This window comes from Cricetulus griseus (genome assembly GCF_003668045.3).
Source record: "Cricetulus griseus strain 17A/GY chromosome 1 unlocalized genomic scaffold, alternate assembly CriGri-PICRH-1.0 chr1_1, whole genome shotgun sequence".
NCBI classification, from domain to species: Eukaryota; Metazoa; Chordata; class Mammalia; order Rodentia; family Cricetidae; genus Cricetulus; species Cricetulus griseus.
Window position 1 is genome coordinate 227,502,765 of NW_023276807.1, and position 72,089 is coordinate 227,574,853.

Genomic DNA, 72,089 nt, shown 5'->3' on the forward strand with positions numbered 1-72,089 from the left:
AGTGTTTGGCCATGTGGAGGACAGCGGGATCTGCTTTGGCTCTCAGCCTGTGACAACACTACACATCACGTAGCCCCTCAAAAACTCTAGCATACACTCAAGAAGGAATCGGAGTAAAAGACGTAAATAGCATTTTGCTACGTTATGAAAATAGCTCTGACCTAGATATTCCGTGAGCAGCAGTGATTACACAGCTTCCTGCGGGTTTATGAGAGAAGTTGGGGTTTGGCAGCAGCTGCGTCTCATCCTAATTTTCTAGACAGTAATTCCATACTGTAACACAAGAGGATGACCCACCGAGGAGGCCGCTTCACGCGCAGAAAAAGCATCTGCTGTGAGAATGTGAAAGAGTCTACTTGGCATTCAAGTCATCAACAGGGTGAACCAGACACAGCACAGTTGGATCCAGGCAGATACAATGCACTACACCAAGGTGTTTCAATCCCCAACACCCAAAAGCTGCTCAGAGAAGGAACAGTTGCTTGATCAAACACTTTATTTGGAATTAACATAAAATCTGCCTTTCAGTGGCTCCCCAAATGTTTTCATTCCTTTCCTGCCTCAGATGATGGGAAGTGTTTACTCTGCTTTTGTCTCCTACCCAGCAGGTATCCATATCCAAGCCTGGAGAATCCTGTATTGACACACCGTGGCATCTTGCCGGGGCCTGGGTGTCTTCCATGGAGCTGATCTGATCTGATGGGTCTGCCCAGCACAGCTGTGGGTATGAGCGAGCATAAGAGCATCCTGGGCCTCCTTCTGCAGAGAGATAAGAACCAGCCTACAGAGCCAGCCTTCAGTCACAGTTCCCAGGCCTTTGTCAAAGCCTGGCATAGGTCTCCTGTATGTGAGTCCCCCTGTGGTGTTCATCCCCCTCGGCTCCCTAGTAGGAAACCGCTTCTCTTTTTAACCCTCATTTCTCCTCAGGTGTCTCCTCTGCTTTCTCTTTATCCACCCAGCTTCAAGGGGGAAGCAGAGAAGGGTGCCGCTACTCATCTCACTCCTTGTTTGTCCAATCCAGGCCCCCAGCCACACAGAATGGTAGCCCTCCCATTTACAGTGTGCATCTTCCCACCTCATGCCAAGCTATAAACTCCCTCACAAATGCCCCATGCGGCTTAATTTGTGGTGACTCCAGGTCTCATCAAGAAGACCATGAAGATTAACTTTGGCACCCCAGCTCTCCATGTAAGCCTTCTGCACCATCCCTCCTCTATCCTGCACACTGTGTGGACTCCTGGGGCCATGCTGAGCTAGCTTACATAGAATTGAAACATAATCTAAAAGTCAGTGGCGTGTGAAGCCCTTTGCTCGGATGAGAAAGTAAGACACACAGGAACATGCGCTTGTCCTGGGATCCCCCTAGCCAGTCCCCTGGAACCAGGGTATGACCCCACAGCTGTCTGACAGCATTTTTCACACAGCTTCTGCACTTGGCACTGTGCTGTTCTCTGGCTTCCCTTTGACTGGTGTTGCCTCCCCCTGTCCCCCACAGTGTGTGTGAAATGTGCCTTCTGGCTGCCTGAGTACTGTAATACATGAGGAGCCACACTACTCTGGCTCTAGGGGGGATCGGTGAACCAGCTTTGTCTCATGCAGCTCTCAGTCCCTTCCTGTTCACAGTGACAATGGCGTGTTCAGTCGCCTTTGCCCCATCTGCTGTCCTCTCTTTATCCCAGAGACACTTTTATCTTGATCAGATACGGGCTAGACAAAGTTTCCTTTGTGCTGTGTCTTATCCCCCTCCCAACCTCCCCTCCTGCAAGCTCATGTCCCTTCCATTCCATCAAGGTTAGTGGGCCACGAGCCACCTTTTTCTTCTGTCCTTGTCACCACCCGAGAAAGCCATGCAACATGGAAGAAGCTGCCTTTCTGGCATCTTACACATGGCTGTCTTAGCCCCCATTGTCTGCAGCCACACACATGCCTGGCTGAGGCCTCTCCAGAAATTAACCCGAACAGAGCTTTGATCTGGGACTTCTAGCCATCACAATTATAATAAGCATCTAAAGTTAAAACTGCTGGTGCTGGTGCTGGTACTGGTGCTGGCAGTGGTGGTGGTGGTAGTGGTGGTGGTGTTTGTGTGCCAATCCAAGAAGACCAGCCCACACTCCAGTGAGGACCTTGGATGCCCTGTTTGTTACAGCACCACTGGTTCTCTAGCAAGCTTGACCATGTCTGTGTCCCCATCAGACTGGAAGGAGGGTTCCTTGTGATGGCCAGAACCCTCAGTCTTGTTTGCACAAGAGTTGAGTGAGCACATGGGGAATCCAAGAAGCCTTAAATGCTGTTTCCTGATTCTTTGTATTAATCTCCGGAGAGATGACACCAGAATTTGGGCTAAAGTTCTAATAAAAAATTCAACTCAATAAATAAATGCTGATAGCATATACATGTGACATAGAGGAGGGGGACAAAAAGGTAAATACGGGAAAGATATGTTTTCAGAATATTGGTAACCATGTTAATGTGATTGGTGAAAATGTACTAAGTTTGTAGTTGTTATAATATTCTAAGTAGTGTGCCTTTTTTGTTTGGGATTCTGCTGTAGTGATGGCTGTAAATTTGGGTGGCTTGTTTTGCTTTGCTTGCTGGGTTTTTTGTTTGTTGTTGTTGTTGTTATCATTGTTGTTTTTTGTTTGGGTTTGGGTTTGCATTTGGTTTCTTCGAGATAGGGTTTCTCTGCATGGCCTTGGCTGTTCTGGAACTCACTCTGTAAACCAGTCTGGCCTCAAACTCAGAGATCTACCTGCCTCTTCCTACAAAAATACTCAGAATAAAGGTGTGTGCCACCAGTACCCAGCAAGGGGGGGGTTATTTTTGAGCCTGGCTGGCTTTAAACTAAACATGTAGCTGAAGATAACTTTGAACTTTTGGTACCCCTGCATCTACCTACAAAGCACTGGGATTATAGGCATGCACTACTACACCCAGTTAAATAAAGTGCTGGTAACCTATGCAGGGGCTTTCTGAAAGTTAGATAAGCAGACTCCAGCAACTGAAGTATATCTCCAGCTCATTTACAGTTTCTCTGAAGACATTAAACTTTCATAATACAGCAGTACATTTGTGAATATAGTGTGACATTTAGAAATGGCAGGTGAAGACAAAAACTATTAAATACTGAGACATTTTCTTCAGTGATTTATTATGTGTGGTGATTTGATTGAGAGTGGTGCCCATAGGCAATTCATTCATATGTTTGAAAGTTTGGTTCCCAGTTGGAGAACTGTTTAGGAAAGGTTAGGATGTGGCCTTGATGGAGGAAGTGTGTCACTGGCGGGGAGGGGGGGGGTAAGGCTGGCCTTTGAGATTTCCAAAGTCCATGCCAAGCCCGCCTCTCACTCAGCCCCCATCTTTCAGATCAGATGTAAGCTCTCAGCTACTGCTCCAGAGCCAAGCCTGACTGGCCTCACCATACTCCCCACCATGCTGGTCACAGACTCACCCTCTGGAACTGTAAACAAGCCCCAAGTTAAACCTTTCCTTTTATAAATTGCCTTGGTCATGTTGTCTCTTCCCAGCAATAAAACAGTAACTAAGACTTTGTGAGTAGTTTGAGAATATTGATGACTACTATCGGAAAAATAAGTGTGTAAGATTCTTACTAGGTAGCCAAAGGTGGAGCAGAGGTCAGGACTGGGATTGCCAAGCAGGGAGAAACCCTGGGACAGCCACCAGGTATGGAAGCAATAGCAAGCAGCAAGAAGAGGTAGGACAAATTCCTTCTTGCTATATTTTAAGAGAATTATTCTCTTGGGCCTTTTATGTGAAAGTTTGTTATAAGATAGCCTAATTGCTAGTAATCACTCTTAGGCTCCTGAGCTACGTTTCTTTTAAGGAGATGCCATATTATGACTGAACCACAAAATTGCCTGTCTTTATAGAAATAAATGTGCAAGGAAATCCATGAGGTTATTAAAATGAATAATTTATTTTATGTCATCCCAATAGACCCAAAGGCTTCCCATCTCAGAAACTTTTATTTATTCCCCTTTTGTTGAAAAATAGATTCTTTTCTCATACAGTATGCTTCTTAGGTCCATTTGCTTAGAGAATATCTTTTCCAACCCTTTACTTTCAGATGCCTGTCCTTGATGCTGGGATGTGTTGCATGCAGCAGAAGGATGGAGCCTGTTGCCACATCCATTTTGTTAGTGTGTGTCTTTGTATTGGGGAATTGAGACCAACTGATAACGGGAACATCCAGGACCAATGTTGTTGATTCCTGCTATTTTGTTGTTGTTGTTGTTGTTGCTGCTGCTGCTGCTGCTGGTGTGTGTGTGTGTGTGTGTGTGTGTGTGTGTGTGTGTGTGTGTGTTTCCCTTCTTTTGATTTTTCTGGTCTGAGATTATTTATTGCCTGTATTTTCATGGTTGTAGTTAACTTCCTTTCATTTGAGTTTTTCTTCTAGCAACTTCTGTAGGACTGGATTTGTAGATAGATGTTTAAATTTGGCTTGATTGTGGAATGTCTTGTTTTCTCCATTTGTGGTGATTGAAAGTTTTACTGGGTACAGTAGTATGAACTGGAATCTGTGGTCTCTTAGAGTATGCAGGACATCTGTCCAGGCCCTTCTGGATTTTTGAGTCTCCATTGAGAAGTCAGGTATCTAATAGGTCTGCCTTTATATGTTTCTTGGTCTTTTTCCCTTGAAGATTTCAATATTCTGTTGTTGTTTTTCTGTATGTTTAGTGTTTTGACTATTTTATGGAAAGGGAACTTTCTTTTCTGGTCCAATCTATTTGGTGTTCTATATGCTTCTTGTACCTTGATAGACATCTCCTTTAGGTTAGGAAATTTTTCTTCTATGATTTTAGGAAATTATTTTCTGGGCCTTTGAGCTGGTATTCTTCCGCTTCTTCTATTTCTGCTATTCTTAGGTTTTGTCTTTTCATAGTTTTGTGCCTGAAGTTTTTGTATATTTAATATTTTCTTTGATGAATGTATCCGTTTCATATCTTCAAAGGCTGAGATTCTCTGTTAGCTTGTCTCTGTAGTTCCTGTATGAATTTCTAACTTGTTCTTTTCCAGAATTCCCTCAGTTTGTATTTTCTTTATTGATCCTACTTCCATGCTCAGCTCTCGAGCAGTTTTATTCATTTCCTTCTATTGTTTGTGTTTTCTTGGATTTCCTTCAGGGATTCATTCATTTGGTCCAATTGTCTTTGTCTTCTTGGTTTTGTTAGGGTAAGGGATGAAAGGTACCTTGGCAGTTGGGACCAAGGGATGCTGCTCAGATCACACCAGGCAACATATCTAATGCAAGCAGTTTAGGAGGGTGGCATCTCTGAGTAGAGACATACAGAGAGAGACAGGGAGACCAGGAGACATAACAAAAGAGATAGAGAATGAGAGAGAGCAAAAGAGAGAGACAGAGAGACAGAGAGACAGAGAGAGAGAGAGAGAGAGACAGAGAGAGAGAGAGAGAGCCATAATGTCTGGAGGAACCTTTTAAAGGGTGAGCATGTAGCTAAACAACTCACAGTAAAGCGGAAATGCACTTCACCTGACCATGGCAGGTGATGATGTAAGCTGCCGGCACTAAGTATCCGAAAGGCAGGTTGACAGAGTGCCTAATTTACAACAGATTTCCTTAAGGGATTTATTCATTTCCTCTGTAAGAACCTCTATCATCTTCATGTTGTTGATTTTAAGGTCTTTTTCTTAATCTTTAGCTATGATGGAATATTGAGTGCCTGCTGTGATAAGATAGCTGGGCTCTGGTGGGGAAACATTGTCCTGGCTGTTGTTGTTTGTGGTTGTTTTTTTCTTTTCTTTTCTTTTTCTTTTTTGGTTTTTTTTTTTTTTTTTTTTTTTGAGACAGGGTTTCTCTGTGACTTTGGAGGCTGTTCTGGAACTCGCTCTAGGCTGTCCTCGAACTCACAGAGATCCGCCTGCCTCTGCCTCCCAAGTGCTGGGATTAAAGGCGAGCACCACCTACACCCAGCTGTTGTGTTTTAACACAGACATCTGGTTGTCTAGGTTTGGGATGAGTACAGGTCGAGGTGCTGACTTCTGGATTTGTCTTTATTGGGTGAATGTTTTGTTCCTTGGTTTCTGTTTCCTCTCTGGATTTTTGGGGCATGATGGTTGTGTGTTGCTTATTTTACGTGGCTGCTCAGCTGGTGTGTTCACAGGGAATGCCTGGTGATGTTGGAGGCTGGGATACTGGGATGAGTTGGGGGAGAGAAGGTTGGAAGAGAAGGTCTTGGTGATCCATTGGGGATGGAGTCAAAGAGGAAGAAAGGGAGACCACAGCAGCTTTCCCGCTACAGAGCTGGGGATGAGACTGGAGGCTTGGTAGGCATGGATCTTGGGCCAGTAGGAGAGGCGTCGGTCTGCCTTCAGCCTACTTGTTATCCTGGGAGAAGTGGCCCATGAGTTAGCAGGGGGACCCTGCTGGAGTTGAGGGCTGGGACAAAGCCATGAGTTTGGGGAAAGAGATTAGAAAAGGAAAATGGGGGCAGGGTCACCAGGAAAGCTGCCATGGTTATCCCACTGCAGATCTGCGGGTGAGACTGGGGAATTGGATCTGGGGTAAAAGAACCCTTCTGGGAATTTTCATTGTAAGTTTATAAATGTTTTCTTTTGACCTACAACTGACCCAATAAACAGATAGATGACAGACAGAAACACACACTGAATGGAGTTGAGGAAATTTTTCTTTTCCATTTTGTTCTATTCAGTTTCCATGTTGCATTCCTTTTTTTTTTTTTTTTTTTTCCTTTTCGAGACAGGGTTTCCCTGTGTAGCTTTGTAGACCAGGCTGGCTTTGAACTCAGAGATCCACCTGCCTCTGCCACCCAAGTGAAGGGACTAAAGGCATGTGCCACCACTCCTCGGCTGTCAAGTTCTTGTAAGTTTTTCTGACCCTGTTTCCTCCTACTAAAACCAGCAAGATTTCAGAAGTCCACTGTGGACCCAGGGCTTTGCTGGTTGCTCTTACAGATGTTACCACTAGTGCTAATCTCTGTGACACCGTGGGGCAGGCTTTAGTCTCTCTGCAGAGGCCAGACAGAGTGCTTGTCCTACCTGAGCTCCCCAGAGCTGAGATCAGATGCAGGTTGGCAAAGGATGGGCCCCTTATCTCCTGCCATATTCACTTGCTTCTGGAAAACCTTTACCTGGTGTATTTTATGTGATCTATAGCCTAGGACTCATTCAATTCTGTGGATTCCTCTTTGTTGCCTTGTGGGAAAAAATAAGAATGAGCCAACAACACAGATCATAACCACAGGTCTTTATTTCAGTGTAACTAGACCCAGCGTCCTACAAAGACAGAGATTGAAAATGAGTTTCTCTAAGCTTGAGTTCCTGCAGGTTTTAGCACACAATCTTATGCCCAACCTTGCTTTCCTGAGACTATGTAATTGTCCCACAGGAGCGGAGATTCTAAAGAGAGAGATTTAAACAGATCCCAAAGAATTGGTGTTTCCCTAGGAGTCTCATGCCAGGAAGGAAAAGGCTGGGGTCCTAATAGCAGCCAGAAGGGGGGGATGTCTCTAAGAAAGGGGTTTTGTACAGAACAGACATGAAGCAAAGGCCCCAGACAATGATGTGTCAGTTGACCAGGCCTGCTTACTCATGCCCTTTGTTTAAAATCAAACCTATGTTAGGACCCCAGGGTAGACTAGGGCTGGGTCACTAGACCTCCTTGTTCGTCCATTTTCCCAGTGTGGTCAAACTGAATTAATCTTTTTCTCTTTCACTATTGTATGTGTCAAAAATTGGACAAATGAGAGCAGGTGGTGGCACCTAACTTGCTGAGGCTGCCACAGTCCCAATTGGCAGCAACAGTTATGACGATCCTCTCCTATTTCTGGAAGGTACGTAAATGTGCTGAGGTAAGAGGCTGTTTATAGCCTTCTGCGTTTAAGGAGCAGCTAAGAAAACCCAGAGAGCTTTGAGTCATCGAGACCTTGACTTCCACGACGTCACTCCTTCTCACAAAGACGGCTGAAGTCATTTGTTCCAGGAGTCCCAAAGGTCACCTGCAGCTGCTTCTCCCTCATCCCCAGGTGAATGCAGACCTCTGAGCTCCCTTCCAACCAGAACTGCACTATGGTCAGAATAATCACTGTGGCCTCTTAAGTGAGAACATAGCGTGTGCTATTTTTGGAACACTGAAAATAGCTAAATTCAAAGAACAAGCTAATAAGGGAAGGACTCTTACACACAAGCAGACTGTTTGATTTAGGTAAAATTTCACCGATGATTTCATTTGTGTGGCAAGCTTCCCAAAGCAATTTAAAATGTCATGTGAATACTGAAACCCTATTCTTTTCTTTTACAAAACATCAGGTAGTGTGCTCTAGCTTGCATTCTTTAGAATTTTAGCAACATGTGTCAAAATGTGTTTTGTCTTCATAACTACTGTTCAAGAGGGGGCATGCACTATTATTCCCTGCTAGAAACTAGAATCTTGGGATTGGGAAAGGACCAGACAAGGAATTACTCTTCTTAGGAATGACAACCCTGCAACCAGGAGGTTCATGACTGGGCTCCACAGTGAGACAGCATAAGAAACCACAGTGTATCAACCAGAGACAGCATGCCTGAACAACACGGTAAGTAGGCAGAAAGGACATCATGAAACATCAGGAGAGATCCTTAAGGCAAAAGAAGAGAGACAGCCATGATGGGTCTCACTGTGCTTCCCACAGCACAGTGTGGGAAGCAGGCTATCAGAAAAAGGTAGTCCATTATATCTTGAAGGGGTGGGGCTCTGTGTGTTAACAGCAGGGATTTCCAGTCCTTTCCTTCTAGAAACAAACTGTAGGGAGCTGTGCCCTGATTTCTCCAGGCTGCAGATCTGATCTCTTAGAGTTACTGGTGTCTTCAGGCTCCAGACCTACCATCTAACATTCTTCTGTGACAGAAAACGAAGGCAAATGGGAAAATAGTCCTTGCTGAGCTCACATAGCTGCAATGTGACAGAGGGGTGAGCCTGGCTGCCAACCCACTTGGCAAAGGTCACTTTCCTTATAAGAACATGGCTTGTTCATATTTATGCTCTCCCTTGAGACAGAACCCAGAGATTGGTGTGTGTGTGTGTGTGTGTGTGTGTGTGTGTGTGTGTGTGTGTGTGTGTGTCTGTGTGTGTGTGTGTCTCTGTGTGTCTCTGTGTGTCTGTGTGTGTCTGTGTGTGTCTGTGTGTGTCTCTGTGTGTCTCTGTGTGTGTGTGGGGGGGGTGTCTTGTGGGTGTCTATATATATGTTTGTCTGAGACAGAGTAGTGCTCTATATCCTAGGCTTGCCTTGAACTTTGAATATTCCTGCCTCAACTTTCTGAATGCAGGGTGACAGACTTGCACTACCATATCTAGCTCCTAGAACTCAGATATTAGACGCCATTTCAGAGTATATTTATATTTGACATATATAACTGTGTAGAAAGTAACTTGATTCCTAAAGTTGTATCTGCAGACCTATGTTTTGCTTTTATTTCTTTTTATTTTAAATGACATGGATGGATGGATCGGCTTTGTGTATATGAGTGCAGGTGCCCTCTGAGGCCTGAAGTAGATAACAGATCCCCCTGGAGCTGGAGTTGTGAGTTGTGAGTTGACTGACACAGGTATTGAGAACCTAACTCAGGTCCTCCTCAAGAACAGTTTGTGCCCTTAACTACTTAGCCATGTCTGTAGTCCCAAGATCTGTAACTCCCAACCTAAGTCACTAATGGAGTTTCATGTATTCACCGTGATTCTCCTGAAGAACACAATCAACCAGCCATGTCCATGTCTGTATCTACATCCATATATACAAAGAAATGCCATAACAAGAAATTGGGCCATGTGATTATAGAAGCTGAGGAGTCTCATGATGATGTCTGTCTACAAAGTGAAGACCCAGAGAAGGCAGACCGTGGCAGGAGGGCAAGCCACAGAGGGTGGCATCAAGGTTAACTATTAGGTATTTGGCAGAAAAAAAGACCTGAAACCACTCCCTACCAGGATCACTTGTAACAAAACAGAACATGCTCAAGAAATTCTCCATGATCCCAAATCATAGAAAAGTTGGTCATGATTTTTGGGGCCTGTTCTAGCTCTCTAATCCACTGGCATTCTCCACAGTGCCATTGTCTTTCTTAATAATCAGTCTCTATTTTTATGGTTATCCATTCATGCATCACTGGTCCAGTTCTTTGTTCCAGGTTGCAAAAACCTGGAAATTTCAGTGAGTGTTCTCTGGAGTTAGATCCGTGATTAAAGCAGTACTATTGTAATGCCAGTCTGAAGGCCTGAGAGCCAGGGTACTTAAAGGAAAGTCCCAGTCTAGAAACAGAAGGCCAAAGTATCAGCCTAAGTAGCCAAGGAGAGACTTCTCTCTTCTTCTGCCTTCATGTTCCCTTCAGGCCTACAGAGAATTGCCTGGGTACCTAGCCTATTTAAAGAAAACTGTCTGCTGGCCTCAAAGCCATAGTGCCAGTGCTCATCTCTTCCAGAAATGCCCTCACAGATCCACCCAGAAATAATGTTTAACCAGATACAATTGGTTATCACCCTTTAAAAACTGATGAGCAGGGCAGCTATGCTCAACAAGAATTTCCAGGTGCAGGTTCTGCTGTTCTCAGCTCACACCAGAAGAACAAGAGGAGCAAAATGACTTGACATGTTTTGAGGACTGGTAAAGACAAGCCACAGCTTATGAAACTGAATGGGCTTGTGCTCTAAATTTTGAGCCAATTCCTCGCAGGCAAATCTGGTATAATTAAGCTGTTTCTTCTCTCTAGCAGAGAAAAGACAAATAAACCATATGAAACAGAAGATAATCAAGAATAAATTCTGGAGGCTAGAGAGTGGTCAAGAATACTGACTGCTCTTCCAGACCACCCTTGTTCAACTCTTGTTCACTTTGCAGCACTCACATGGCAGCTCACAACCGTCTATAACTCTGGCTCCAGAAGATCTGACACTCTCTTTTGGCATCTGTGGGCACCATGCACACAGACATGCAAACAAAACACACATACACACAACATTTTCAAGACAATTTTTAAGAAAGAGTAAATCCCGTTTCACTTTAGGACTTGATCATAAATTAGTATTAAAATTCTAGTTTATATAGTCATTGAAGGGGAATGTTCTTTACATAGATCGCTAGTCATTAGACTGTTCCCTTCAGTCTTCCACACTCACCCTCTGCAAAAGCAGCAAGTTCTCTTAACCACTGAGCCATCTCTCTGACCCCTTTAATTGTCAGCTTTAATAAGCAACTCAAATCGTGACTAAAATAAGCATTCAATAGGAACAAATGCATGCATTTCAAATACAAGTTGCTACCAGGTCCCTTGAGAAATGAGTTTCCAAAAACAAGAGTAAAATATAATTACCCCTCCATATTCTTGGGAAATTGACTCCAGGACTCCACTAACACCCAAACCTGCAGATTCTTAGGTCCCTCATATAAAGCAGAGTCATGTCTGTTGATGGAATGTGAGCTGAATGAAGGGAGAAGAGATAGGAAAATACAGGGGAGAGCAAGTAGAAAGGGAAGACTAGAGAGAGAAAGGTTTGTACATGGGGAGGACTTTGGGGGGGGGAGTGAGAAAATAAGGGGGTAGAGGAAGGCTTAAAAATGAAAGGTGAATAAAAAAAAAACAACCTGTGGAAACCTATGATCTTGCAACCCAAGTAAGAGATAATTAGAGGGAGCAGCAGAACACAGGTGGCATGACAGAACAGCTGGAGGTAATGCTGTGAGCTAAAGGGTTAAGTGGAGATGGGGGCAGGGAGGTAGGACAGGTGGGGTTGGGAGTGGATTAGTCAAACATGAGGGTGTATGAAAAACCCTTTACTATGTAAGATAATTAAGAAACATAATATAAAACAAGGGGGTTTGGTCATTGGCACCTGCCTGGCGGACAATACTGCTTCCAGAAGACTTTAGTGAAATCTCAGTGTCAGAAACTATATACCTCCCTACAAGTTGTTGGTCAGGTAGGCCCCAGAAGCACCCAAAATAGCACAGACTATTGCCATCTCTCTTGCTTGTTCACTATAACTAAAAGTAGGAAGCCCACTAATGAAGACACTACCCATTATCTCGGACATTGAGAGATCAACCTCAAACTGACCAGGAAACTCTCTTCCACAGAGTTGGAAGGTGCTAGGCAACTTGCTAGGAAAGAAGCAATTTTCCTCCAAAACACTTCCAAGTACATTAGACACATCTATCAAATGAGGCGGGGCGGGGGGGGGGGGGGGGGGTCAAGTGTGATTATTGAGACCATGAACACTGAGGGTGTACTGACTAGATTTTAGTAGTGGTTCTATCATTGGCAAATACAACTAAACAAGTTACTCCGAGTTAATATCTCTCTGATTCTTCAGTTTTCTCACCTGTAAAATCTTCAAGTTCTTGTAGTACATGAAAATCCATACATTTTGCTAGGGAAGTGTCGAGCTTTAGTCAGTGTTGCCCCCTCAGGAACACCAGTTGGGTAGCTGACTGTTGCCAGTGACAAACAGCAGCCGGTAGTCAACCCAGCTGCCCGTCTGCAGTTCTAGACTTGTGTACTGTATGTGCACATATCCTGGTGCACTTTTTCTTCTTGCATTTCAGACTGTCCACCTGCTACCAATTGTCTTTTGTCAGGAGCAGAAGATTGTCCCAATGAACCTTCATTCCTTCCTAAGGAAGTTATCTTCTAGGAAGGTGACGCATGGAGTTCACATACACTGTTGGCGTGGGGTTTGAGTCGGTAAAACCAGTTTGGAAAAGAACTGAGTCATACTCAAAAATGGTATCATGAGCATATTCCTAAGTGTGGGATCTGGAGAATATTTTTATTAAATGTGTGTTGAGAGACACGTGAGAATATTGTTCCTTAGATCAAAATACTGCCAGAGAACTAAGACTCAGAGTTGGGTGTAGTGGCATCTTGTTCTGCCAGTGGATTTGCAATGGTGGCCACATCCTAGGGGCGTTGCTTCAGGTGTGCAGATGTGACCTGTTATAAGGCTCTGAGCCAGCCCCTCCTCTTCCACATAAGGGGTCACATTCGCAGACCTGAAGCCACACCCCTAGGATGTGGCCACCACTGCAAATCCACTGGTGGAACAAGTTGCCACTACAGTTGAGGATACAGTTCAGCTGGTAGAGTGCTTAGTTAGCATACATAAACTCAGGCATGGTAGTGCCTGCCTGCAACCTAGCCCTTGGGAGGAGAAAACAGGGTGTTAAAGTTATCCTTGGCTACATAGTGAACTCAAGGCCAACACAATCTGAAGAGACCTCACCAAAACAAGACAGCAACAACAACCAAAAATCAACCCACAAAACCTTATGTCTTCATTAACAAGAGTATGAAAAATTAAATTGTCTTAGTGATCCAAGAGGCAGCATTGTGATTAGATCTCAAACAAATGAATAACTAAATCTGAGTGAAAAACATTACCGTATCATTCCCTTTTCCAAAACAAAGTACACAAGCATCCAAAGGAAATAGTATTTTACATGAGCATGCATGTGGTAAAATTATAAATAAAACCAAGAATAACATGAAATTGAGATTAATAATATCTGTGGTCATAGAAAGACCGTGGCAGAACTCATAAAAGCTTAGTTCCCACAGTAAGGAGTAAGAATAGAGACACCATTTGACTCTCCTTTAGCTTATGTCTTTATTTGTGTGAAATATGTTGTTAATAAAGAATAGATGGAAGCTTCTAGCCAAAATGTTCCATAGCATCAAAGCTGATTTTAAGAACATTAATTTACAGCAGACTCTAAGCCAGTGAATGGGACATTCAAACTGATCCTTGGTGCTCCAGTGAGAGACCTATAAAACAGGCTGTTGTTCCCTAACCTGAGGTTATACAAAGGAGTGAGGTACTCTATGAGCCAGCTCATCAGGGAGGACTCCCTGGTCGTCAGACAGCAGCTCACTGTGGTGACTGACCCATGCTGCAGGCTGTCTTTATGGCCAGTATGTCTTGCTATGTCTACCCATACTTGAAATGCAATAATACAAGAGTAAGAGCTGGTGACCCGCAAGCTGAGCTCCTAGCTCCCCACAGACATCACATAGCTAACACACCAGAGACCTCTCCAACTCCCCATGGGAAGCAGCTTATGTCAGGGCTGTTTCTTTTTGACTCTCTGTAGACACTTATGTTCATGCTACTTTGATATTAGAATGTTAAAATTCCTATCAGCGCTATAGCAAGTTCTTTCTTGGTGTGTTTTCCTTTGTGACTTCCATCAGCTTTTCTCCATCTCAGCTGGAGTGTCAGAGTGAGGAACTCTCATCCCCATGTTCTGTGGGCTCCCATTCTCTGACTGGGCCTCTATCTCCAAATATTTTTCTAAGTAGAAAAGTGAATTCTGGACAGAAAGTTATCACAACGTTCATGTCTGCCGGTCTCCTCTCCTAACTCCCCCCCTCCCCACCCCCGGCTAGTTCGATATCCTCTCTGCTTAAGAACAAACTGTGATCAAATCTATAGTTTTTGTTACTCAACACAGTTATAAAAGACAATGTTATCCAGTCCTGGCCTCCACTGAAAAAGCATTTGCACAACAAAAATATCCTTTCCCCTACTTGAAGATTTTGTATATTTCTTTGAAGAGATGCCTAATCTCTCAAACAAAAAAGAGCCGTATCTAACACCTCAGAGCTCCTGAGCTTCACTTTGGCAAAGTGAAGCTGCTTTTGTCTGCTTTTGTCTCTTGCCTCAGAGACATTCTACCCTGGTAAGAGATTTTTCCTGGTAGCCTTTCTATTATCATGATTCGTGTACCTGTAAAAAAGAGGAAACTGATTTGAAGGTTTCATTTTATTTCAGCAGTACATATTCACAAATTATTCAGGTTGACAATTACTAAAACCAAACATCCCACCCTCAACTTCTCTTTGGATACAACCTCTTCCAGTTCTTTTTGCTTCTTCTCCCAGCATTTACTCCCCGTGGTTAGACAGCATGCTGTGTGGCTATTTATTGCTCCCAGCTTTGGTTAGCATGAATTCTCTCTGATAGAAGATGGAAAACCAAGCTTCTGTACCTCTTTCCCCTATGGGCATATGCACCCCACACATTTCCTGAGAAAGATGCTATCGTAGTGTTTCTACCTGTGTGTCATTCTCTGTGTAAATATGCAACCATGTAGTGTGTGCAAGTTATTATTCATGCTCTTAGCTAACACTTTTCTCTAGTATAATAATGACTGCATCAGGCTGTTTATCTATGTGTTTGTCTCAAGCTCTCCCTCTCCACGTGTGCTCCTCCAATGGTTTCTTGTTCTTGGTGCTATCCTTCCCAGCATTCCTGGACCTACCTATATGAGCTGCTTTCTAGCCCTCCTGGGAGTTGTCTTCACCTTTGCCAGATTTCTGCTTTCTTGGCTGCCTGTCTCCTCTTGTCTGGGAGCAACACACCAGTGCTTTCTGATCCAAGTGTAAGAGTAATAAAATGCTGAGCCCTTTCCTACTAACAATGTCTCCCTCTGTGTTCTTCCTTGTTGGTGCCTTGCATCTTAGGGGTTTTCCATTGGAAGTGTGATCATTGACTTGTTCGGTCAAGAGTGGGACTGGACTCACTTGGCTAGATGCTTTCTGGGAATGCAGCAGATGTATCAGATTGTAGTCTTCACTGTCAGGTAAATAATAAAGCAGATGCTTAGATTTGGGGTTGGAGGAGTCCCAGTTATCTTTCAGCCTTTTCTCTGGGATACAGTTTTCTAGTAGGCAGATGTTCCGGGGCCTTTCTCTGACATCTGTCTGTTATCACTCTGGTAGCTGAATAAAGGAAAGAAACAGAGTCCTCGTTGTATATCAACACTACCTGTAGTTCCCTCCAACTTTAGAACATAACCTTCCTTCCACCCACAAACTGTGTCAGGGGTCAACAGCTGCAAGGAGAGAACCTTGGCTTTGTTTTTTGGGTTTGTTGTTGTTTTTAATAATTTTTACATGTATGAACATTTTGTCTGCATATATGTCTGTGCACCATGTGCATGCCCACAGAGGCCACAAGAAGGCATAGAATCCAGCGGAACTGGAGTCACAGATGGCAATGAGCCTCCATGTGGATGCTAGGAACTAAACCTGTGGTCCTCTGCAAGAGCAACAAGTGCTCTTAACCCCCAAACCATCTCTCCAGCTCCCAAACTCTGGTTTTCTTGTAAGGATGAGAAAGGTGTGTGTGTGTGTGTGTGTGTGTGTGTGTGTGTGTGTGTGTTCGTGTGTGTGTGTGTGTGTGTGTGTGTGTGTGCCTGACATGAGAGGGAGTTTTCATCCAGACTTTAGAGCATTTCTGGAGGTTCCCAACGGTGGCAGGGGGAGGGGGGAGCATCCAGTCAACATTTCTGTTTAAAACTCTGATTAGCCATGTAGACCTGGGCCCACTTCTTTATTTCTCAGAGCTTTCATTTCTTCATCTGTGCTTTCTTGCATGGGTTATATGGTTGCACAGCACCTGCTCAGGCTTCTCAGCATGGGGATGACACTTGACTATCAGGATCAACACAATGGTCATGTGAATAACTGGTAGTGTCTGTAGCCGCTTTCTGTAGATAGAAAGTGTCTTTTTCTAATATCAAGGACTTTTTTTTTATACCACTTCTCATCTTCTGCCCAATGCTTTTCCCAAAGGCCCAAATCAAAGCATAGCACCATCTCCTTATTTTAATTGTCATCCCAGTGGGTTAATAGGAGGGAGCAATGACTACAATGATGTCAATCCAAACCCAAGTCTCAAAGTAAAATTGAGATGCAAATCCATGACTCCTCCTCCTCCCTATTCCACAAACAATTCCTGGATCCCCTAGGGAAATAATCCCAACCCACCCCCAACTTCATGATCTTCCTAATCCCTAGTAAGAGAGAAACAAAAGGCAAATTCTTCCATTTTGTTGCTAGAACCCCTCTCTTAGGACAAAAATGAAATTACTCTTTACCTCTTGGTATTGCTCACTCTCTTTTGTCTTAATCCTTCTCCTCCTTTTTCTCCAATATTGTCTGGACTTGCTTTGTTCCAGAGCAGGCTTCCTCTTCAAACCAAAGACCACTCCTGAGTTCTTAGGATGCTCTCCAAGATGCACCAAGGCCCCCAGTAGGTTTGGCTATGTCTCGAGAGCCTTAAGGGGGATAGGATCTGGAGAAGCTGGGGTGCTTGAGGATGTCTTAAAGTTAGGAAATTAGACTGCCTGGGCCAGAGGCCTAGCATAGGGATCTGAAGCAAAGCATGGCTTACTGTGCTGGACAATTTTTCCCAATGTTACATTTCAGAATGCAATATTCCAGTAGAAACATGTTTCCTATGTTTCTCATTTAGTCCCAACTACTAAAAATACATCTAATGAAATTTCTGAAATAGGCTTTACTAGCAAAGTTGTAGTCAATTAAATGTTGAGAACCAAGACTCACTGGTTATGATGCTACAAAGTAATTTGGAGACCATGAGTGAATGAAGGTGGGCACCAAGATTCATGGTGTCCTCCATACCTGCATAGCAGCTCCCTGAACTCTTAATTCTGTTCTTCAACTATACACAAAAGGGAAGGCCACACTTTGCCTTTGATTTCTGTAGACGATCTTTACTGAACACATCCCTTAATCGATCTTTGAAATTCTCCCCAGCAAAGTAGTAGAGAAAGGGATTGAAGCAGCTATTGGTTGCAGCCAAGGCCAGTGTGATGACCATGGCCTTATGTATCTCATCCCCACATGAATCTGCATTCCATGTGACCAAGTGGAGGGTCCGCAGTGCATGGTAAGGCAGGAAACAGAGGAGGAAGATGAGCATGGCAATGATGATGGTGATCAACGCCTTCCTATGAGAAGCCCGCAGACCCGACTCTGGAATCTCCACCTTCAACAAGACCCGGATGATCAGGAGGTAGCAGATGGTGAGTGTGACAAATGGAAGCAGGAAGCCTGCCACTAATGCAATGTGGTTCATGATCAGTAGCTTACTAAACTTTTGGGGAGTCAGCTCCAGGCACAATATAATGTTGTCCTTCTTCTCATAGCCATTCTTCAGAAGCATCGCTGAGGAAGCCATGATAAAAATCCATATGACCCCACAGAGGATCCAGGCACTCCTGACGCTGGTGACATGGAGCTGTTGAAAAGGGTGGACAGTGGCCAGGAAACGCACAACACTCAGCACAGTTAAAAAATAAATGCTAGTGTACATGTTGACATATAAGGAATAAGACATGATTCTGCAGGCTAGATCCCCAAATATCCAATTGGACTCTCTGAAATAATAGTCCGCCCTGAAGGGCAGGGTGCTTATGAACAGGAAATCTGAAATGGCGAGGTTGAGCATGAAAACATTCACAGAGGTGGACTTCTTGTAAGTCTGTAGGAAGACATATATGGAAAAGCCATTTCCCAAGGCTCCCCAGACAAATATGATCAGATATATGATGGGATAAAATTCTTTCTTGAAGCTTTCTATTGTACAGTTCCTGTCACTATTATTGCTGAAGGCCCCAGTTGGTTCCATTTCTGATATGGAGTTGGACAGAGGCTAAGACATAAGTTTTCTCTCTATATTGGATTAGAAGAAATAAACACAAAAATTACTTTGTTCAATGCCACTTTTTTTTGATCATTGATTGAACGTTTGCAGCATTCATTCTCACTTGGAGAGAAGCAAGTTCCTCTGACACCCTCTTCTGACCTCTACAGGCATCAGGCATACTCATGGTGGACCTACCATCATGCAAAACATCCATGCCATAAAATAAAAACATAATTTTTTAAAAGAATAGACAAATAAAGTTCCCAAGCAGGAGGTGATATATGAAAAAGCAGCCTTAGAATATTAGAAAAAAAGGAAAGAGAATAATGAGCAAAAGAATGCAAGAACAGCATCTTCCCATCCCATTTTCAAATTCAAGTTATACTTGATCCTTGAAACGAAAACTGTAATACTGTCTGATATGGCTTTAAGTAAATGTAGAAGAGTAATTGACTAGTGTATCTGCATGAGGGGAAATAAAGATATATGAAGGGGGTTAATATTGTATACCCAATTTGAACTGACAAACTGTGCTGAGAGATTGTGATAAGAGTATTTGCATGATGTAATAGCATAAACTAAAAAAAACTATACAAAGATATATCCTAAAACATTAAAGATAAATTAAAATAAAATTTTTAAAGAGTTCAGGTATCAGGTAACCAATATGAAGGCAGTGAAAAGAAAACAAGTAATATAAACAGAAAAATCAGGGATTTATAACCCCAATATATTGAATATACACTAAATATCAATGGTCTAAACGAAAGACCTATCTAGATACTGCTCTCAAGAAACTCACCTCAGATAGCAATATTGACAGGTACAGAGAAAAAGGAAACAAAGGTAAGTTACTCAAATCAAACCAAATTAGAAATGGCTCTAGATTTAAGAGCAAAGAAAATTACCAGAAAACATAAAATAAAGGAATATTCTCTACTGATAAAATAACTTCTCTACTATGAAGACCCCCGAGTTCTAATGGGATGTACCAAGCAACAGAGCTATGATAAGTGAAGCAGAACTGACAGAATTGGGCGGCAAATCCACAGTTATATTAGTGACCTGAAGACAACCCCACAGGCACCGATAGAGAGTAAATAGGCAAACACACACAAACAAAACCACCAAGAAACTAAAAGCATCTACACCAACATGGAACTGGCATCAACACAACAGTTCATTCCACACGAGCAGCACATGCTGTCTTCTCAAGTCCCCACAGAACATACACATTGCCCCCACAATTGCCCTACCTACAGCCAAGTCTTGTCTTCTCCTTTGGGAACCAATGATTTTAACCAGGATCTTTGTGTGACCACTGGCTTGAAACAATCCATCAAAACCTGGTGGCTTCACAACTGAAGACAACAGGCTACCTCACCTCTAAAATCCATCAGTAGCCAGTTGTTTGGCAGAGAGAAGTAGGGCTATAAGACTCTGTAGAATCTGTGGCTGGCTATTGACAAACCCAGTCTCATATAGGCCCCATGCACCCATTCATAGCTACTGTGAGCTGGAGTTTCCAGTGGTTTTGTCATACCTAGAAGACAGTCATTTGTAGCCCTTCCCCCTCTCTTCCTACTCTCACATTGCCCCATCCCCTGTGTTCTCTCCACTCCCTAGCTCCCCTCTGAGCTTCAGGCCAATGCTCCAATATCCTATTTGGGGCTAAGTGCTCAGTTGTCACATAGTGTCAGCAGCTCAAATAGCCATGGATCCCTGCTTTTAATGCAAAGAGAAGCTTCTCTGAGTAATGATGAGGTTAGCATCTCTCTAGCTCAGGTGGCTGGTAGGGTAGTATATGTGTGCCAAACATTTTAAAAATACCAGCTATTTGAATATATGTACCCATCTAGATATATAAACATAAAGGCATATTATTAAAAGATCTGCTGTAGATCATTATATAAACAATGTACAGAACAAGTAAAGTTAGAATTTGGGTCTTTATGTAAAATAATTCTTATTTTTATACCCATGAGTAATTTTTGTCAATAAAAGTTATTTTTGTCTTCTTTAACATCCTTTTAAGTTGTTTTCAGAAAGATCCCTTGCTTTCCCAAAAATCAAAGTTAAGCTCCTAGCAACTATTGTTAATTGTGGTTGTACAATGTTGGCAATAATTATTTCTTGACTTTAGATAGGTAGGACTTACATCTTGTCTCTTGAACAACTACTCGACCCTTACTTTCCCAAATCCAGGCCCAAAAACTAGAATAAGAAGGCCATCATATGTCTTTTGGAGCTCAAAGTGTCTTCAGGTTGCTACAGGTGGCCTCTAACAGATGGTCTCCTTCATCCTAGGACAAGAAAGACAATGTGGTTAGTCAGATTTCTAAATATCCTTTGAATTTTAATGAACTTCAAACTAATATGAGCATCCTTTTGTCTATTCGGCTTAGTCATAAAAAGCTGATAAATAAAAATAAAAGTTGACTATGTTTAAGTAAAATATGTCAATAAAAATATATTCCAAGGGTTACACTTTTGTTTGGGTTTTAAAAAGTGGAGAAAGAGATTACAAGGCCCCATCCCCTAGCCAAGAGTTATTGGCAGTTGATGAGCTGGAGGAAGAGGGACTCAGTTTTTTTCTTAGGCTCCTCTAAGTTGCCCATTTCCAGTGGATGGCCTTGCATGCCTGTGCAGACAGCACTAACTGGACTTAATGGGCTGTAAAGAAAAAAAAAGATATGAACTTGAGAGGGAGATGAGGGGCTTCTGGGAGGAGCTGGGGAGGAGTGTGGAGGAAATATGATCAAAATACATTGTATATGTTAATAAAATCCTCTGAGAATAGATAATTAAAATTAAATACTAAAAAAATTGATAGAAGCATGTTTATTCTTAAACAACAAACTTATTGTAACAGCTATGTGCCAAATGATTTTCTTTAAGAGTCTAGGCCCACGACATCACTTTTCTTTTCAGCCATGCAAAGTCTGAACAAGTCAGCAAGGGTGTCAGCTAAACTACAGGAAGAACATCAGAGACCTGTTATATATTTTGGCCTTTCCTTAGGTCTAGTGGGCCCTGTGTGTCTGTCTTGGCTAAGAGTCATATCTGCTGCAGCGGGGCTTTTAGAAGTCTTAAGCCAACTCAGCTGAGTTAGCTTTGGGAGTCCCAACTAAACTTAGTCATTTCCCTGCTGCTTTTACTGAATGGGGGGAGGGACCTCAGTCACCCATCCTAGGCAGCTTTCTTGATTTTCCTCTATGCATTACCATAGCACTCTAAAGTCTGTGACCATGCCCCCTCCTGCTTAGAAAAAGACGTCCAGGATCTGGTTCCTCTATTAGGAAATCACCATACCCTCTATAGACCTTCTAGTACCTCCTCTGATACCCCTGACTTAATCTTTGTGTGTTACTGGTTCATAAGTAAAAAAGAAAAACTAGAAATTGTTAAGATTATATTGTCACTGACTTGAATTTATTCTTGGAATATAAATTTCTTCCAGAAATAAAATGAATAAATTGGCCTCAGGTAGACCTGCCAGCAGAGAAAAGATAAAAGTTATTTATGCTAATGTAAAGTATATGAATTAGGATGAATCCATGAATTCAGAATGGTTAGAAATGAGATCCTTTAGGTTAAGATGGGGCATATATTTAATCCTAGACTTGGAAGGCTAAACCAGAATAATTTCAAGTTTGAGGCCAACCTGGACTAAACAGTAAGATACTAGAAAAGGGTGGAAGATAGGGAATGACAGGAGGAGGAAGGGGTGTTCTAGACACACTAAAACCTCTATAAAACAGTAAAGGAACTGAGTAACCATGAGGTAATTTTCTATTATAGAAAGAGCTATATTAAAAGTTACATTTGGCAAAACTAATTCGCGATACTCCCACAACAGCCATGGTCAGTTAGCAGTGACATTAAGCCAGGATTGGTGGGGTAATTTAAAGGATTGCAAAAAAAAAAATACCCCCATGCATACCCTGACTACAGCAACACCTCCCTCATACAGCCATAAGAGCAGACAGCCAAAGCCTTAAGATCTTCTGAGCATCCATCCCCTAAAGGTCTATGGGGTTACTCTAGTCCTGTTTCTATCGAGATTGCATAAGACCTTGTCTTCATTGGAGCACTCTGGCTGTAATAGGGGGTGGGGAGTAGCTTACTTTTATCTTCCCAATTCAAGAAGTTCCAAGTCTTCTCTACAGCCAAAGAAACAAATCCTTCCCTGGTACCACTGTTAAAGAACAACATGGTTTTGTCTGTTACATAGAAACTTCTTTGTCATCGTCATCATTTGCAAACATCAGCAAAGGTAATGAGAACCAAGGGAGTTCTAAAACCCTCAACCTGGTGATGGTGGTGCATGCCTTTGATCCCAGCACTCAGGAGGCAGAAGCAGGTGGAGCTCTCTGAGTTCCAGGCCAGCCTGGTCTACAGAGTCTCAGGACAGAAAGGGCTACACAGAGAAATCTTGTCTCAAAAAACAACAACAACAAAAAAAAAAAAACAACAAAAAAGGACTGGACTTGTAGCTCAAGGGTAGAGTACCCGCCTAGCATGCAGGATGTCCTGGGTTTGATTCCCCAGTATGAGAAAAGAAAAAAAAAAAGAAAAACTAAAACTCTCAACCTAAGGCTGTCTCCTGCTATGGTGGTTTAAATGAAAATGCTTCCCCATAGGCCTATCGTGCATCAGGAAGGGTGGCTTTCTTGGAGTAGGTGTGGCTATGTTGGAGGAGGTGTGTCACTTGGGCATGGGGTGGGCTTCGAAGGCTCAGAAGCTCAAGCCAGGCCCAGTGGTTCACCCCCTCTTCCTGCTCTTAACTACCTCTCCAGCTCCATGTCTACCCACACACCGCCATGCTTCCCACCATGAGACAATGGACTAAACCTCTAAACTGTAAGCTGGCCCCCCAAAAGTGTTTCCCTTTATAAGAGTTGTCATGGTCATGGTATCTCTTCATAACAATAGAACACTGACTAAGACACCTGCCATACCACTGGCCTTCTCCTGGAGAAGTAACTACCTCCCTCTGAGTTCCTAAGAGGGGCTTACTTGGGGGTTGCTTCCAATCCTGGATTCTATTATTTTATTCCCCAATGGACCACTACAGGAAATGGGTGCCTTCAAAAGATTCCCCAGGGCAGCTTCTGTGTAATTTGAAGACTAGACATCTGGTCTTTTGGAAATGACAGTCAGAGAAGCACTCATGAATCTCTATGGGAAAAACCTCAGGGGAACTGTGAGAAAGAAACCCAGCTAACCAAAAAACTTCAATACTTTAACCTTGCATTATGTTACTCAATGAAAATGGCACTTGTAGTCAAATACTAGGAGTTATTGCTTAAAGAATCCTCACTCTGAATGTTTGTGGGAGCTCCCAGTTGCTGGGTTTCAGAAGTGAGAAGCCTCCACTACAAGCTGTGTGGCAGCCACTGATTGTAGAAATAGGTAGCTTCACACAAGACATAACAGAGCATGTGTTCTGATCATCCTCAGTCACTCTACAACAGACAGACTTGGCCATTATTATATTGTGGTCAACTCTATTATCAGATTCAATATCCCTTCTCTCCCTCTGTCATTCTGAACCAATTATTGTTTTTTGCTGCTCAGGGGAAGAAAGATAATTTCTTTGTAATTATTTTTTTACATAGACCACAAATACTGTTCTGAATTTAACTGATTGCTCCCAAAGCTTAATAACTCTCAGGAGAAAAAGCATACCAAAAATAAATTTTCTTTCCATATCCCACTGATGCTTAAGTTTCTGTTGCATGATTAATTTCAGACATCAGCCTTTTAATTTTTAAAATTAGTTATTTTTGTATGTGTGTGCAAGTGTGCAGTCACAAATGAGGACATGTGTAAGTGCCTACACACACACACACACACACACACACACACACACACACACACTCATACTCACACATGAATGTCATACTGTGTGTGTAAATCCTGAGGGATTTTGTTCTGTCCTTCTAGAATGTGGGTTCCAGAGATTAAACTCAGGTCCTCAGACATGGCTGCAAACACCTTTATCAACTGAGCCATATTACCAGCCACAGACATCATCTTATAACCACCATATATTGACTTTACATCAACAACACGCTTCTGTCAAGGTCTTGACACAATATCAGAAAAACCTAATCTTTAAAAATAATAACAAAAACAAAAAAACAGTCATTTCATTTCAACAATTACCCCAACAAAGCTTATTGCTGTCATAATCAATGACCATTAAATGCTACTAATAATACAGCCTGCCCCAATGGGACAGTCATATTGACACACAAGACCTTGTCCTGTGAGTTAGAGAAGTTCAGATGTTCTAACTACCACCCCTTCTGTGAACCGTGCTCCCTCCTCTATCCCCAAAGGATTCAGGGAAATCTCCAAAAAAAAAAGCAAACACAGGATACTTGAGCAAACTGCTGGTGGAAGACCCAGACCCCTATATTATGTATGATCTGAGCAGCAGTTAGCACAGCTGGGATGACAGCATTGGGGATAATCATCCAAAAGCTGTGTCTGACCCCAGAGAAATGCATATTGGTTTCTGTTCTTGTTTTAAATTTGAATTTATTAAGCAGAGCTGTCACGAGTAATCACATTAACCTTAGTGTTTTCATAACTAGAGTTAGAATTTCTGTCTGCACCTGTATAAACGCCACAGAGTAGTCCCAGAGTGTGGAAAGGCCCTCCCTGGATGACGAGGAAAACACACACACACACACACACACACACACACACACACACACACACACACGCACGCACGCACGCACGCACGCACGCACGCACACACACTCACTCACTCACTCACTTGAGGAATATATATACTTATTACCCAGGTACTAGTTTCCCTGTTTCCAGAATCTATTACAGAGCTAATGACCACATTTATTTCAGAAAACTAGTCTTCTTTTAACTCTATTTCAAATGACTTGACAACAGCACAAAGCCTGTAGTTGTTGCTTTTTCACACTTTCTTCCTGAGGCAGTCCTTTTCCAGTTGTTTAAATGGAAGATCTTGAAGACGAAAGCACCCCTTTAATAACTGAGAGACACCCAAAGTATAAATGAAAAGATTTTCTTCCTTTCAGGTCCTGGCAGGTACAGAGCTTGCCTGGAAGCCACATACACCTAAGTCAAAGTAAGCAGGGAGAGAGATGGGACCCCACGGAGGGATGACTTAGAGTGGAGCAGTGGGAAGCAGACACAAGATGCAGACGTAGCCCTATGTGTCTTCACGGTGCATGTGGGACGCGGTGGCCAGGGAGGACAGCCAAGGAGGGTGTATTCGCTATTCTACAGGAAGCATCATCAGGAGGTGCAAGGATACTGCAGCCATCTGGATCAGTCTCACCAAGGACCTCTGGGTGAAGTGCTAGGACCAGAAACCTTCAAGAGTGACTGAGTCCTGATTCTGGTATAAAAAAATTCAATGTAAGTATTTTAAATTAGTTCACTTATGTGTTAGAGGGGTGTAAGTATCTGCACATGAGTGCCCAAAGTTATCAGATCACCTGAAGCTGGAGTTGCAATCAGTTGTGAGCCACCCAATCTGTGTGCTATGGGCCTAACTCTGATCCTCTACAACAAAAAAAAAAAAAAAAAAAAAAAGAAATACATACTTTTAACCATCTCTCTAGCCCTAAAAATTGAATTTAAAATATATGCTTAGGCAACATAAAATTATAAGAATTCAGAACGCCAATAATGTGCACTTTCCCACAATACAAATCCACTGACCCAACTCTGCTCAATTACAGGCATTTTCATAATGACTTTTGACTAGATGGCATTGCTCCTGAAAGTCTACAGAATAATCCAAAGAATAAGAAACACATAGGAAAGCACTAGTTTAAGCTACCCAGAGACATAGAAACTAATTTCAGATGCAGGAGGAATGTTCTCCAATTTTCCTTCAGACACTCATGTAAAAATATGACTCACAAAAATAGCTGGTTTATTATTTTTTTAAAGCACATGATACACTTGGAATAAATTATCTTTATGAAACTCATCACTATGTGCAATGAATAAACACCAATAAAAAAATTTTAAATCCTAAGAAAACTATCTGGTATGAATATTGTCTCAGAGTTTCTGTTCCTGTGAAGAGACACCATGACCATGACAACTCTTATAAAGGAAGACATTTCATTGTGGTGGCTTGATTATAGTTCAGAGGTTCAGTTCCTTGTCATCATGGTGGGACATGGTGGCATACAGGCAGACATGGTGCTGGAGAAGTAGATAAGAATTCTGCATCTTGCAGGCAACAGGAAATGGTCTGCGACGTGGGGAATAGTTCAAGCATAGGAGAACTCAAAGCCCACCTACACAGTTAGACACTTCCTCAAACAAGACCTCACCTCCTAATAGTGCCACTCCCTATGAGCTTTTGGGGGCAAATTACATTCATACTGCCACAAATATAATGTAAAAAAAAGTTTTTGTTTGTTTAATTCTGAACTTCCCAGAGTACTTTTGACAAAATATGAATCCCATGAGATGCTTTGCTAAAGGAACCACCATGGCCAAATCACCCTGAGAAATATAGCAATCTCTAGTCACCCTTCCTTTTGGGAATTCAGGATGCTCTACAGAACCCCGTAAAAGTAGAAGCCTGGTGTAGGCAGTTTCTCTCCTTCTGTTTAGTTTTGGGTTGTTTTTTTTTTCCCATGAAATATTTTTTAGAAAGGTGTGTTTCATGGGAACACTGATCACTCTCAGGTTATTCTAGTAAGTTTACAGGGGAAATATTTTTTTGAACATTGACACATTGTACTATCCCACAGAACAGCTCCTATTATTGTGCAGCTTATCTAGACTGTGACGTTGATAAGAGAAAGGGAGTACCGCCTGGTGGAGAGACTGATCAATAAGAAAAGTAGGGAGCTGGGTCTAAGTGTTTCTAGGCACTCACTGTCAGGTAAATTAGCATTTCTAAGCCTTGAGATTGTGCTGGCTTCCTATAGTTATCTTAGCAAAGTACCATAAGCATGCTGTCTCAAAACACCAGAGCTTTATTCTTATTCTCTTATAGTCCTAGGGGCTACATGTCTGTACTCAAGTTGTCAACAGATCTGTGATTTCTTTAAATACTGGAAAGAGGAATCCTTTTCTGGTGTTTATGCATATGACTTTAGCTTCCTTTCTGAACTGCATTAACTAAGCACCCACTACTTTCCACCAACCCAGACTTAACAAGTGTCATCACGCAGCAGCTGAGGCCTACAGCAGAGATCTCCCCCCTTCGTTGTATCCATCTACAGATTTGGAATATCCCTTGAATTATGACTTCTTATCTTCTATAGCTACACAAATTTCATCTTCTTGGTGGACTATGCTATTTAGGGCTACATGCACCCATGTTCTTGGGCCATGATAACCCAAATTTACCTAAAAAATACACTGTTTCTCTAAGGCAACATCTGTGGTTTTGTCAGTAATCTTAGAAAATCTTATTTTTGATGCATTATGACTGGACTACGGAAAAGTTTGGAACTTTGGCTTAGAAAAGCCATTGGGTGCCAGGAGAAGAAGTTAATGGTCCATTCAGATGGGAGCTTAGCAGGATCTGGACCAGGGGTCATGTGATACTCTGGCTAAGAAGTGTTGAGTTAAAAGTGCTGGGCTGATTATTTATTTTGCAGAGGAAATTTCAAGACAGAGCATTCATGCTCCTGCTGAAGAAGCAGATGAACCTGACAGACATCAACACGGTCAGAGAAGCCTCCTACATTTGCTCAGAGTCAGTGTGTGAATGTGTGTGACAGTCTGTGTGACTGTGTGCATGCATGCATGTGTGTGTATGTATCTGTATGTGTGTGTGTGCATGCATGCGTGTATGTGAGTGTCTCCTGTGTGTTTGTGTGTGTGTGTGTGTGTGTGTGTGTGTGTGTGTGTATACACACATTTGTATAATAAAAACATTTTTAGGATAACTTTTTTATATTTTTATTTTAAAAATAATCTTTTCTCATTTTATTTTACATACCAATCCAAGTTCCCACTCCCTTTGCCCCTCCAGCTACCCCTCCCTCCCTCCACCCCATCCTCCACCCACTCCTCAGAGAGAGTAAGGCTTCCCACGGGGAGTCAACAAAGAAGTCTGGCATATCACTTTCAGGCAGGACCAACGCCCTCCCCCCTCTATCTAGTCTGAGCAAGATCTCCCTCCACAGAGAATGGGCTCCAAAAGCCAGGTCAAGCACTAAGGATAAATCCTGGTCCCACTACCAATGGCCCCACAGACTGCCCAAGCCACACTGCTGTCATCCACATTCACAGAGTCTAGTTTGGTCCTATGCAGGCTCCGCGGCTGTCGGTCCAGAGTCAGTGAGCTCCCACTAGTTCAGTTCAGCTGTTTCTGTGGGTATACCCAAACTGGTCTTGACCCCTTTGCTCATGTTATCGCTCCTCCCTCTCTTCAACTACACTCTGGGAGTTTGGCCCAGTGCTTAGCTGTGGATCTCTGCATCTGCTTCCATCAATTACTGGATGAAGGTTCTATGATGATAATACAGGTATTCATTAACAGCCAGTTCAGGCACCCTCTCCACTCATGCTTAGGGTCTTAGCTGGGGTCGTCTTTGTGGATTCCTGGGAATTTCCCTAGTGCCAGGTTTCTCAATAGCCCATAGTGACTCTCTCAATCAAAATATCTCTTTCCTTGCTCTCCCTCTCTGTCCTTCCCCCATCTCGACCATCCTGTTCCCTCGTGTTCTCCTCCCCACTCCCTTTCTCCCCTTCTTCCCTCCTCCTCCCCTTCTGCCCTCCCTTCTCCCCCACCCCATGCTCCCAATTTTCTCAGGGGACCTTGTCTATTTCCCCTTTCCAGAGGGGAATCCATGTATGTCTCTCTTAGAGTTCTCCTTGTTACCTAGCTTCTCTGGGGTCATGGACTATAGGCTGGTTATGCTCTGTTTTATATCTAATGTCCACTTATGAGTGAGTACATACTGTGTTTGTCTTTTTGGTACTGGGTTACCTCACTCAGGATGGTTTTTTCTAGTTCTGTCCATTTGCCTGCAAATTTCAGGATGTCATTGTTTTTAACTGCTGAGTAGTACTCCATTATGTAAATACACCACATTTTCTTTATCCATTCTTTAGTTGAGGGAAATCTATGTTGCTTCCAGGTTCTGGCTATTATGAATAATGCTGCTATGAACATAGTTAAGCAAGTGTCCTTTTGGTGTGAGTGTATTAGGTTAGCTTTTTTGACCGATTACAGACTCTTGGGGAAAAAAAGTCAAGGTGTTTTCTTGGCCAATCCAAAATAAGACACAACTCTAAAACTTTCTTGTCTCTAAAAAAAGAAAATTGTTATTTTAAAACCTTCTCAGTCTTCTTAAAGGCTTATAAAAATGACTTACAGTTTACAGATAATCCCAATAAGCATTAGATAGTTTCTCTTTTACATGAACTTAGGACAAAAAAAATTACATTTATATATTATTTATCTCTGCCCCTTCAGCTTAAAGAGGGATAAAATAATTTGGTGAAGTATTCATTAAATGACCCGCCTATCTACTACTAAGGCAAACAGGACTCTCAAAAGTAAAGGGGGAATGTTAAAGGGTAGAGACAGAAATGTCTGGCTTTCATTTGCTTTTAGTTGCCTTATAGACCTATTTTTTTTTAAAATCCTATTTAGGAAAAGCAATTTCTAGGTACCTGTTACAATAAGACTTACAATTTAACACATGGCTAACTTAAATTTGTTAAAACAACATGTGTCACCAGGTTTGGGATACATTTAGAACTATACAATATTAAAGATATAATGTGGTATTTTCAGCTTCCTGGGTTTTCGTTTGGAGTGTCGTTATCTTATTGTACTGGCTGGTTTTGTGTCAACTTGACGCAAGCTAGAGTCATCAGAGAGGAAGGGGCCTCAGGTGAGGAAATGCCTCCATGAGATCCAGCTGTCAGGCCTTTTCTCATTTAGTGATCAATGGGGGAGGGCCCAGAACATGGTGGGTGGGGCCATCCCTGGGCTGGTGGTCCTGGGTTCTACAAGAAAGCAGGCTCAACAAACCAGGGAAAGCAAGCCAGTAAGCAGCTCCCCTCCATGGCCTCTGCATCAGCTCCTGCCTCCAGGATCCTGCCCTGTTTGAGTACCTGTCTTTACTTCTGTCAATGATGTGGGGAAGTGTAATTGAATAAACCCATTCCCCACAACTTGGTTTTGCTCATTGTATCTCATTGCAGCAATGGAAACCCTAACTAAGACACTTGTCAAGACAGAATAAAAGGTGTTTCCTGAAAAGTAAGACAGGAAACCTCAAGAAAAGCAACACAGAAGGTACAGTGTATTTTCAGCAAAAACAGTTAAAGAAAAAGTCAACACTTTTAGAGGAGAAAGGATTTTGTGTTACAAAATAAGATTTTGTCCCAAGATAAAGGATTGTTCCAGAGCAAAAAATAAAAGATGATGACACAAAGGAAGGCTAAAGAATGTCATCAAAAGCTTGTGAGAGCTGACATGTAAATACAAATGGTGTGTATGTAACTGAGTTTTCTGTGGTAGGCTAATAAAATTTTCTATGGTCACTTTGCTATTCTGAGGGAGAGCTGGGCTGACTCCATTTACAATAAGAAAGTTACCTTAAATATTGTTCTTTTCTTAGTAATATGTATAGAAATACTGGCCTATAGAACAAGGGTTTTATGTTTTATCTTTTTACCAAATGAACAGTTAAAACCTGATGATGAGTTTCAATTAAAAGCCAGATTCACTATGGGTAAAGTCTTCAACTTATTACATAGTCACTGTCTGTGTGTGCAGTGGAGTAATCCTATTAAAATAATTACTATTTGTGGCATTCTTGCTAAGTTAAATAATAAAGATAAGTGTAATTTAGTACAGATAGTAACATCTATTTGTAAAATGTATCCTACTGTAAAAACTGTTCATTGTGTCATGGACTGGTGGTTAAGTCAACAAATGACACTAACCATCAAAATTGACTAAGGCTTAAGCTTCTTTGACCTGAGACATTTCCATTAGTTCTTCTACATCTATGACTTGCACTTTTGGGAAGCCTCAATTATCTCTTTATAAAATAACTATGGGGTGTCTTATTAAAATGGAAAGAAAAGGGCTCAGAGTGATGGCTCAGCAGTTAAGAGCACTTGTTGCTCTTGCAGGGGACACCTACATGGTGACACACAAGCATCTAGAATGCCAGTTCCAGGGGATCTAATGTCCTCTTCTGGGTACACACCAGTTCACAAATATATAAACACTAGGAAAAACACTCATATACATTAAAATAGGAAATTTCTACACACACACACACACCTAAAAAGACAAAGGACTGCACAAGCCATCTCAGCTAAAGAGTGACATTACACAAGCTCATAAGGGACTTTTAAACCTGATGTTTACAAATTCAGCTTTGGTTACACCCATTACAGAGGCTTCATATGGTGAATTCCCAAAGGACAAAGAACTAGAGAAGGGACAACCAAATGCAGATGATTTCACCAACTAGACGATTCTTGTCAAGCTCAGAGGGAAAGGACTGTAGGAGGTACTTCAAACGACTACCTGCCTTACAGAACTTCAGAAGACAAACCCTCAGGTTGATATTTCTCATCTCACACTTAGTAACATCAAAGAACACAGCACACAGACCCCAAGAAACTGGATGACTTATCTCAACTACATCAACAGCGGAACTCCCCAAGTAACAGAATGTGCAACCCCTCTAACATACGCCTACTAGCTCTTACTTTTTATGTTTTCAATTCTTTTATATTTAGATTTTTTTTAATCATTTAAGATATCTGGAACTTTCTTTGATATATTCCTAAGTGAGAAGAATAATGCTAACTTTGGTCTTAATGAAGCTATGCACCTTTTTGTTTGTTTGTTTTTTGATTTTTTTTTTTTTTTTTGAGACAGGGTTTCTTTGTGTAGCCCTGGCTGTCCTGGAACTCACTCTGCAGGACAGGCTGGCCTTAAACACACAAGGATCTGCCTGCCTCTGCTGCCTGAGTGCTGGGACTAAAGGCGTGTACTACTACCCCTGGCTTATGCACTTTTATTAATCATGTTTTTGCTGTAACTAATTGCTTACCTAGACCACCTACTTTACTTAATTCTTCATGTTTTGAAGGTTTTTTTCCCCACTGCATTTGTTAAGGAAGTCTCTCACAAGCCCTTGGAAATGTGACTACAGTTAATGGAAGAGATCAGTCTCAGGTCTGCAAAGGCTGCAGGGATTTTTGCTGCCAGCAGCTGAGTCATGGAGGGCAGACCAGACTCTTTCTGAAGACACCTAGACTGATAATCTCCTGGTACCAAATGACTAACAGGAAGGTATTTTGTACACATGTTCTCACCAGAGGGAAGGGAGATTATATCATCTTGCTCAAAACATTTTCGTATTTGAAACTTAGAAAATATTTCTGGAATTTTCCGTTTCCTATTTGTGAGCCACAGTTGACCACACGTAACTTAAACCATGGGTAAGGAAAGACTTCCACACATTTCCCCCTGAAATCCAGTAGGACGAGTTTGACTCTCCATCCTTCTACATCTGTATGTATAATCTTTGTCCTCCAAGTTTTGGTTTCAACTTTTAAAATAAAGCTAATAAAGTTAGTTCCTTACGACTGCTTTGGGTTTAAAGTGAAATGATGGGTTAGTTTTACATGGTGAGTTGCTAACCAAATGCTAGTTTCTCTCTTTCACCAGCTCTATGACCTGCTGCACACACAGATGCTGCTGAAGCCCAAGGTTAGTTCTTCACATGCTTTGGTAGACACATCCCACTGACCGTAGAAGGAACAAGCTCCTCCACACTGCATACTCGATTCTGCCAGGCCCCTGTGTGAGACATCGTGTTGACCACCACCACTGACCAATGGGTGTTGCCATACCACATAATTAGGACATGTGTGTTCCACACAGCCGTGAGATTGGATGGTCCAAGTGAAGCCACAGCCCTGTTAGGTCTCTCCTCCTCTCTGACACCTAATCTATTGACTGTGGGGTTGATTCCTCTGCTGTAAGAGGCTTTTGTTTTGATAACACCCTGTAGTTCATAACTCTCCTCACAATTTTGTTTTTTCACTTTGTCCCCAAACTTTGGAACATAACTGGATCTTACCTCCCATGGGCACTGCACACCACACCTAGGAACCTCCTGCTTTAAGGTCCTTATAAATAGGAACACTTACTTTTCTCCATGCTATGAACAAATGCCTGGTGAAAAGCACCTTACGGATGGAGGTTATTTGAGGTCAAGATTTAAAGGTATATAGTCCCTCATAGGCAGGAAGGCATAGCAGCAGGAGAACAAGGTGGCTGGTCACATTCAATCCGGTCAGGAAGCAGAGAACAGATAAGAAATGAAACTTCAGTGTCTGTTCCCAGTAACTCAATTCCTTTAGCAAGACTCCAGTTATGAAGGTTTCTGTGTCCCTCCATGGCAGTGCCACTAGCAGAAACCAAGTGCAAACACATGAGCCCACAGAGGACATTTTATATTGAACCTACAACTGGAATGTTCAAAACTGCATCATACTAGCTGAGGTGCCTTGAACAAGTGGTTTCTGTATCTGCAAATGCCATAATGGATGCAGCTAGCAAGAAGGGGAGAGTTCAGTGGTATACATGACTATTATCCAATTTCAAAGGTATGACTTAGGAAAACTGTTCAGTGACTCAAACAGGTCTGAACCAGAAAGGGCTGCAAGCAAGGTAAGAACACACGCCACCACCATCTGGGGGTCAGAGGCATCCTGGCTACTGTCAGATTGCATGGCTACATATTAACCAAGCCCCAGTCCCCTACCCAGAGCAGAGCGACCACTGTTACAAAGCCTTTCATGTTTGTTCCACTCCCGTAATTATTAGGGTAACATTAACTAAGCCTGCTTCCTTGAAGTAATGCAAGACCTCCTCTTGCCTCTGAAGCCTTTAAGAGTAGGCACCTTGCTTTGTCAGGCAGGACTGAAGCTATGGACATCAAAATCCCACCATACTTATTACTTCCAAATAACTGAATTAAGCCAGCTAGCTCAAGACTTTCTCCCATCCCTCTCCCCAAGTCTTCCATCAGTTTCTTCTCAATGAACTGGGAGTGATTATAATAACGGGTAATTCATGGATTTGCTGGAAGGATACATGTGAATGACACTTAGGCCAGAGCCTGTGTCACAGAGAACACCAGAGAAAGGCTCACTGTGTCTGCTGTATGTGTTACACAGGATCACCATAGTAGGTCCCTGTCATTCAGAGAGAATGTGGCCCTCCTCCAGAGTAGAAAGTTCCTCAAACGTATTTGTCTCTCTGAACTCCAGACAACAGAGTGCTGAACTAGTAACTCATATGCCCTCAGAACAGGAAGGGGCATCGAGTCTCTCCTGAAGTCTAAGCTACACGGGTAGAGTTGAGCTGCAGAAGAGGCCAAACTCATTTTGGAAACGCAAAGCTGCATAGACACTTCAAATTGTTTTTCTCAAAGAGTTGAAGCAAATTAAGTTATTGGGAACAAAAAAAATAAAACAAAGATAAAATAACTGTGATTGTGGCAGCTTTTAAATGAGGAAGTGGGCTTCCAAAGTAGGGTGGAAGGAATGAACACCCTGGGGTCCATTTTTCACAGACTCAGCACCCTAGGGATTTTGATGTCCCCATTCTTCCATCTGTCTCTCTCAGGGTGCTTCAAGGATTCCCAAAGTGGAAGCCAATCTATGGGCCACCAGACTAATGACTCTTTGCTTGCCAACTGCCATTGATTTATGTGTTGTCAGTATCTGGGGAAAAGGTTTGCGGGCAGTTCCATTAGAAGCCAGAACTCATTGAATAAGCATGCATGGCCCTGGAAGCCAGAGAGGAGGTAGTTCTCCATGTCACGCTCTCGATTTCAGAGATAGTCAGTACCTTTGCCGGGCCTTCTCTGGCAATGTCCAGGTCTGAAGTACCCCCTCAGTGGCCTGTGCAGTTTGTGTCTCATTTTTGTTTTGTTCTCTTCTGCAGACAGCCACCAGTCCATTCCTCATTTTTGGTTCCTAGTGTGGCTTGACGCTCCTGAGGAACAGTCTCTAAACCCATTCTGTTTTCCACCAGGGACTGCTCTGAGGGAACAGAGAATTCTTGTGGGGCAGGAGGTGGAGTGGCTTTAACACAGGCCGAAGTCACTGTGTGGCTACAAATGCACGAAGAAATGTCTTTCTTATAATTGCCTCATCTAATGGTTTGCTCTGCAAGTAAGATTTTCATCCACCTTTCTCAAAAAAGGATTCCTCAGGAATCCACCAGGATTGGTGGGAGATGTTGGGTCATCTGACCTTCTTTCTGATCAAATTCCAGAATGCTAATGCTCTAAGAAAATTCAGAAAGCCCCCAAAATAGCTTCCAAATTTCATTTTCATATGCTAGTTCTGATGACCAGGCATGTCAAATTGCATGACATTAAGTTTCCTACTTCAGACATAGTAGTTGGGTGGTTAGCGTCACTGATTTCTTCCAGCAACTGACCTACTAGTGCCCTTCAGCTTCTGTCTGTTTCTCTATGACCCCTGAGAACTTATGGGTGCAACCAGACCCTTCTTTGCCTAGGCCAGAAGACCTTCTCAAAACTACAACTGCTAGGCCCAGATGGTGTGCAAGACATATACACACCAGTGTGTCCACCTTCCACTGAAAGGAGAACTTAGTCACAGAACATGCCTATGACATCCTCTGCTGCATAAAATGTAGATACAGGTAGAAGAGATGCCCCAAAGAGATGCATACAGCCAGAGCTATGTTGAGGGCAAAGATCCAAAAGTGGGGCCTTTGAGATGCTCAGCAGGTAAAGGCACCTGAAGCCAAACTGATGACTTGAGTTGGATGTACCATTGTGGAAGAAGAAAAACAACTCCAACCTATTGTCCTTTGACATTTTCACATGCTGTGGGGCACACACACACACACACACACACACACACACACACACACACACACACACACACACACAGGAAATAAACGTAATAAAAATCCAAACTTTAAAAAAACCTACATGGGTGGAAAAATATAGTTAGAATATATGTACCCCAAATTCGATATCCCATAATTACCCTTGCACCTTGTATTGGTACTTTAACAATACCTGCTCTCCTGGAAAGGTTGTAGATCCAGGTTGGAGTGCAGATAGGGAGGAACTAGGGGGAAGTAAAAGGAGGGGAAACTGTAATCAGGATATATTGTGTGAGAAAAGAATCCACTTTCAATAAAAGGTAAAAATAGCTGTTCTTTTTGTTTCTTTTGCATAATATCCCCCCCACACACACACACCCTCATTGACATCATGTTTGGTCAGTTTGTACATTTTAAGTGATTTCTCAAAAGTCTTTCTGCACACAAAAGTTCCTATAATTGTGGACACATTTACAGATAACTACTCGCTTAAAACTAGAGTCTTTCACAATTTCATTCATTGTTTCTTATTGTCAGGGATGAATGCTACCAAATTATTACTGATCCCCAGGAACTAACAGGTATTAAAGCCTTACTGAAGTTGACATCCATAAATGTGAGGGACACCCTGACTCCAAAAACAATGGATAGCATTATCTCCTTCATCTCATCTCTCCCTTTGCTAAATCCCCTTGTTCCTTTCTCTACTGCTTGCAAAGTTAACTTTTCTGCCATGCTCACCACTAGCATTCAAGTACCACAGTAAACAGATACATCAGTGCACAGAAAACACATGCAGAAAGCTCAGGCCTTCTTGAGATAAGACTTAATTTTGTAAAGCATTATTTTTGACTAAGTGTTGCCTTCTGTATGAGTCCTATAGCTTTCATTAAATTTGGATAATATCATATGAGTCCATGATATCTATTAAATCCATAGATTTAATTATATTTTAAAAACTCAACTTTGGGACTGGTAAGATGGTTCAGAGATAAAGGCACTTGCCATGCAAACTGATGACCAGGTTTGGTCCTCAGAACTCATGAAAAGTTAAAGAAGAGAACAGACTCCACAGTTGTCTTCTGGCCTCCACACATTCGCCATGGCCTGTACATGACCCTGCTGAGACACATACCACACACACATGCAATAATTCTTCATTGTTGAACCCTCAACTTCCTTGTTTTCAAATCCACTTCATCAGTGCATTAAGGGAGACTTAGATTGCCACTATCATCTGCCATCTAAGTATGGCTGCTTACTTGACTTAATTATTCTGCGTTGACTCTTCCTTCCTGAGTGCTCTCACGCCTATCAAAAGACAGAGGATTGGCAAATACTGTCTTGAAAGAATGCTATGGCATACAGGCTAGTTAACCTCTTAACTGGGATGGGAAGAGAACCGGAGAAGAGGAGGAGACGGGAAGGAGAAAGAGCAGGGAAAGGGAGAGGGGGGAAGGGGAGAGGAGAGAAGGGGAGGAAACTCTTCTGAGTACATACTTTGAGTTCCACCTCACAGCCCAGTTATCATTTACCCAATCTTCAATTCCTGTCGAAGTACCATTTCTTACACAAAATACACACATGCATGCATGCGCGCACACACACACACACAGAGTTCGCTAAACCTCCAAGTCTTGACTGCCTGTACCCCAGGGATTTCATGTCTTTGTGGTTATCCCAAAGGGTCACAGCAGCCTCTGTTCTATCCTATCACCAGAATGCCTGCCGCAGTGCCTCGGTAAGCCTACCACATATGACACACAAATGTGCTAAGATAAATGACCTCTGAGTCATCACTTCCTCGTTTTACGTCTCACAATAACTATGTGGGGGAAAGGGGGATTTCAAGTTTCTTTTTTGCAATGAAATGCTGTTAGTGTTTTTCCTTATAAATGTTTTTTCTCCAAAATTAAGATCAAAGATCTGTGAATGAGAAGGCAAATCAGGAGGGCTGGAATCTGACTCAGTGGTAGAAATCTAGCCTAGCATTTGTGAGGTTATGAGTTCAATTCCCAACGCTACCAAAGGGGAAGAAAGAATCTAAGGTCCAGGACACTGGGGTAGGGCCCAATTGGAGGAGATGATGCTGTTACACACCCAGGACAGCAAATTATCTTTCTGATCCTGTGCCAACCAGATCCCTGACAGAGATCAAATTAACAAGGTAAGCCATTTCCAAATCTTAGAATCTGCCTAGCAGCAGAGTTCCTGTCAAGGCAAGAAGTGAGCTTACCGGAAAGAATCTGCTTTCTCAAACAAGGTAAAGGAGAGGTTAGGGCAGTCTCTGCAGGATCATTTAAGAAGATTTTATGTGGGAAAGAGACTTTTTTATTTTTTTTCAAGAAATAAATAATATCAAGAAGAGAATTAACGATGGATTAAGCTTTTACATTTTCTCTGTTTAATTAATATTTTCGTTGCCAAAATGGGCAGCCTCCCCTTCCCTGTCCCTTGTCTCTCTCCTCCTTCTTGCTCTTCCTCTAGTAGGCTCCCAACCCATTTATCTATCAGTTTTGAGACAGTGTTTCAAGTTGTCAAATGTGACCTAGTACCCCTGATTGCCCCTCCCCCACAGTGTGAGATGACCAGCATGTACCACCAAAGCCCAGTGTATGTGGCACTGGGGATCAAACCCCAGGCTTCCTGCATCCTAGGCAAGCTGATACATTAGCCAAAGTTCTGGGTAGCTGCATTATCCCTTATGAGTCTTTTCCTCTATAAGCTTGCTCTTGGGGACCAGCATGTCTTTAATGCCTTCTGTTCAGGACAAACAAGAAAAGCAGGCCAGATCCTGGGGTCTGGAATACACAAGGTAATGGGTATTAACAATTCCTGAGCTGATGCTGACCCAGAGTAATGAGTCCCATCCTGTGGAGGGAGGAGGTCCTCTCAGGTGCCAGGTAGATAGAGTCTCAATTTTTCAAGTCTCAACTCTGCTTTTCTGTCATTTCACCCCTCTAAACTTTAAAACCTTCATCTGCTGAGGGAGTGAGAGTAAACGAAGAGGATGAGAGCAGCCCAATCAGCTCTGTGCCTGACATACCAAGTGTGTTGTCCACATTAGCCACAACTACAACACAACATGTAACAATCATAGGCAAAACTCAGAACCGAATACAAGGCTTCTTTCTAGTCAATTGGAAAAAAGAGTTGGGGCCACTTTATCGGGAGTGTGAACCAGACAGACACAGTCAATTCTATTCAATTCTGTTTAGTTTACTTTTGTTTTTGTTGCATTGCTATATTAAATTAAGGTGGCAAAAAGATATTAAGCTGAGTTGTGGAAATGACAAGTTTTATCAGTTAGACAAGTCTAAAATTCTGTACATACACTTCTTTTTCTCTTTTTCTAAATACAGATAAGGATTTTGAAAAAAAGAGAGAGAGCATGTTATAATGCTATTTTGTATCCTGCTTTTTCTTGCCACTGAGACATGGTCATCTCTTTTTTTTCTAAGTGATATAGTGCCAATGCCATCATTTAACTATATAATAATATACAGATGTAACAAAATTCATTTAATCAATTTCATAAAATAGTTATTATTGGGGTTGTATGGATGTAGCCATATATTCTAGACTCATCAGTTTGGTTCTAACTTGGGAAATATCCTACAATCCCAGGGCTTCATTTCTGCCATCTCAAAAATGAGAAATACCCTCTCTATAGATAAAGATTGTTCCACAGGTCAAATGAACAGACATATGAAAACATGTTTCTATATGGTAAAGTGCTACATAAATGCTTGTGCTTATCAAAGATGCTAAACAGACACTCTCCTCCATGGGATGAAAACAAGAAGATATTTGTTTGACACGCTATTGATCAAATTAAGGTCAAGTATATGCCTGTGGGAAGCTCATAGCACAGGCAGAACTGCTTCAGCCTGATTTAGGTGCCGTTATCTGTCCAGTCTTTTGATATGAAGTCAGTCTGTTTTATTCTTAGGGGGACATTGGGGTCCAATGAAAATAATTTCTTTTGGAAAGCAGGGTGAACCATTAGATCAGTCTTGGCCACCTGCTGTATCTTCGGTGTGCTTGTAAATGGCCAGATATTAAATGTCCATCTCTTGACTGACTTTGAAAAGTTATACAAAGAAAGGAAGTTGGGCTACCTTGGCAGGTACTAGTGCCCACCGGGCTTAATGTTAACATATTTAGAGCCTTCTAAATCCTCAACTTCTCCCACAACTACCTTCCCAAGCCATAGAAACAAATCTACTTCCTTCAAACATTAATTAATTGAAGCTTTCAAATAGGTTCTAATCTCAGGAGTTGAAGTAGACAACGGAAATTTCTAAAGTTCTTATATGCCCCACAAATTAGCTCTCTAAGTTAGATTACTTACATAGTAAAAGAGAGACTTGCCTTTAATTGCATCTCATTTCCCCACCATTATTACTCTCAGGTATGTGGTATCGACAAGAAGGTTTTTCAAACAACCATTTCTTTAAGAACAGACCATTTATTAATAACAACTGAGAAGTAATAGCAAACAAAACCCATTAAAGACTGGTTAATACCAGGAAACCAGGTTTAAGCTGTTTGAGGCATTGTTCTCTAATCTGCTGAGATGCAGGCAATTCTGACTGAGGTGCAGCCCCAGCTGAAAAACCAAGATGGGTGCTCCAAAACAAACCGATTCCAGCACACGTGTTCATGTTCACTGCACCTCTGAACAAAACCACTGAAATCTACCTTCTCAAATACAATCCTCTTCCAAAAGCAAGACTTTTGAGTAGAAAAAAAAAAAAGCCTTATGGGATAAAATGACCAAAGGAGGGAAAATATCAATGCCTTATATAGCAATCGCAATTGTGGCTCTGCAGAATTCATGGCAGCATGGATAAGGCACAAGGTTTACTGGAAGGAGTGAACATAAACGTGTTTGTATTTTACAGATGCAGCTATGAAAGGAAGCTAAAATCATATGCACAAGCCAAAAACAAAAACAAAAAAACATATGTGGTAGAACTGATAGTTGAACAAATTAAGCTTACATTCCACACGTCATTCCTGTAGGAGCCATCAAAGCACAATTCTGAGTGACAAATGAACAAACGGTACAACCCACCTGTGTGCTTCCTTCTGCGCCCGGCCTCCTCCCGCTTGCCCTGCCTTCCGACTCTGCCCTCTCTCCTGGCTGTCTCCCCATACGATGCAGCTTGTTCATTTAAAGCAAGAGTGAAACGGCCAACTCTGTTTTATGAACAGTGTTAGCCAATAGCAAGAAAAGAAGGAACTTGGGTCAGCAGGTCCTCAGCTTGGTGGCAGGATCGTGGGAATGAATGCTGGCTTCCTTCTTTGGAAGGCAGAGAATTTCCAGCTAGTGACCATCGTACCAAGTCACCCTGGAATTATCGTCCTCTAATGACTCTTGATGTTTTTGTTGTTGGGATTTCTTTTCTTTTCTTCTTACCTTTCTTCCTTCCTTCCTTCCTTCCTTCCTTCCTTCCTTCCTTCCTTTCTTTCTTTTTTCTTTTAATCAGATGTGATGGGCGGGGGGGGGGGGGGGAGGGGGGGAGTTAAGTGGCTTTTATTTCCGAAAGGGTTTCTGTTTCCATGACAAGCCCATCAACTCCGCTTTTCACACTCAGCCCTGCCGACAGCTTTAGATAAAGCACTTTCACTACCCTCTGGCTTTCCCGTGCACTCTGGCAAAGGCCTTACTCACTCTGCTAAAAAGTCTCTGTGAAGGCCGCCACTGGTCTCATTGCTCCTGTAATGTGTTACTCTTGCTTGAACAGTTAACTGTGGAAACTCTGTCACCATATTTCTCAATCCACCTGGCTTTTTTCCCAACTTTCAGCCTGATTCTCCTTTGCCTCCTGGACTGCTTGAATGAGAAATTCCCAGTTTCATCCCCCGTTCTGTATTTCACCTCCTGATTCAGCCTCTCTGGCTTCTTCATTCCCATCATGCAGTTCTTCTCCTCCTACCTACCTACACACACACACACACACACACACACACACACACACACACACACACACACACACACACACACTACTCCTGTTAGCTCAACCTCCAACTTGAGCCAGCAATCCCTGGGACCCTGCCTTCCTATATACAAGTGACAGATGGACTGAGAAAGAAATCAGGGAAACAACACCTTTCACAATCATCTCAAATAATATAAAATATCTTGGCATAACTCTAACCAGACAAGTGGAAGACTTGTGTGATAAGAGCTTTAAAACACTGAAGAAAAAAATTGAAGATGGGAAGATCTCCCATTCTCACCAATCAGTAGGATTAATACAGTAAAAATATCCATCTTGCCAAAACCAATCTGCAGATTCAGTGCAATCATAATCAAAATTTCAACACAATTCAAAAATCTTGATAGGGCAATTTTTGCTTTATATGGAAACACACACACACACACACACACACACACACACACACACACACACACACCAGAATAGCTAAAACAATCCTGAATAATAAAACAACTACTGCAGGTGTCATTATTCTCAACCTCCTCAAACTGTACTACAGAGCTATAGTAAAATAAACAATATGGTATTGGCATAAAAGTATACATGTTGATTAATGGAATCAAACTGAAGATGCAGACATAAATCCACACACTTATGGATACCTTATTTTGGATGAAGAAGTCATAAATATAATGGGGGAAAAGACAACATCTTTAATGAATGGTGCCGGTCAAACTGGATGGCTACAGATCCAAACAGGGTCCACACTTTTATCACCCTGCACAAAATTCACATATACTGAGCCTGATAGAAGAGAAAGTAAGGAATAGTCTTGAGCTCAACAGTACAGGAAAAAACTCTGTGAACAGAACATTGGCAGCACAGACACTACAATCAACAATTAATAAAGGGGACCTCATGAAACTGAAAAACTGTGTGGCAAAGCCTGCTTGGGGCTGGTTACAGGTGTGCCTGGCCACACCCACTTGGGCATGGTCAGGGTGATGTGAGGAAGGTTTAAAAGTGAGGGACAGGCACGTGGGGAGCCCCTTCTTCTGCTTACCTTTCTCCCTGCTGGCTGGCTAGGCTGAGTAAGTAGGATTCTCCTACATAAATATCCTTATAGCTATACCTGACTCCGTATTGCTATTTCACTTTACCCTGTCATTTGGACAAAGCAGGAGGCTACAGAATGGGAAAAGATTTTTTTTTACCAACTATATATATCAGATAGAGGACTAATATCCAAAATATATAAAGAACTAAAAGACTAGACAGCAACAAATGAAATATTCCAATTTTTAAAAATTGGGTACAGGTCTAAACAGAGAATTCTCAAAAGAGAAAACTCAAATAGCTGAAGAACACCTAAAGAGATGTTTAGCATCTTTAGCCATTGGGAAAATACAAATCAAAACTTCTTTGAGATTTCATCTTACACCAATCAGAATTGTCTTAGGGTTGCTGTTGCTGTGAAGAGACACCATGACCATGGCAACTCTTATAAAGGAAACATTCAATTGAGGTGGCAGCTTACTGTCCAGAGGTTCAGTCCATTATCATCATGATGGGACTTGGTGGCATGCAGACAGACGTGGTACTGGCTACAGTTTGATCAGAAAGCAACAGGAAGTAAACTGAGATGCTGGGTGGTATCTTGAATATATCTGAGACCTCAAAGCCCACTTCCACAGCGACACACTTCCTCCACCAAGACCATACCTATTCCAACAAGGTCACATCTCCTAATAGTGCCACTCCCTAGGAGATTATAGGGGTCAATTACATTCAGACCATCACAAGAATGCCTAAAATCAATAAAATAAATGGCAGCTGTGTTAGGAAGGATGCAGAATTTGGGGAACACCCATCCATCGCTGATATGATTGTAAATTTGTACAGCCACTGTGGAAATCAGTGTAGCAGTACTCAGGAAGACAGTAATCATCTACCTCAAGATCTAGCGTATAACCAAAGGATTCTTAATCCTATCACAGAGATACTTGCCCAACCATGTTCATTGGGCTATATTCATAATAGCCAGAAACTGGAAACAACCTAGATGTCTGTAAATAGATGAATAGATAAAGAAAATGTGGTACATTTACACATTGGAACATTAGTTGGCCATTAAAAAGAATGAAATTCAAATGTAAATTAATGGAACTAAAGCAAACCATCCTGAGTGAGGTAACCCAGACATATATAATGGTGTGTGTGTGTGTGTGTGTGTGTGTGTGTGTGTGTGTGTGTGTGTGTGTGTGTGTGCTTTATTGGAATAGCTTATAGACTATGGTCTCTAATACAAGTCCCTCTAAATCAACAGGATAGGTGCACATATGAACTCACAGAGATTAAGGCAGTAGGCACAGGGCCTGCACAGGTCCTCACCAGATAGTATCTGAAGCTGAAAGGAGAAGTGGACACATGCCACCATCCCGAACTCAGAAGCAATATCCAATTGATAATCACTTGCAAATGAAAATCTAGTTTCCTCCAAGAGAATCTCACTGTGGAAAGAAACTACTCTTAACTGTAGGCTGCATGCCCAGCAGCAGATGGACAACTGAAAACATACTCAATGGCATCATTGGAGGCTCCTTGTCTCATAATGTCATTCCAGCGATTTTCCCCTTAATTTCATCTTATTTTTGGTTTATTTTATATATATTTTTCTCTTTTTACCCTGAAGGTTCTTTTCATACATATCATGGCTTCCAGTTCTTATAGGATTAAGTGAGCAAATAAATAATTCTTTGCATCTAAATCTAAATTTTATGTTTTTTTCTTAGGCTCTTGTCCTATTCCGATGTGTCTGGTTTTGTTTTATCATATTATGTTTACTATATACTTTATTATTACCTCTTAGAACCCTGTTTTTTTTCTAATGAGAGAAAGAAAGAGGGTAAATCTGGATAGGAGGGAAGGTGGGGAGGGACTGGGAAGATAGAGGGATTGGAGACTAATCAGGATATATTATGTGAGAAAAAAATCTATTTTCAATAAAATGAAAAAAAGAAACCATAATTACTTCATTATCACTGCTCATTAGAGAATTGAAAACCAAGACTACAGTAAGATACTACTTTGTACCCATTGACTATTACTTTTTAAAAAAATACCAAGAAATTGGAACTTGAGCTCACTGGTAGATCGTAAGATGGTGTATCTACTCCTAATCACAAGATGGTGATTTCTAAAAAAAAAAAAAAAATACCACATTACCTCCACAGATTCTTGGGCCCTTTGGGCAGAAGGGGATATACGGGGACCCCACAGGAGTCAAAAAGGCTTAACTCCACAATAGGCCCACATCTGAGAGTGGGCTCTATGCCAAATGGATTATTCATTTCTTTCAAAGGAAAAAAAAACAGTATTTTAGGCCTGAGAGAGGGTGAAAATAAAACATCAAAGAGTTGCATTGGGTAGAAAGTAGCTAGCACTTACTTAGAAAATAAACCAAAATAACTATGTTTATTTTGCTTCTGTAGCCTCTTCACGAGAACTAGACCAGGACATGGACATCAAAGATGCCCCCCCAAAACCTCTCTTCACAGGACATCTTGAGAAATGGACACCCATCACGAGACCAGCTCATGTGAATTCAGTTTTACTGCATGCCTAGAACCCAGGACAACAACTAAAAGGCTTTCACACCATCTACCATGCTGCCATCCTACCCCACTGTCCTCTGTCTCAGCTTTGGCTCTACCCTCACTTAACCCAGGCTCTCTTCCAACCCTTAAAACCACTCATTGTAGCATCCAGCCCCATCCATTCCCAGCCACTGCTGCCAATAGATAAACCAAAGAAGTCTTACTTGCCCCACCTGTCACTCTCTCAACCATTATAAATCCTGACAGTTGGGGGAGTGAAGGCATCTCTTCAAAAGTTCCAGGCTGCTGATGCTGTGATGATGGAGAAAGAGGAGGCTCTTGGAAACATAATAAACATAATAAACACATCTCAAATCTCTCTGGTAATGGTTCTGGCTAGGACAATGCAGGAGCATCCCAGCATCAGAGCAAGGATATTTAAGAAATACTTAACTCTGCAACAATCACTAGGCTAGAGATTTCATTCCTGTAATAAAGGTCCAATAAAATGACTGATGATCATTGGAATAGAATGAAGTGAAAAAGAAAAGTTCCAGCTCTCACTCCCCAGAGCTCCCTCCTGCAAGTGGAGTCATGTGTGCTGAGTGTGTAGATAAGAAAGACAAGGAGGAAATGCCTCTCTCCGCCTTCTCTCTGGACTGGTAAACCAGGGGCAACGTGAAACTCCCTGACTCATTCAGGTTTCCCTTCATATAGCCCTAGCTGTCCTGGAACTCACTCTATAAACCAGGCCACCCTCAAACTCAAATCTGTCTGCCTCTGCCTTCCAAGTGCTGGGATTTAAGGCATGGGCCACTACACCCAGCTTTCATGCTGGTTTACAACAATGCAGAGGGGCTATGTATTCACTAGAAACTGAACTTGGAAGTTTGAATTTGACCTTTCTTGGCCTACCCATCTGCTGTCGCATCTTCAGTCTCCACAGTGGACTGAGCTGTTGCTCCCAGGGAGCCCTTGATCATGGGAACTGATGGAGGCCACCCCTCAGTTAAGGTTCCTTCTTCCCAGATGACTCTAACTTGCATCAAGTTTGTGGCAAAATAGAAACAACTCATCAGCAAGAAGCCTTTACACCCAGTAACATGTAACCCTTTCCTGCTGTGACTATTTGGCCAGGTGCAATCAGTTGTTCCTTTTAAAGAGACAGAGGGAGACTGAAAAAGAGGCTTTTATTTTGCTCTGTCTTTGGTGGTACTGGGAAGTAAACCCACATTCTAGGCAAGCACCCTACCCACTCCATCACTGACTCCAAAGGAGTTTCAAGTACCAGGAACAACTATCATTGGAAGGAGTAGGCCATGGCTAGGGCATGACTTAGAAAGATTGGAGGAGCATGTTTGGTGAAGGGCACATACTCTCACAAACACTAATCATAATCCCAACACCCCTACCTGGAACTCCAAGCAACATGCAACTTAGGGAAATGAACTTTGCAGTGCATGAATTTTTGAGGGACCTACTCAAGCCACAGTGGCAACATTCCAGAAAAGAACCATGCAACCAGAACCTCAGCAAAATGCACACTGGGGAAAACATTCTAAATGCACCACCTCAGTTCCAAACCAGCACTTGCTCATTGGCCCCTTCTAGTTTCTTCAGGTCCTCACTGTGAGGACATGAGCCCTGTTGTGAGAACCTCACTCATGTCTGCTCCTGAGATTCTAGGTCTTCAGTCTGAACAGCTAAGTCCTTCACTCCGACTTCTGTGACTCTCACCCTAAGTGCTGGGTAAGGAGTAGCAGAGCTGGACTGAAGCTCTGGGAGACACACAGAGACCCTTCCACAGACTTCTGCTTCCTGAGAACCTTCCTTCTCTGGGAATGGGGAGGAAAAACAGACACAAGGATAATCAAGACCAGTTCCTGAACTCATGGGATCTCTGGAGCAAGCATCTTTTCTTTGCATGTAAACTAATGGTAGTAACACCCCCTCTAAAGACAATACATGTCCCTGAAGACACTTTGGTGTGCTGCCATTTGTTCATTTACTTCTTCCTCTGTTTGACATAAATTTCTAGTCTGTAACACAAACATTTCCCATGTCGTCATAAATATTTTAGTGAATCGTGTATTCAAACAAGAAGACATGCTGAAGTTAGAAAAACTAACTCCTTTCATTATTAAATTTTCCCCATACGTGAAGTTTACTCCAAATTTAAGGTAATGGGGTGTGCGGATGACTATAGGCTACCTGTAGTCATAGAAAGCAAGCCTGCAGTAATGTGGAACATGGCAGCTGAAGGAAGAGCTCAAGAAGAATAATAGCAAGGAACTCTACCACAAATCCAAAAGTCACTTCTCATCACTATAATGAAGAAGCAGCCAACATAAGCTTTCAGTAGGAAAGCCACTGATGGTCTCAAAGCTGGGAGTCCCTCCTGGTGTGGAGGGCAGGGCAGAACAGTACAGTTCAGTGTGGCAAGTCCAGACAGAGAGAAAAGGGGAATGGGGATGATCCCTCTGGATTTCTCCTTCCTTCCTTCCTTCTACAGTGTCCAAATCACAGCCCATGGCGTGTGCCAACCACACCCAGGGTGGGTCCTTCCTCCTGTGAACCCATCCAGGCACCCAGAGATGTGCTTCAACCAAGGTAGTTCTAAATCCAGTCTGGTTGACAGTGGAGACTAACTGTCCCATATTCCCCATTCTCTGTTTTCTCTGGGTTAAAGCTGAATTTGAAACTGTTATGGTAAATCTTTCTGCCAAAAGCTGCTGAGCCCCACGGCCATGTGTGCGCTTTATGCCAGCCACCCGCCCGAGTTAGGGCCCAAATTAATACACAGAAACTTGTATTAGCTTCAAATGCTGCTTGGCCAATGACTAGGATTCTCATCTGTTAGCTCAGTCTTAATTATCATAAATCTATATATTTTGTAAGACTTATAGAGGATGCCTTCCGCTGGCACCCTCTCTTGCAGGTGGCTCACATGGCACCGCTGGAGGAGGCACCGAGGGGAAAAGGACATTTCCTGTTTCTCCTTGCTTAAATATGAGTTTCCTTGCTATGTCACTTCTGGCCTGGATCACCACTTCTCTACTACATTCACAGAATCCTCTTTGACTCCTAGTCCTGTCTAACTTGCTGTTTCATTCGCCAGACAGAACTTTATTCAACAATCAATAAGATAAACATACACAGAAGTACTTCCCCCATCATGAAAACAGAATTTTAAGCATTAGTACAGGTGACAGGAAGAAGACCCCTTCCAATAACACACCTGGTAGCTAGTCTTGGCCCCAAAGCACCCCAGGTGAAACCCTTCCAGGGATTTCCTCCCAGCTATGAGCAGAGGACATGTAGACCACACTGCCAACAGACTTCTCTCTGGGTTTCAGCGGGCCAGTACCTAGAAGCAGTGATCACAGTGGTAGCAGGGGTGACAGCTGAAGTGTGTTTTCTGTCTGTCATCCCCTATCATCTGTAGACAGAGGATGCAGAAAATCTGTGGACTTGGAGACATGGGGGAGGTGTGGGAAAATTTAAGGACATGGGCAAGTGAGGAAGTGATGGACTGGAAACAAATTACCACCTAAATAAAGACTTTCCACCCCAAAATGACTTCATTTGTTGTTGTGGGATTCCTGCCTGGTTCTGCAGCTGCTTTGCCCCAAATGAACACTCAGAGACTTATATTAATTATAATACTGTTGGCTGGTGGCATAGGCTTCTTGTTGGCTAGTTTTGTCTTTATTATTACCCCATAACTACTAATATGTGTATTTCTACATGATCTTATCTTACAGGAGAATTTCTGACTTGCATCCTGTCTTCCCAGGCTAACATGTTAACTCCTCTCTGGCTACATTTCCCAGAATTCTCCTCATCTCCTAGTCTCCTAGACCTGCCTATCTTCCAGCCTGGTCAATCAGTGTTTTATTCATCAACCACTAAGAGAAACATATACAGAATAACATCTCCCATCAATTTGTTTCTTCTCCCATGGAGAGGGGAGTGACCCAGGGCCTGGGTCTGTTTGCAATTAGTTCACTTCTTCACTTGCCTTATTCCTGTCTGTGTGTGTCTCTGTATCTCTGTGTCTGTCTGTCTGTCTGTCTGTCTGTCTGTCTGTCTGTCTGTCTCTCTCTCTCTCTCTCTCTCTCTCTCTCTCTCTCTCTCTGTGTGTGTGTGTGTGTGTGTGTGTGTGTGTGTGTGTGTGTATGTGTGTGTGTATAGTGGGGAGGCACCCCTAAAACTCAGACTCTTGTGTTGACTCAACTTCTAGTTGTACTGGGCGTTGGTGGGAGGAAAGAAGTAGAAGAAAATGAGCAAAACACAGAGTGTTTGTCTCCATTGGCACAGATGACAGCATTTCTGGGGACATCTATGAGTCCTCTGTGGCTCCAAATCCTGCCCAGCTGACCAGCCATGGCCCTGTGATGAGCGTCCATCTCCTGGGGGAAGTTATCACCTTTCAGTCTCCCTGTGGCCCAGACATGGTAATGGCTTCTGCTTTGTTAATCTTTGTTCCCTGGTTGGTCTCTCTGTTCTTCTATCTCTATGTGGGCTATCTCTTTTTAAGTTTGCTGAGTGAGTCCAAGGTCTGTGGGAACTGAGGAGCAGGCTGCTCTGATGATCTCCCAGCCATAGGAGGAGCCCTTGTTCACCGCAGAAAAATACTCCAGCAGCTACAGGGTACCTTTGTGGGCCAACCCCCAAGCTGAGAGTTCCATGCATATCTTGTTACATGTGTTGCCATGCCATGTGCATTATATAGTGTTTCATTTGACAATATGTAAATAATGAAGAACCTATATATGCAAAAATGGCTTCTGTCATAAGAAAACACTAATGATGTGAACTATAGATCCCACAGACATTAAGACTCATCTCACCACATTAGGAAATTTCTCCTTACTGGAAATGAAAAAACAAAACTGCTCCTCTTACAATCGCTGAGCATTACATAATGCTTGCATTAATTTGACGCTGACACTTATGCCATAGTTAAGTTAATCCCTGAAACAGGAACCGTGGATCCCTCTTAAACTGGGAATGGGCAATAGAGTGACTCCCCAATAGTCCAAGAAAACAATATCAAAAAATGTATCACACATTTGAGGTTTAAACGTATTTTTGCAGTGGCCTTAATAGCTGGAGGCTTCACTATTCCATAGAGCTAAGGAAATTGCATTATTTCTCCCAAGTCTCTAGGGAGGTCCAAGCACCAAGCCACTTAGGAACAATACAGGCAAGCCAATTCACTGTGCTCTTCCAAAATGAGTCATGTGGCTCCTGCTGGTGACAGAACAGGGTGCATTTAATGTTTCCATCTGCTCTGGAGGAGGGGGACAGGTGTTGTGTAATGGAGGGCTGTGCCTGATAGGCCAATATGGGCTCTGTCCAGTGGGGTACTGATGGGGAAGGTCATTCTGTGTATATGTTTGTCTTATTGGCTGATAAATAAAGCACTGTTGGCCAATAGGAAAGCAACTTAGGCAGGACTAGGAGAGAAGGAGGATTCTGGGAAATGTAGTAAAGAGAGGAGTTGCCATGTGATCTCAGGGAAGAGAGGACACATGCTGCTGGCATCCTCAATAAGGTAAGTCTTTATAAAACATAGAGCTTAATGGTTATGGTTAATACTTAAGACAGAGCTAGCAAATAAGAAATCCTAGTCATTGGCCAGCAGCACTGTAATTAATATTAATCTCTATGTGTTATTTGGGGGCCCTAACATGGTGGAGGAACTCATACAGCTGGCAGGAAGATTTATCGTTACAGGGTACAACAAGTGCTGCAGAACTACAAAGTGGAAAGCATCATGTAACTAAGTCATTCTGACATCTTTTTTCCCACACTGGGGCAGGGGGTGGTGCTTATCACTTCCTTCCTCTGACACACACCAACCCCCCCCCACTGTGTTGAGCATGCCAACTCATTAGGAGCCTAGAAGCACGGAATCCCAGAGATTTAGGTGTTTCAAGAAACCAGTTCAGTGTAGTTTTTACACAGTTTTTTTAACTATATGGTCTTCCCTTTCTGTATAAAGTGACAGGGGGGGGGGGAATGAGGTTTTTCTTTAAGGGTCGGAGCCAGAACATCATATTGTCTTATCTTCATTGTTGTTTATGCATTGTACATGCTCAGTAAATATTAGTTGTGAATAAACAGAAGAATGAAATCAAGGGCTGGAGAGATGGCTCGGCGGTTAAGAGCACTGGCTGCTCTTCAAGAGGACCAGGGATCAATTCCAAGCACCCACATGGCAGCTCACAACTTCCTGTAACTCTAGTTCTTGGGAATCTGGTACCCTCACACTGATATCAATGCACATAAAAATAAATTTTAAAAAATTTTAAAGGAAATTCTAGAAAAGAATAAAATCATTTTCAACCTCAAGAGATACACAGGGGGTCCTCTCTTCCTTCGTCCTCCCTTTACACATTTGCTTCACAGATCTAATGCAGAGGTGTGCCAATACCATGCTAGGTAAGTACAGAGATTAGCAATGAGGACTTATTAGCTAATTAGTAATTAGAAGGTCACTACCTGGTAAAGAGAGGCAAAAGGTGTCTCTTCCTGAACATTCCTTACAGTGGGTCCTGGAGGAAGGATGGTCATTCTCAGGGCTCAGACCACCGGCAGATGCCTTGTGGGAAAATCCTTCTGGCCATTAGAATTACAGCCAAGTGGTCCTTCCTCCTCCGCAGGCCTTGCTAGTTGCCAGGAAACTAAGGCCGAATTCCCACCCCTCTCTTGCCTTGGTCAAGGGCATCATTGACACACTGTCCCAGTGACCCTGGGTAGCTCTTCCTGAGGGAGGTTGCATCTGAAAAGGCACCCTAGAGACAGAGAGGCAGTAGCTGGCTCTAGAAGAGATGCAAGTACTGCAGATGGAAAGAAGGTCGGTGATCAAGGGGAATCACAGGAAAAAGAAGTTCCAATCCCTCATCACCATGTCCAGTATGCCTTACCCTCTCTACTACTGATAGCATTTGTGGTTCCCTCCCCAATACCCCAGAATTCATGTGTTGACACCTTCACCTCCAAGATGGCGGTAATAGAGGGCAATACTTATGGAGGATGATCAGCTCAGGAGGGTCATGCCCTCATGTACAGAATTGGTGCCTTATATAAGCCACCCCAGGAGCTCCCGTGTCCCTCCCTCCCATGTGAGGACACAATGAGACAGCACAACACTGCACTGTCTACACACCTGTAAGCAAGCCCTCAGCCTAAGCCAAATCAACAGCCCAGAACTGTGAGGCTAAACCTCTGTTCTTTCTGTCCTACCAGTCTGTGGGTATTTTGTGGCAATAGCCAAGACAGAATATGACTCTTTCTGAGGACCTGTGAAATGTTGATAGTAATTAGACCATGTGATAATCATTATAGCACAATGAGGTTACTCTGAAGGTCAAGTCAATTTGCATGTGAAGTGCTTAGCAACCGCCCCATAATAGCCTATGGTGAATTCTAAGTTTGAGGCAGAAGACAAAGAGGAATTCAAAGTAAAGTCTTCCCACAAATCTATAATCCTCTTATAAAAGCATTGTTGTTCCCATTTTATATCTAGAGAATTGTCAAATGACTGTTTAAAGTTTATTTTGAGGGGAAGACCATGGCGGAGGTCAAGCTTGGTAAAGAAATCCCAAACACACGTGCTCAGGCCTGCCTTTGCTTCCCTCCAGTAAACCACGGCTTCTGTGTTAGCACCTGAAGCTGTGTTGGGTCATTTGTGGATGGCAGAGTCCAGAAAACAACATTGGACTTGCTTAGAAGTTTGAACAGAGAAACCTCAGGAGTGGGGACAGAAGAAGCATGGAAAGCCACCTAGAACTTCAGCCATTCTGGGGAATGCAAAGGTGGAAGTGACCAGACCCATTAGCCTGGGACTCCAGAAAGCACCTCAGCACAGACTACAGGAGCATCTCAGGCTGGGCCTACCTCACACTGAACTGTGAATCCAGGCAGAAGACAGCAGCTGCCCTGTGTTCCCATATCTGTTTCCAGTTTAAGAACTTGCAGCCTAACCAGTGTGTAGCCAACTCACAGAGAAGCTCGAGGGGTCAAAATGGACCCAGAGAAGAGGCAGAAAGCATATGACTGCACAAGCCTTGGAGGAAAGACCTGCTCCTCCATACAGAGGCCAGAAGGCCTTGCTGGCGTTCCGAGAAGTCTTGGATGCAGTGTGGTCACCAACAGGTTCATCACAGAAGTTACCTGAGAGTGCATACAGAAGCTCCACAGAGCCCATGGCACTTTGTTGGCCAAGCCCTTAAACCCTTCCCACTTCTGTGTAGGTCTTCTGTCCATGTATGGTGAGCCTCTCACATACCTGAATTCGGCGCTACTCCAACTCCCTTCTCCTTGCTGTCTCTAATCTTTGCATTTGAACATCCTTCACTTGTAAATACAATGCGCACATTTCCCTGTGCTCTTTCTTCCCAATGCTTTGCTTTCTTAGGAGAGAATATCCATTTACCATTTCTAATATCCCCTTGAATGACTGGACTCTAAGAGATTTGTACTGAGGTAGTGCCCACATCTCTCCCAAATCTTTTCTTCCCCTCTCCCTCTCTCCCTTTCTCTCTGCTTCTTGGGATGTGCAGTAGCTACTCACATATGTGACACTGGGCCCAATCTGTTAGGTAGTTGCTGGGATCTGAACTCAGGTCCTCATGGTTAATCAGCCACCACATATAAAATATGTATGTTTGTTTGAAATGGAATAATTAGACTGAAGAATCCTGCTCTCTGTTTTATTTTAACCAAATTATAAATCAATATTCCTGTTGAGCAATCGTGCTTCTCTTCAAAATATAAACAAGTAACTAAAATGACTTTTCAGAATCTGTTCTGGACCTGTGCTATTTTCCATCCTTCCCCCTTTTCCCCCCCTGGCATTTTAGGGTCCAGGACTGACTCTGGAAGATATAAAGGCAAAGAGCCTGCACCCTCTTGGTAGATGTGTTCTCATAAAAAGGAAACAGAGCCCAATAGCAAGAAGCTTAACATCTATAGTTCCGTATGACCTGTGCATGACTGTCATGCTTCAGACACAAAGTTCCACAGAGCTTTTCATGTTGATGGTCTTACAAGCAGGTGTGATGCTTGAGTTTTATATGTCATGGGGCCCAATTGCTTGTCCCAACAGCAACAGCCATCTTATTGAGAAAACATGTCGAATATTTAAACCAGAGGTTTCTGACACAGCAGAGAACCTTCCTTCAAGTGCATGAGCCTCATCCAGTTAGTTGAAGGTCTTGAGAACAAGGGCTGAGGTTTTACAAAGTAGGAGTTCTCAAGACTGTAGCCTAAAGATGAAGTTTCCAGTCTAGTGCCTGTGGAATCTGAACTCAAGACAAAAGCATCCTCTTCTTCCCCAGAATGTTCAACTTACCAGCATGTCCCATTTGTTTGTTTAAATTGCCAAATTCCACATTGCATAAAAAGTTTCTTAAAGAAATCTCTCTGTAAGATCGGGGATGGAGACAATAATGAAAGTTACCAAATGATCCAACTTCAGAAGCTTCTGATGTGTGCCGGCTCTGTCTCAGTGCCACGTGACACTGAGGCATGCCTTCCTGAGACTACACTTCCAAACATAACTTTTAAGGGATGCCCACCCTGAGCAGGAGGCAGCCAATTTTATTTACTACATGGCAATTTGAAGCTGCCTGGGGTTGTTACGTGTGCCTTCCACCTTCTCTCCAGCTCGATCATATGCTTTCCCTCACCGCTCTCAGCACCTAGCCCACCATTTGAGATGCAGTTAAGTACTCGATACCTAAATTGACACGAGTGGAATATGTTCACATTGCTCCATTAGAAGATGTTGAGCCCCACAAAAAGGAGCGTACTGGGATGACCCCAGGGACAGAGATGATGGAGAGAGAGACTGTCTCCACCCTTTCTGCTTCTTCCTTCCTCTCCTTCCATTAAGCCTCATTCCTGCTCCTTGTTCTCTCGGCAGCTGGCCCAGAATGACATTTGCCACAATGATAAAGCAGCCACTGCATGGAGAGCCCTGTGCTCAATGCTGGAGGGAGAATGAAGGAAGAGAACTCCAGGCTCTCGGTTCCTTGGTCTCTACCTCCAGTGACCACCCTCCTCAGTCATCTGTCCTCACGTCTGTCTTCACCAACACCCACACCACTCTGAAGTTTCTACTCTCATTAGCCACTTGTTCTCAGCTACCACCTCCTCTCTCAGAGCCCATGGTCCTATGCTCCAATCTTCTCCAACAACCCTATCTCCTGACACTTCTCTGATGCTGTCATATTCACCTGGGAAAACGCCAGCCCTCAGGAAGCCACATTTGCCTCCTTACTGCTCATTCTCTGGTCACTGAAATGAAACAGAAATCAAATTTTTCTTCCACTAGTTATTTTAAATTCAGGCTATTCCCTAAACCAGCACTATTGTTGCCTGAGAAATCCAATCCCTCTCTCTAAAGCAGTGGTTCTCAACCTTCCTAATGCCCAGACCCTTTAATACAGTTCCTCATGATGTGGTGACCCCCAACTATGGGATTATTTTCATTGCTACGTCATAACTGTAATTTTGCTACTGTAATGAATCATACTGTAAATATCTGTGTTTTCCGATGGTCTTAGGTGACCCCTGTGAAAGGGTTGCCCCGCAAGGGTTCTTAACCCACAAGTTGAAAACCACTGTTCTAGGAAGACTGTAGGTCTCTTCTGTAAATGGAGGCTTCTCTTCCACCCGCCAGTTCCCAAATAAGCATTCAGAGGCTTAATATTAATTATAATTGTTTGGCCAATGGCTCAGGCATATTACTGACTAACTCTCACAATTAAATTAACCCATTTTTACTAACTGTGTATCATATCACGTGGTTGTGGCTTACCAGTAATGTTCTGGCATTTTATCCCTTTGGTAGCTACATGGCATCTCCCTGACTCTGCCTAGTTTTTCTCTATAACTCTGTTTGTATTTCCAGCCTACCTATATTCTGCCCTACCATAGGCCCAAACAGCTTTATTCATCAACCAATAAAAGCAACATGTTTGCAGCGCACAGAAGGACATCCTACATCACCTAGCACTGAGAGGGAAGGTTAACGCAAGCCCCAATTCCTAACCCAGAAGCTATCTCTAAGGGCAAAATAAGTTTTCTCCAACGGAGTCTCACTGGGTATACAGACCAAACTTATGGGCAGACCTCATGCCTAGAAGTAGCTAGCCAACACAAAATGAACTCAAATGGGAGGTGTTTTGTTTGGTTGTTTTAGTTTTGGTTTTTGGGTTTGTTTGTTTGTTTTGTCTCATAATGCTTTGTCTAAGCTTTGTTTGTTTGACCATACAGATGTTTTGCTTAAATATTATGGTGTCAGATTATTTTTATGGAATTTCTGTGTGTGTCTCAGCATCTGTATGTGATGTTTGGCTTTTTCTTTGTCTCTTTTATCTGTTTGTTTTGTCCTATTATGGTTATTTGTTTTTAGTTTATCTTTTATTATTATTATTATTACTATTTTAGATATATGTTTGTATTGTAATAAAAAAGATAATGGGTATAGATTTGGGTGGCTGGGCAATGTACTGAGGTTATGAGAGGAGTTGGGAGAGGGAAAACCATAATCAGAATATATTGTATGAAAAAATCTATTTTCAATAAGAAAATAATAATATCACTAAGGAAAAATGTTTTGTCAAACCCAGAGATCAACTTTTGTTGTGGAATATTCACCAGAGAAGACTGCTCAGACATGGGTTTAAGCCAATAGGAAGACTTTATTGTCTGGGTAGCAACTACACTGGGTGTTTAGGATACCAGTGTAGCACCAAGATTTCTTCAGAATGAGTTTTTAACCACAAAAACAATGTCCTGGGTTGACAACCTTCAGTTAACAAAAACAGCCAGAGCAGGTCTACAAAAGCCAAAAAGAAAAGTTAGTACATTTAGAGACTTTCCCAGAACAATGACTTTGATTGATTAGGTTAGGTCTTTGTTTTTGTTTTGGCAGGTGGTGCTACCTACATGTTGAGTTTTACAGCCTGAATGGTACTTTCACCATGGAGTCAGCTGTGCTAAGGTCTGGAGGCCTACTAAGGTATAAGGCCCTGATACCCTCTGTGCTGCCATCTCCCTTTCCTTCAGCACACTGGACATTGTCCCCTCCCTCCCTCCACAAGTTTTATGACACCACAGATCCCAGTAGTCATTCTACTTGAGTGACTACTCATTTATTTTTCTTTTTGATTATGAAAAGTTTGGCTATATAGGAAAGTCTGAAGCATGGTAGAATGAACTTCCATGTTCATCAATTCAACTCATAACCAATTTTTCTTCCTCTATCCCCTTGCCTGCTCCCCTCCAAAATTCTTTTCAAGTCCCAAACATATTTTTAAATAAGGACCCTTACATAGGAAACATAACAAATTATTGTTGCCAATCATCAATAACATTCCTTAATATCATCAAGCACCAATCATTGCTTTCTTTGTTGGCTCTCTACTTAGACCTGACTCTCCTAAATGTTAGAGTTTCAGGCTGTGCCCAAAGTTCTTTTCTCTTTTGTATTCTTTCCACACGTGGCTGCATCCAATCATGAGCCTTTAAGTGCAATCAGTATATTGATGACTCTTCTGAGTTCCTGTTTGCTGTAATCAAAGGTTAGACTTGAATTTATAATGATAATTTAAATTTTAATATGGCACAAGATCCTTTGCTCCTTTCCACCCATCTCATCCAAAACCTGCTCCAATTTCAGTCTTACTTATCCTAGATAACAGCACCTCCACCTACAAGTCTTGCCTATGCAAAACTCTGGTATACCCAATTTCTTGATTTCACTTCTAACACTCATGTGATGGCTGCTATTTTCTCCGCTGATCATCCTCTACTTTCTCCATAGTAACATCATTTTTACTGGACATATGTTCTCTCATAATTAACAGTTCTATTTCTCAGACTCTCTTGCAGCTAAGTGTGGATCGGTGGTGTAGATATGGCCACTTAAGTGTAAGCAGAAGGTTTAGTGATACACGAAAAGGCAGAACTGAGATCAGAGCCCATGTCTCCACATACCAACTCACATTATCTTTGTATTTACAGCATACCTTTTAAATTATTGGACTCAATTTTACACAGCTATCTCTGATGGATCTAAGAGTAAGTCCATGCTACTTGCCAGAAATAAGTTCAGAAACTAGACCCCAAGCCAATCTGCATACAGTATTCAACTAGTCACAGGTGATGGCTATCCTTGGCTGGCTGTTTGGCTACATCTGGAATTCATAAAACCCAAAAATGGAGGGCACACCTGTGAGGGATTTTTTTTATTTAATTTGAAGTAGGAAGATCCACTGCTAATCCAGATCTTTGAGGTAAGAAGACACACCTTTAATCCAGATCATGTGATTCTATAAGTTCTATATTCTAGAGAACACTGAGTAATACAGTCAGTATATCTGTATATCTGGCGGGTGGTAAAACCTCAAGTTCATGAGTTATGAGCAGAAGTATACTGAGGGATTGTGAAAATGTTTCCTCACTCTTCATAGAGTTCCACAAAGAAAGATCAAATACTATACCATGCAATTACATGGGTCACAGTCTAGTACCCATCTTGATACCAGTCCAGATGAAGCAGAAAAGAGAACAAAGCCAAGTGAATCTCAGAGAAGCAGAGAATCCTATGTGAATCCTGCCTGGTCACTATCGACCTGCAAACTTTTCCAACATGAGTTACTAAATTCTATCTACCCAAGCCACTTCTGATTTTCTGCTACTTGAAGCTACTTAATGTTAAATGCCTGGAACATAAAAGTTCTTAGATACTTCTAGATCTTTTAGGACTAGCCATTAAACACTAGAGGCTTTGGGGGTGCTTAACAGTATAGTGAGCTTTGTATGGACCTGGAAAATACATATAATTATATATTCTATCAGAACAGTACCCCAAAATGCTGTTTGTTCCCACAGTATCTTAAGTTCTACAATAAAATCATTCTTTCTGGTGATATTTAGAGTCCACTTCCTTTCCACCTCTCACCTCTCCCTCTGCCCCTATCCCCCTGCCAAACCAGGACATGGAAAACCAGACACAAAGGATGAATTCTCATGACTGTAGCAGACCTACCTTGCCAGGTCCTTAGGACAATTCAATGTGAAGGGGCTTGTCAAGCCTGTGAGGAATGAAATCTTTAGTGACCTGTCCTACCAGGCTCTGAACTTGACCTTTTCTGACCTACAGTGGTAGATAAGACTTAGGATCCTGCTAAGTCTCAAGCCCTGTGGTATAACAGTATCGTTTTCTCTGTCATCACACTGAAACCAAGGCTTGGAAAACTTGAGAGATTTGCTTAAAGATTCATAGTGATGCCCCATCCATTTTAAATATATTTTTATTAACAATTAGGGCTTTATATTAAAAGATTTCAAAGCTGATCACTCAGGTGTCAGTGGTCCTGCCACCCTGGCTACTACTTGAGGAAGAGATAAATGGCACATATTCTGATTCAGTGCCACTTTGGAAGAGGGACATGTGATCGATAGGACTTTGCATTGCTTTGCTTTCTTCTACTTGAGCTCTGAATGAATGATGTTAAGTATCTACAGTCATACGTGTCTGAGCCAGAGGAAACTGCAGAAGATGGCCACAAAGCCAAGGTCAGGAATAGTACAGCCTCTGTCCTTTGGGATAGGTCTGGATTGGAGACTCCACAGTGAGAGAAAGACCTGCCTCTCCAGATACAGTTTGTGTCCTACTTAGCCAGTACAATTTATCATTTTAGAGTACCAAGAAAGTGACAAGGCAAATTCTCAGGGTCTCAATCATCTTTTCTCTGGAACTTTCAAGCCGTGCCTCTAGTTTGGTTTACTTGTTTGTTTTACTTTTCATTGCTTTCCTTGGAAACCTGCCCTGGTGTCCAAACTGGGACAAAATTCCCCACTTGGAAAAGAGAAAATGAGCTGGGTCCATCAGTTGAGCCATAATACCGAGTCCATCAAAAGAGCAGCCATTATTCCTGTTTGTTTTTTACCTATCTTGGCGGCAGGCAAGAAGAGGGAGAAAAATCGTTAAGTCACATGGAGGCCTGTGAGACCTGGAGGGCTCTCCCCCAGCTCTTTGCTGACTGGATTTCTTTTCACTTTGTATATCTCAGTGTCACCTGCATGAAGCAGCCTTTCCCATCTACTATAGACACCCCTGTGGTGATTAATTCTGTGCCAACTCCTGCCTGAGCCCAGATATTTGGCCAACTGTTATACTGAATGTTCCTCTGAGAATATTTGTGGGAAAGGTTTACACTTAAACCTGTAGACTTAAAGCAATGCAGACTGCCTTCCTTAGTGTAGCTAAGCCTCATCCAGTCAAGTATAAACACTAAACAGGGAGGCGGGGCCTCCCCTGAGCAAGGCGAAGGTCCCCAAAAGATGGCCTTTAAACTTCATCTGAGACACAGCCTTTTCCTGTTTTCACAGCAGAATGCCTTTGCCAGCTGTTCCTCCTCCTCACTCTCAGCCCCCAGCCTTTCCCAGGAGACTGTGGGTCTCCAGAGCCTCCAAAATCGATGAGCCAATTCATATATGTATTTACAGACCATTGAGCCTGTTTTTCTGGAAACACACATTAGTGTCATTCTTTGCCTTTGCCCTTGTTCTTGTCCTTCAAAAACTCGCCATTGAAACCCACAGAATTTTATTAATGTTTCCTCTACTCCATCCAGGTTCTGGAAGGCCAGGAGTTGTTGTTTCTGTTGTGTCCCTGCTGGTATAGTTTCCATCTGAAATGTTAAAATCTGGGTCTCAGCCTTGACACTAGTGGGAGATGAGGCAGGAAAATTCAGAGTGGGGATTGACAGGGTATCTTTAAGCCATCTGTGTAATGTTCTCAAAGCGACTGGGAGGATACTGGTCTCTTCCACTATCTCTTTGGTTAAATTTTTTGTTTATTTAAAAGTTTTATTGTCATTTTACCAACAATAATTCCCCCTCCCTCCCTTACTCACACTCTCCCCACCTTCCATGAACCAACCCCCACCCATCCATTCCTTAGTTAAGAGTAAGGCCTCCCATGGGGAGTCAACAAAGTCTGGCATTTTAAGTTGAGGCTGGACCAAGCTCCTCCCCCCACCCTGAGGTTGAGCAAGATATTCCTCCATAGGGAATGGGCTCCAAAAAGTCAGTACATGCACTAGGAATAAATCCTGGTACCACTGCCAGTGGTCCCACAGACTGTCCAAGCCACAGAACTGCCATCCACATTCAGAGGCCACTTCCTAAATATGACACCAATAGCACAGGCACTGAGAACAACAATTAATAAATGGGACCTCCTGAAACTGAGAATCTTCCATAAGGCAAAGGTTACAGTCAACAACGCAAAACAGCAGCCTACAGAATGGGGAAAGATCTTCACCAACCCCACATCTGACAGAGGGCTGATCTCCAAAATATATAAAGAACTCAAGAAACTAGGCATCACAATACCAAATGATCCAATTTAAAAATAGGTTTCAGCTCTAAACAAAATTTTCGACAGAAGAAAGTCAAATAGCCAAAAGATACTTAAGGAATTGCTCAACATCCTTAGCCATCAGGGAAATACAAATCAAAACAACTCTGAGATATCACCTCACACCTGTCAGAATGGCCAAGATCAAAAACACTGATGACAGCTTATGCTGGATAGGATGTGGAGAAAGGGGAACACTCCTCCATTGCTGCTGGGAGTGTAAACTTGTACAGCCACTTTGGAAACAGTATGGTGGTTTTTCAGAAAATTAGGAATCAATCAACCTCAAGACCCAGCAATACCATTCTTGGGCATATACCCAAAGGATGCTCAATGATACCACAAGGACATTTGCTCAACTATATTCATAGTACCACTGTCTCTTTGTAGCATGAGCAGCTTTGCTGTGTACTGTGTACTACCCACCATGATATGTTGCCTCACCAGAGGCAAAAAGGCCACAGGGCCAGCTATGAACCAATATATACCTTTCATCTCTTTTGTTGTAAGAGACACAGTCTCACTGTGTGAATCACAATCCTTCTGCCATAGCCTCCCAAGAACTTGGAGTGCATTCCCATGCTCACCTAACCTTTCTTTCTGTTTTGATTTTTTTCTCCTTTTTGGTTTTCAAGACAAAGTTTCTCTGTGTAGCCTTGGTTGTCCTCAAACTCACTCTGTAGACCGGGCTGGCTTAGAACTCACAGAGATCCACCTGCCTCTGCCTTCCGAGTGCTGGGACTAAAGACATGCACCACCATCACCTGTCCCTAACCTTTTCTCTTAATAAGCTGGCTACACATGTTTGTAACAGTAATGAGAAGCCAGATAACACACTAGCCCATCCTAGAAGTGTTGGGCACCTAGTAAAGCTGGTGGATGTTGGTTGAGTGGGTGACTAAAGTTCTCCAAGAGTCTATGAACAATGGGCAAACTAGTGTTCGGGCATGCATGACAACACAGTTAAATAGCCAAAGCCCAGGCAGCAAGACTGGCTCAGTGGAGAAGCAAGATAATTGCCAAGCCTGACAGTCTGACTGCCTGCATCCCATCTCCTGGACTCAGGTGGTAGAACAAGTGAACATGCCTCAAGTTGTTCTCTGATCTCCCCTTGTGTACTGTTGCAGGCATGCACAGCCACATACATACATACACACACAATAAACAAATGTAATCAAAATTTCTTTCTTCACAGCTATGATGAGACACTGCTTACATCCACTAAGAGAGCAGGAATCACATACAGGAACACACACTGACACATAAATACACAGAAAGACAAAATAATACAGAAAAGTAACAAATGGTGACAAGGATGCAGAGAAGTTGGAATCCTACGCATTGCTGATGGGAACACAAAATGCTACAGTTAAATGGAAAACAATTTTATACTCAGAAAGTTCATAGTATACTCAACCTATAATCCAGTAACTAAATATGCACTCAAAAATGAGTACATATATCCTCCTGAAACTATAATTGAATGTTGGGGACAGCACCATTTACAGTTGCCAAAAGCTAGTTTACAGTCTAAAAGGCCATCAACTGATGAACAAACAGAATGTGACATTTCCCATACCATGGCATGTTATCCAATAAACAAAGGGAATGATACTTATTTGTGTACAGTGTGAAAAACCCTTGAAAGCATTGTGCTAAGTGAAAGAAATCAAACACACAAGGCCACATGTTACACGATCCCATTTATATAAAATGCAAATCCATATAACTAGAAAGTAGACTGGTGGTTACCAAGAGCTGGAGGGCCACTTGGGGGCAGGTGAAGAAAATGTTCTACGATTATACACTAACAACAGTTACCTAACTGTGAACATGATGGGACTGTGGATCTGTACACTGACAAGTCGTGATGTATTCAGTGTGCAATTGTATTTCCTTCTCTTTTTATTGAAGTTTTTTTCATACACTATATTCTTATCAGAGTTTCCTCTCCCCTAGTTCCTCCTCACCCACCCAAATCCACACCTTTTCTTTCTCTCTTATGAGAAAGAAGAGCAGCACTAAAATACTAATAACAATAAAATAAAATAAAAGCAAACCAGAACAGGACAAAAGAAACAAACAGGAAAAAAAAAAAAGAACAAGGCAAAAACACAAGAAATAAACACAGACACTGAGACACATGAATTCACACAAGAGATACATACAGACACAGACATACATCTGTGCACACACAAAGAAATCCCATAAATACACAAAGTCAGAAACCATAATATATAAGCAAAACATCTGTAAGGTTAAAAATGCCCAGACAGAGCATTATGAGACAAAAACCCTCCAAAAATGCCACTGAGTTCATTCTGTGTTGGCCATCTACTGCTGGGCATAGTGCCTGCCCTTGAGAGTGGTTTGTATACCGTCAGACTTTGTTGCAGAACACTTCTTTGTCTTTGCAAGTGGTTATCAATTGGAGTTCAGGATGTGGGCTTGTGTATGCTTACTTCCCCTCTCAATACTGTGAACCCAACCAGCTTAGACCTGTGCATGCTGCCACTGTCTCTGTGAGTTCATGTGTGTGTCAGTCCTGTTGTATCCAGAAGCCCTTGTTTCCTTGGTGTCTTCCACTCCATGGGTTCTTACAATCTTCTGACTCTTCTTCCAGGGTTCCCTGAAAATTATATTTCAACTATTTAATAATAAATTGAATGAGGAAAAAATCTGGCAGGGGGCTTATGGTCTAGTGACGGTGCAGGATGCAGTCTCAAGCTAAATGGAGAAGAGTACGACGACATCCTTGCCACCTCCTTGAAGAGGCCCCACCACCTATGCGGAGTGCGTTCTTGTCCTAGGATTCCGGTGCTCTTTGGTGTGTAAACACATTCACTGGTACCACACCACTCTTGAGACCGGAGCCACTGAAGGTTTTATGATTTTATAGAACTTGCCCTTTCCATGTGTCACACGCCTCAACTGACAACTCTCTGTCCCATACCATCTGCCCATCCCTCCACTTCTTTGTGAAAGTTTTTACCCAGGGAAGCATGGCTGGTAGCAAATGGCACACATGGCTGCTATGAAAGTATAAGCCTCCCATGCGCCGGTTTCCTGGGGGCGCACTGAAGACAGTCCGTAACCACAAACGCCCCTCTGGTCTCTGCCTTCACAGATATGTGCACTGGCTAATGGTTTCACTTCCGTCTCTGATACCTGCTGCAGGCATCTATCAAAGGCAGCTGAGGAAAAGCCACCTTCCGAGACATCTTGGTGACCCCCAAGAGAAGCCATTGGCATCTTTCTCTCCAAGGAAACCCCGCTACCCTGGAGGAAGAGAAAACAGAAATATCTTGGGAGTGTTCACCAGACCAGGTACTACACTCACGTGGAAGTTTCCTCCCAGTTGGCGACTGCATTTTATATTCCCAGGCCAAGAGACTGTGGCCTCAGCCTTCAGCTCTGAGACGTGCTGTGGGGTTGTGAGCTCGCTGGAAGCCAGACAGGGTGGCCACACTGGAGTCTATTTGAGTGTGAGCTGCCATGATCACTTGGCCCACCTGAAGGAAGGTGTCTACTCTTTCAAATAAGAATTTAAAACGAAAGGGAGTGAGGGATTGATTGCCTGGCATCTGTCTCGCCAGATGCCAGATACCCTATGTGAGCTCAGTAAGAGCCATGGGAGCTCCCTCCTCACAGCAGAAGGATCCAGAAGCACATAAGAAGTCGCCAAGTGCCAGGGTTGGCATAGGAATACCGAAGCCCACCACAGGATGGGGTCATAGAGTCTTAGATGTCTGTGGTCAGAAGAAGAACCTATTCTTTTGAAATGGAAAACAAATCAATAACTGCTGTTTTCACTCCTGACAAAGGAATGGTTGAGTCCTAAATTCTCATTTTGGATGTTATTTGGGGAAGCAGAAGCCTGTGGTTTTGTGAGGAAATTAACTTTTGTCATCTTCTGAAGTGTGACTGAGACCGTGGAGTCCCAGAATGATGTGCAGGAAGAAGGTCACATTTATTAGAAATATTCTTGAAAAACAAGAAATAGATCTAGACCTCCAATTTCCTCCCACTGCTATTAGCAGCTTCCCGTCCAAGGGGACTGGAGAGCAATTAGTACAAACATGAATTAGGGGAGAGTCTAAGTAGTCACAAAGTAGCAGAGGCAAGGGGAAGGTGTGGCTAGTGATGCCAGTTGAAGAAAACTGTCTGCTGTTGATGGGGCTAATGGGCAGGCACCTCCTGGTGGGAAGGGCGGGTTCACATTGACTCACAAACATAACTGGAATCCAATCACCAGGAATAACCAAACAGACTCACGCTAAGGGACAGTCTACAGACGCACTGCTCTGTACCTCTAGAACAAATGAACACACAAATAGGTCTATATCACAAAATACAAAAGCAAACTCAACAGAGACACTGGATTAGTGGCCAAAGAGGCAACAAGAAAGCACACCTCAAGGTCTTGGTATTCTTATGTTACAAAATCTACTACTGTGTCCACTACAAATACACATAAAAAAATGTTTATAGGTTAGAAAATAATGTGATGTCAGCATTAACTTCCTGGTTGGGATCATTGTGTAAGAAAATCCTTTGTTTTTAGAAAGCCCATTCTGAAATATTTAGAAGTAAAGGATGGCATGGCCATACCTTACTCTAAGAGGATGGGGCAGGGAGGATGGAGTCTGTCTACTATGAACACAATCTAGATTCTGCTATTGAGAAGAGAAGTCTAGATACTAGACCACAAAGCAAGCACATAGACGTTCATTCAACATCTTCGTAAACATTCCTTCCTCGGCATAAAATGGTTTAAAGTTACCCATGGGAAATGTAGGTATGCTGGCAGAAATGAGGGCTAACATAGGTTCCCCTCAAGAATAACAAGCAGATCCAGGATGGCTGGTACTAACCCTTGACTAGAGGAATCCAGGCGTGACTTGAGCAATGCCCCCTCCCAAATGAGAAATATTTTTCTTGAATGGATAGACCAAATTAGTATGAACATTCTGTGAGATTAAATCATATGCTGGTCAACATCTCCAATCCTGCTGCCAGAGAAACACAGGATTCACTATCCACTGGAGAAGCCGGGTGTTTCTAGGAGAACCACCTGACTGCTTCAAAACTGGGTTTTGTTCTTTGTAATGTCAGGCCAACCATAGTCCCAGTCTCAGAGGGCTTTGTAAGTAGTAAGTGAAAGAATGTGTTAAATGAGTCCAGCAGACAGCTAGCTGTTGGCTGTTGTCCCAGTGCACCAAGGTTTTGTTATCAAGTCCATTTCCAGTGAAAAGAAAGGTGCTTTGGGGCTTATGCTAAGAAAACTGACAGATTCTTTCTTTTACAGTCTTTTCCAAGGTCAGAATCATTTCCAGATGTCCAGATGTTCGAATGAATATTTTTGTGATTATGTGTCTATAACACAGACAGAATGTTCACCATTTATATACCTAGGACCCCCAGTTGTATAATCAAAGAACCTTACCCTAAGCAACTCATGCATCAGAGCAGGTTGGAGTAGAATTAAACTTCTCTAACTGTCTATCTATCTATCTATCTATCTATCTATCTATCATCTATCTATCTATCTACTTATCTGTCTATATATCTTTTTCTGTCTCCCCTTCCCACTCTCCTTTCCTCCATGGATAAAGTCCTAAACAAACTCTAACTTGACTTGCTCTCCAGTGACTTAAAGATCACAAATTTGGAGGTCATGCATTGGGCATACATTACTAATTTCTTACCAGCTCTACAGAGTCTGCATGGGTTGGAATAAGCTTACCAAGGTTGCTTTTCAAGGCCTTGAAGGCTGCTTTTGCTGCCTGCAGATGTCCCATAGGTGGTCTCCAGTGGATAGTGAATCCTGTGTTTCTCTGGCAGCAGGATTAGAGATGTTGACCAGCATATGATTTAATCTCACACCCTGGGCCTGCAGGTGTCCCATGGGTGACTCCTTTGTGTGTCGACCCCCTTTGAGTCTCAACCTTTGAGGCAGGTTCGATTCAGCTGTGCATGTAGACATGTTGGACATAATAAGGGGGTTAACTTGACCCAAACTTGCTCTCTCCCCATGTCAAGGTTAAAGACACCTACCAACTACCACGACTAGAAAGGTCATAAATGGTTGAAATGATCATTGATCATAAAAGGCTGAGGAGATGTGCCACCTGAGCTTGTGGATCTCCCAAAACACAGGACTATCTCCCCTTTATCACCGTACTCTTCCCTTTATTATTCCTGCCCTATGTCTGTAAGCCCGCAATCTGACCTCCTGGAGGTGAAGAGGCCGATTTATGAGCAAAGCTCTCTCCTTTCCATTGTTTGGCTTCTGAATAGTCTTCCCTTCTTCCCCACACTCATTTCTTGGAAGTTAGTTTTTCTAGAGGGTGAAGACACCTCCCCCACTGAGATCCAGTGAAGATACCTCCCCCCACCTGGATCCAGTGGTGAAGACACCTCCCCCACTGAGATCCAGTGATGAGGATACCTCCCCCACCTTGGATCCAGCAACTATAGCTCAGACCTCTTCCTTGAAATGTCACAGATTTATAGATTGCTTCACACTTGTTATCACCATATGAATATCTAAAACAAAATGTCTGGAACATGTTCAAAATCAAACCCCCAAATAACTCCCAAGCGTGCCCTTCCTGAAGCCTTCCTCGCTCCAGTCCGCACATCTATACCCTTCCAATGCCCAGGTGAATAGCGTGGAGATGCCCATAGCGCCTCCTTTTCTCTCATGCACACAACCTGATGGGAGTGGTTACTAAGGCAGTTGTCCCTTATTATGGGCTGGAATGTGTTCCCCAAAATTACATATTGAAGACGTAGCACCTAGTACCTGTGTCTGAGATCTCATTTGAAAATAAAATATCTTCAGGTAAAATCAAGATGAGATGGTGTTCTAAAACTAAAAGCCCACTAGTCAATGACTGGTGGGAAACAGTTAGAGATGGGGTGGTGGGGGTGGGCGGGGAATGTATAGCTCTACCATCACATGAATTTAAAAAATTATAACTCCCAGAATAGAGAACATTCTAAAGTTTGAAGCTCCTTATTTGTGATGATTTGCTACAACAGTCCTATAATCTATGCCATCAAACCAAGAGTTATCTTTTTTCTTTTGTAGACAGTTTCATGTCTCTCAAGCCACCTCAAATTCTGTGTAGCAGAGGGTGGCCTTGAACTCTTGATCTTCTTTCCACATCTCAAATACTGCTATAACAGGCATACATGGCAATGCCCTGTTTTTGCAGTGCTGAGAATCCAGCCCTGGTCTTTGTGCAAGCTAGACAAGCTAGACCAAACACAGCCCAGCCCAATAAGAGCAGTCTTTTTAAAATGTAATTCTGGTCTTGTTGTTCATAATATAAAAACCACCAAGTTCACCCCTACCAAAGTCCTTCCAGCTGCCAATAAACCACCTCAGATCCCCTTCTGTTTTCTCCCCACCTATTCCATAGCAGTCACCTTGCTGTCCTTGCCGTCCCTTGAGCAAGTGGATCTTCACCTCTGCTGGGAAGGCTCTTCCTCTGCTCTTCATATGACTCCTTCCTCAGCTGCTTCAGGCTTTGCTCACTGTCACCTCCTGTGTGAGGAATGCCTTGACTACCTTCCTAAAATCGCAACCAACCAGTCTCTTCACACCAAATTCTGTACCCAGCCCTAGTTTTCTCACACATTAGTGCCCAGTCGTAGATCAAAGAGCTTACCGATCGCTTATTTCTTTTCACAAAGCCGGAACATAACCTTACTTGAGTAGAAATTTCTTTCTTGACCATTAAAGAGAGCCAACAGAAGGGTGAATACCTGTTAGCTGAATGGATGAGAGTGAGGGAAAAGGATTCTGTCGAGGCAAAGTTGGTTTCTTAACAATTGGCTGGTGAAGTCTGAGTTCCATGGCCAATTTATTTTCAGGCCATATTCCCCAAATCCAATTTAAGCTGGGATCTTACCAAGTCAATTTGATGATGCTTAAATTAGAAAAAATGTATGTAAATTCAGCTGTCACCACTCCAGGCACAGCACAGGTGCCTGATAAATTATCTCTCCTCTCCTTTGCAATAAGTAGAGGATTTGAATGTCCTGAAGGAGTGAGTTGCAGATTTCTCTCATATGAGTTGTATGTGTATATATATGCATCTAGTGACAGAGACAAATGGTCTGGGACCCCACGCACCTATACCAGAAGCTGCTCTTCCAGACTTGTGGGTAAGTAATGACATGGTAATGTGGTGACCTGATGAAGTGGCCGTGCTACAGTAGTGAGTGATAAATTCCTGCCTTCTGCAGCCAACAGCCCTCTCTCTGTTTGAGCACTCCTTTGTAACTATTGATATCCTTGTGCCTGCTCTCAGTGTCCTCTAGAAATCCATGTCAGTGCGCCACATAAACTGCAAAAGACCCAGAGGAAAGGAAAGTAGACTGTGGCCACCATCACACACTGGCACCACCATGTACTCACAGGTTCATTCAATCTTATTGGAGGGACTTAGCCTTTCTAGATGCTAATGAAGTCACTAGGTAGTGTCTGTCCTTAGGGAAAAGACATACCTATTTCTTAGACAGAACCTGGGTGCTGACAGTTATTCCCACCCGGATTTCCCTTTTCTTACTACTTTGCATTGAAATCCTAACACATTTCTCTGCAGGGCACCTTCCAGTAAGTTTATGGCTGTAATGTCAGTAAAATGCAAAGCATAGCCTGGAGATGACTCAGTGGAGCAAGCCTGAGGATCTGAGCTCAGATTACCAGTATCCATGTAAGAGCTGACAACAGCAGGGCCTCCTATCGCTGAGGAGCAAAGACAGGCAGGTCCCAGGCACTCACTAGCCAGCCAATCTACCCAAACCAGTGAAGTGAGCTCCAGGTTCAGTGAATACACCGATTTCTTGGTCAGATGGAGAAGCAACTGAGGAAGACATCCAAACATCAAACTGTGGCCTCTATGAACACTGGTTTGAGCAAGCATACCTGCATGCATGCACATACGAGCACGCACGCACGCGCACACACACAGGCACTCATGCATGCACATAAAGAAATTGCAAATGAGAAGGCCTCTTACTCTTCTGCACACATTATCTCACTTTATCCCCTCAAGAGGTGGGCATCACAGTGTAATAGATGAGAGAACTATGGGCAACATACATACAGAAAGTGGAACTGCGTCCCTATGTCTACCGAGGCAAATTTCCTCAATCTTGGCTCAAAGAGACAGAAACATATCCTCTGCCCTTCTGGAAATCAGAATTCTGAAATCACAAGACAGGTTTATGTCCTGGCATCAAAGTTTTGCCTCAACAGAATCACTCATTCATTTAACACATGTCTGTTGAATGTCTTCCATGCATTATGGGGACTGCAAGTTTCTGAGAACTCCTAAAAGTGTTTTTCCTTGCGTCTCTCTTAGTCACTAGCCAGAAAACCCAGGGTCCTGTGGCTCATAGATTTACTATCCCACTCGGTTTCTGTGTGTTTCTGTGCATCACATCCTTCCCTCCGTTGTCTTAAGCCACTGTTCATTGAACTTACCGCTTAAATGTCACTCTAGGCCAATCATGTCTGTGCTGGTTAGGTTTTGTCAACTTAGCATAAGCTTAGAGTTATCTGGGAAGAAGAACCTCAATTGCAATAATTCCTCCATCATATTGACCAGTGGGCATGTCCATGGGTCATTTTTTAAATTAATGATTGATGTGGGTGGTGGCACCCCTGGGAAGACAGTCCTGGGCTCTATGAAAAAGCTGGCTG

General features: G+C 42.6%; 1 protein-coding gene and 1 long non-coding RNA gene across 8 annotated transcripts; one reads left to right on the top strand and one right to left on the bottom strand.

Annotated features, from left to right (window-relative positions):
• Window positions 1-14,407: 14,407 nt before the first annotated feature.
• Window positions 14,408-41,823, bottom strand: Cysltr2 (cysteinyl leukotriene receptor 2). 7 transcript variants are annotated; one of them, XR_004772474.1, is made up of 7 exons: window positions 41,455-41,823; window positions 36,568-36,619; window positions 22,606-22,676; window positions 20,637-20,781; window positions 16,905-18,504; window positions 15,547-15,744; window positions 14,408-14,749 (listed from the first exon to the last, which is right to left on the bottom strand). XR_004772474.1 is itself a non-coding variant. In XM_035452936.1 (5 exons), exon 5 carries the CDS (start codon window positions 18,458-18,460, stop codon window positions 17,492-17,494), a length of 969 nt encoding a protein of 322 aa, XP_035308827.1. In that variant the 5' UTR covers window positions 18,461-18,504; window positions 20,637-20,781; window positions 22,606-22,676; window positions 36,568-36,619; window positions 41,455-41,823; the 3' UTR covers window positions 16,531-17,491. The 7 variants fall into 7 exon arrangements, 1 of the variants encoding a protein (XP_035308827.1); XR_004772473.1 differs by lacking the exon at window positions 14,408-14,749 and adding an exon at window positions 16,424-16,514 and having other exon boundaries at window positions 14,775-15,744; XR_004772472.1 differs by lacking the exon at window positions 14,408-14,749 and having other exon boundaries at window positions 14,775-15,744.
• On the top strand, window positions 38,215-46,297 carry LOC113832681. The gene is made up of 2 exons (XR_003480126.2): window positions 38,215-38,541; window positions 45,814-46,297. It is a non-coding gene; the product is annotated as an uncharacterized LOC113832681 (long non-coding RNA).
• The last annotated feature ends 25,792 nt before the right edge of the window (window positions 46,298-72,089 follow it).

Bases quoted from the DNA above. Each gene is read 5' to 3' on its own strand.
- Cysltr2 (XM_035452936.1), bottom strand. From the start codon at position 18,460: ATGGAACCAACTGGGGCCTTCAGCAATAATAGTGACAGGAACTGTACA.